This window comes from Coregonus clupeaformis, chromosome 11 (assembly GCF_020615455.1).
Source record: "Coregonus clupeaformis isolate EN_2021a chromosome 11, ASM2061545v1, whole genome shotgun sequence".
Classification (NCBI taxonomy): Eukaryota; Metazoa; Chordata; class Actinopteri; order Salmoniformes; family Salmonidae; genus Coregonus; species Coregonus clupeaformis.
In genome coordinates this window covers 3,973,676-4,045,764 of record NC_059202.1, presented here as the reverse complement: position 1 = coordinate 4,045,764, position 72,089 = coordinate 3,973,676, and the positions used below count along the sequence as shown (strand labels likewise).

The 72,089-nt window shown below is 43.4% G+C and overlaps 1 protein-coding gene across 1 annotated transcript; it reads left to right on the top strand.

Annotated features, from left to right (window-relative positions):
• Positions 1–21,476: 21,476 nt before the first annotated feature.
• Positions 21,477–52,537, top strand: LOC121577168 (zinc finger protein 536-like; the record flags this gene model as incomplete). Its single annotated transcript, XM_041890941.2, has 3 exons — positions 21,477–23,118; positions 28,883–30,112; positions 52,040–52,537. Coding segments are annotated over 3 exons (3,147 nt in total), but the record flags the coding sequence as incomplete, so codon positions are not given.
• Positions 52,538–72,089: the final 19,552 nt, after the last annotated feature.

The following is a 72,089-nucleotide window of genomic DNA, read 5'->3' as shown; positions in this document are numbered from 1 at the left end:
GTAGTACATGTAGTAATGTAATGCAGCAGGAGGGTACATGTAGTAATGTTTGCTACAATAAAGGCTAATTCTCTGAGCCCAGATGTTCCCTGAGCACAAGCAGCACAACACAAGAGATCCTACTGGGTTGATGAACTCAATCAGTGAAATGATGAAAAGATGATTTGGTCCCTGTAATTACAGTATGTAAACTACTTAGCCAGGATTGCAAAGGAAGTCATTTTTCTAATTAAGACTGCTACCCATTGTCTAATGGTTGATGTTTTTTTTCTAGGAAAGAGAGAGCAAGAGAGAGAGAGCGAGACGGAGAGAGAGACCTTATGAGTCGTTATGATGGGTCTGTGTGCTCTACTGTTTGGAAAGAAAGAGCATCATCGAACAAACAGAGCAAGATGGCAGCCAAATGAAAGTTCTATTGAATTATCAGCACAGTTAATGTGCCTCGGATTAGCTTCTTTGTTTGTCAGTTTTCTGTCGATGCCATAGCCTTAATGAGATAAGTGGCATTACCGTACGCCTGCTGTGATTTTGTGAAGACTCTGTTAATTACTTTTGTTCTAGTGCTTCTGAGTGCTGCTGCGTAAACTGGAAATTAAGAGTTTCATTCCAAAATGCTATATATCCATTTTCAGAAATGTTGGTAAATTAGCTTTTATTGTTTAGAGAAATTATTAAAGAGATTGGTGTGGTTTTTCACTATCTAATCATGGCATGGGGTTCAATGACAGACGTGTATTTGTTTAAAATATATCACTTGATGGTTTCATTTCAGAAAGACAAATAATCATGTTTTTTTGGCAAAATGCTATATATCCGCCTCACTCTCAGAGAAATACACTACATGATCAAAAGTATGTGGACACCTGCTCATCGAACATCTCATTCTAAAATCATGGAGTCCCCCCATTTGCGGCTATAACAGCCTCCACTCTTCTGGGAAGGCTTTCCACTTAATGTTGGAACATTGCTGCGGGGACTTGCTTCCATTCAGCGACAAGAGCATTAGTGAGGTCGGGCACTGATTTTGGGCGATCGGCCTGGCTCACAGTCGCCGTTCAAATAAAATAAAATAAAATCAACATTTATTTGTCACCTACAAGTGTTTAGCAGATGTTATAGCGGGTGTAGCGAAATGCTTGTGCTTCTAGCTCCGACAGTGCAGTAATATCTAACAAGTAATATCTAACAATTTCACAACATATAGCCAATACACACAAAACTAGTAAGGAATGGGATTTAAGAATATATACATATATGGACAAGCAATGACAGAGTGGCATGGACTAAGATACAGTAGAATATTATAGAATAGAATGCAGTATATATATATATATACAATGGGGAGAACAAGTATTTGATACACTGTCGATTTTGCAGGTTTTCCTACTTACAAAGCATGTAGAGGTCTGTAATTTTTATCATAGGTACACTTCAACTGTGAGAAACGGAATCTAAAACAAAAATCCAGAAAATCACATTGTATGATTTTTAAGTAATTAATTTGCATTTTATTGCATGACATAAGTATTTGATACATCAGCAAAGCAGAACTTAATATTTGGTACAGAAACCTTTGTTTGCAATTACAGAGATCATACGTTTCCTGTAGGTCTTGACCAGGTTTGCACACACTGCAGCAGGGATTTTGGCCCACTCCTCCATACAGACCTTCTCCAGATCCTTCAGGTTTCAGGGCTGTCGCTGGGCAATACAGAATTTCAGCTCCCTCCAAAGATTTTCTATTGGGTTCAGGTCTGGAGACTGGCTAGGCCACTCCAGGACCTTGAGATGCTTCTTACGGAGCCACTCCTTAGTTGCCCTGGCTGGTGTTTCGGGTCGTTGTCATGCTGGAAGACCCAGCCACGACCCATCTTCAATGCTCTTACTGAGGGAAGGAGGTTGTTGGCCAAGATCTCGCGATACATGGCCCCATCCATCCTCCCCTCAATACGGTGCAGTTGTCCTGTCCCCTTTGCAGAAAAGCATCCCCAAAGAATGATGTTTCCACCTCCATGCTTCACGGTTGGGATGGTGTTCTTGGGATTGTACTCATCCTTTTTCTTCCTCCAAACACGGCGAGTGGAGTTTAGACCAAAAAGCTCTATTTTTGTCTCATCAGACCACATGACCTTCTCCCATTCCTCCTCTTGATCATCCAGATGGTCATTGGCAAACTTCAGACGGGCCTGGACATGCGTTGGCTTGAGCAGGGGGACCTTGCGTGCGCTGCAGGATTTTAATCCATGACCGCGTAGTGTGTTATTAATGGTTTTCTTTGAGACTGTGGTCCCAGCTCTCTTCAGGTCATTGACCAGGTCCTGCCGTGTAGTTCTGGGCTGATCCCTCACCTTCCTCATGATCATTGATGCCCCACGAGGTGAGATCTTGCATGGAGCCCCAGACCGAGGGTGATTGACCGTCATCTTGAACTTCTTCCATTTTCTAATAATTGCGCCAACAGTTGTTGCCTTCTCACCAAGCTGCTTGCCTATTGTCCTGTATCCCATCCCAGCCTTGTGCAGGTCTACAATTTTATCCCTGATGTCCTTACACAGCTCTCTGGTCTTGGCCATTGTGGAGAGGTTGGAGTCTGTTTGATTGAGTGTGTGGACAGGTGTCTTTTATACAGGTAACGAGTTCAAACTGGTGCATTTAATACAGGTAATGAGTGGAGAACAGGAGGGCTTCTTAAAGAAAAACTAACAGGTCTGTGAGAGCCGGAATTCTTACTGGTTGGTAGGTGATCAAATACTTATGTCATGCAATAAAATGCAAATTAATTACTTAAAAATCATACAATGTGATTTTCTGGATTTTTGTTTTAGATTCCGTCTCTCACAGTTGAAGTGTACCTATGATAAACATTACAGACCTCTACATGCTTTGTAAGTAGGAAAACCTGCAAAATCGGCAGTGTATCAAATACTTGTTCTCCCCACTGTATATATATGAGATGAGTAGTGCAAGATATGTAAACATTATTAAAGTGACAAGTGTTCCATTTCTTAAAGTGGCCAGTGATTTCAATAGGCAGCAGCAGCCTCTAATGTGCTAGTGATGGCTATTTAACAGTCTGATGGCCTTGAGATAGAAGCTGTTTTTCATTCTCTCGGTCCCAGCTTTGATGCACCTATACTGACCTCGCCTTCTGGATGATAGCGGGGTGAACAGGCAGTGGCTTGGGTGGTTGATGTCCTTGATGATCTTTTTGGCCTTCCTGTGACATCGGGTGCTGTATGTGTCTTGGAGGGCGGGTAGTTTGCCCCCGGTAATGCATTCGGCAGACCGCACCACCCACTGGAGAGCCCTGCGGTTGTGGGCGGTGCAGTTGCCGTACCAGGCGGTGATACAGCCCGACAGGATGCTCTCAATTGTGCATCTGTAAAAGTTTGTGAGGGTTTTAGGTGCTAAGCCGAATTTCTTCAGCCTCCAAACTTTACAGTTGGCACTATGCATTCGGGCAGGTAGCGTTCTCCTGGCATCCGCCAAACCCAGATTCGTTGGTCGTACTGCCAGATGGTGAAGCATGATTCATCACTCCAGAGAACGCATTTCCACTGCTCCAGAGTCCAATGGCAGCGAGCTTTACACTACTCCAGTTGATGTTTGGCATTGCGCATGGTGATCTTAGGCTTGTGTGCAGCTGCTCGGCCATGGAAACCCATTTCATGAAGCTCCCTATGAAAAGTTATTGTGCTGATGTTGCTTCCAGAGGCAGTTTGGAACTCGGTAGTGAGTGTTGCAACCGAGGTCAGACGGTTTTTACATGCTCTGCGCTTCAGCACTCGGTGGTCCCATTCTGTGAGCTTGTGTGGACTACCACTTCGCGGCTGAGCCATTGTTGCTCCTAGACGTTTCCACTTCACAATAACAGCACTTACAGTTGACCGGGGCACCTCTAGCAGGGCAGACATTTTACGAACTGACTTGTTGGAAAGGTGGCATCCCATTCTACTGCCAATTTTTGGCTATGGAGATTGCATGGCTGTGTGCTCGATTTTATACACCTGTCAGCAACAGGTGTGGCTGAAATAGCCGAATCCATTTATTTGAAGGGGTGTCCACATACCTTTATATATTTATAGTAAGTAGTACTGCTAGGTTTTACACAGTCAAATGTAACAAATAACTAAATGTTTTATAAATAACTGTGCAAATGATACATTTGTGACATCAATATTTAGAAAACGTTTAAAAAAAAAATATTCAATACAGTAATATGAGATCTGGATGTAAAACATTTACATTTGACATTTTAGTCATTTAGAAGATGCTCTTATCCAGAGCGACTTACAGTAAGTGCATTCGTCTTAAGATAGGTAGGTGAGACAACCACATATCACAGTCACATATACAGGATAAGAACATTCCATTCCAGCGAAACAATGGATATATAGCGTTTAGCAAAAAAACATTTTTCATACACATCTAAAATCTATTTATAAAAAATCGGAGAACAGTTATATTTTACACACAAATGAAGGTACACATAAGCAATCATTTCTGATGAAAACGCTCAAATGTGAAAGATTGGTGGATATAGTATTTTGGAAATAAACTCTTCAAATATAAATGTCCTTCGTGTGGTCTTATGTTGCTCTGTAGTATGTATCACAACATATGACAAATCAGTGCCAAGTAAGACATATTCAGAAAGTTTAAAGCAAAACATCAGGTACACTGACTCTGGGCCGTGCACAGATCTTTCAGGGAGTAGGTGCTCAAAATGAAAAAAGGGCACCCACTGGCATGTTGGTGAACATGAAGGATTTGGCCGTGTTCTGGAGTGAAGCTGTTCTGAGCTGTGTTAGAGATTGTTGGAGAGGGCTGTTTCACTGCAGAATCTAACCATCTGAAGAGGATTACTCCATGCAGATACACACTGATCCACTGCTCAGGTGAAAGACATCCCCTCCCTGTCTCACTGTTAACACTTCCCATGATATAAGCCAGAGGTTTGTTTTTGTCCAGAATGGTCTGTGCAAACAAGGGCAACTGTTTACACATTAGTGATTTAATATCACTGTGTGTTTGTCACTGTGTGTGTGTGGGTGTGTTTCCTGATGGTGCTGTTTACACATGCCTTATGTGTGCACACACTGAGTAAAAGCCATGTTAAACAGGCCTTTGTGAACGTATTGTATGTGTGTACCTCAAATAACACAGTGTGAAGACAGATCATCATGATCCTTGTCTCACTGTCTTACATTGTTGTGAATGAAGGCATTTGCCTCTGTCTCCTTTGTTTGACATATCGTTTACTAGAATAGGCTATCTCATTTGGATATTTCCCAACAGAGTAGTAAAGATACTGCATGCACAACAAACGCATATGAGTCTTCTGTATTACTCACGAGACTACTCATGCTCCTTCTGTGCACAGTAGTGGTGCAGTAATGAATGGGGCTGGTTAGGCCATTCTGTCTCAGTTAGGGTTTTTTGGGGCCTACAGTGAAGCTCCTATCGGGTTTCATTAATCCCCCTGTCAGAAGAGCTGTGAGTATCTTACATTTTACATTTTAGTCATTTAGCAGACGCTCTTATCCAGAGCGACTTACAGTTAGTGCATACATTATTCTTTTTTTTCATACTGGCCCCCCGTGGGAATCGAACCCACAACCCTGGCGTTGCAAACGCCATGCTCTACCAACTGAGCTACATCCCTGCCGGCCATTCCCTCCCCTACCCTGGGCCAATTGTGCGCCGCCCCATGGGTCTCCCGGTCGCGTCCGGCTACGACAGAGCCTGGATTTGAACCAGGATCTCTAGTGGCACAGCCTTAGACCACTGCGCCACTCGGGCATCTTCTGTCTAGGGTTGGCCATGGTGGTCAACTGCGTTATCAGTAGGCCTATCCTCTGCTTTAGTAAAGGGACTTTATCAACAGTTTGACAATCCACAGGCTGGGTGGGGTGGATATGCACTATGGATAAGCAGGGTGCCTATATGTACTTAGATTTTTCAAATGTCGATTTTTATACATGAGCAAATTCTTTTACAATGAGTAATTGAATTGAGTCCTTTATATCGCCATATAAGTTTTAAAACAGACATTTCTATGAAAAGTTTGACAACATGTCTTCTTTCATGATCATGATGACACAAGGCTAAGCCAAAGATTCTGGGTTATTCAGTCCAAGTGGGCCAACTACTGTAACTGCTGTTTATGTTCCTCTTCGTTCATGTAAAAACAGTGTAGGTCACAACATTACTGTGGTACTATGTTGTTATTGGACTTGGCTTTGGTTGCTGTTTATTGTTTATTGAAAGCAATTGCAGGCTCAGCAAACATGTAGTATTTTTTTCCCACAGTTGCACAGCTGAAAAGGTGCAACATTGCATCATAAACCATACCCCTACTTGAAATTAGAACATGTTAGAATCAGAATCTTGATTACAATTGGTTTTATATCTGTCCAATGTCTGTTGAATATCTGTCCAATACTCTAGAACTGTTCAATGGTCTATATTAGCAGTTAGTCAATGAGCATACCCAACAAGGAATATTCAAAATGCATAGCATTAGCATGTATACTGAACAAAAATACAAACGCAACATGCAACAATTTAAAAGATTTGACTGAGTTACAGTTCATATAAGGAAATCAGTCAATTGAAATAAAATCATTAGGCCCTAATCTATGGACTCCACATGATTGGGAATACAGATATGCATCTGTTGGTTACAGATACCATCAAAAAAAAGGTAGGGGCGTGGATCAGAAAACCAGTCAGTATCTGGTATGACCACCATTTGCCTCATGCAGCGCGACACATCTCCTTCGCATAGAGTTGATCAGGCTGTTGATTGTGGGCTGTGGAATATTGTCCCACTCCTTTTCAATGGCTCTGCGAAATTGCTGGATATTGGCGGGAATTGGAACACAATGTCGTATACGTCAATCCAGAGCATCCCAAACGTGCTCAATGGGTGACATGTCTGTTGAGTATGCAGGCCATGGAAGAACTGGGACATTTTCAGCTTCCAGGAATTGTGTACAGACATGGGGCCGTGCATTATCATGCTGAAACATGAGGTGATGGCAGCGGATGAATGGCACGACAATGGGCCTCAGGATCTCGTCACGATATCTCTGTGCATTCATATTGCCATCAATAAAATGCAATTGTGTTTGTTGTCCGTAGCTTATGCCTGCCCATACAATAACCCCACTGCCACCATGGGGCATTCTGTTCACAATATTGACATTAGCAAACCGCTAGCCCACACGACGCCATACACTTGATCTTTGGTTGTGAGGCCGGTTGGACGTACTGTCAAATTCTCGAAAACGACGTTGGAGGCGTTTTATGGTTGAGAGATTAACATTTAATTATCTAGCATCAGCTCTGGTGGACATTCCTGCAGTCAGCATGCCAATTGTACGCAACCTCAAAACTTGAGATATCTGTGGCATTGTATTGTGTGACAAAACTGCACATTTTAGAGTGGCCTTTAATTGCCCACAGCACAAGGTGTACCTGTGTAATGATCATGCTGATTAATCAGCTTTTTAATATGCCACACCTGTCAGGTGGATGGATTATCTTGGCAAAGGAGAAATGCTCACTAACAGGGAGGTAAACAAATTTGTGCACAACATTTGAGAGAAATATGCTTTTTGTGCGTATGGAACATTTCTGGGATCTTATATTTCAGCTCATGAAACATGGGACCAACACTTCACATGTTGCATTTATATTTTTGTTCAGTGTATATGCACAGCCACATCTGTGGACCACAATCACGTCACACAATACTTAATACCAATCACCCTCTCTCTCAATCTCCCCCTGAAAGAGTGTAATTTACTCTGACTGATAGCACCCGACAGGTCTGCCTATTCACGTCCCCAGCAACCCTGTCTCCCTCCACCACCACCGTATCCAGCCTGTCATATTAACTAGTACCTGATCATGGTTCTAAGCCTTGTGATTACACACCTAGATGATCAGAACAGAGCTTCTTCAAACATGAGGTGGATGTCTTTTGATGTTTTTCTCACACCTGTCAAATGTGCTTAGCTTCAGGAGGATTAGGTTGTATTTTAGGGCCTGTATCTAGGATCAGGTCCCCCCTGTCCATATAAAATTATTCATTATTATCTAAAAGGCTAAACTGATCCTATTCTTTGTATTGTAGATTCCTGAAATATAGATTAGAAATGGGAACAGAGTACTGTTTGGACTTTAGCTAGTAGGCTAGCTCTTTATCTGTGTGTTACAATGTAATGTACATCAGGGGTAGGCAACTAGATTCAGCTGCAGGCCAAATTAAGGTTGGAGCGGATGGTCAGGTGGCCAGAACATGATTATAATAATTTGTACGAAAAAATGTATGCACTCACTAACTGTAAGTCGCTCTGGATAAGAACGTCTGCTAAATGACTAAAATGTAAATGTACACTGAAAATTGACCACAACTAAGCCCAATAAGAGATTATATTTAAAAATAACAATAATTTCATACCTTGATTACATTGATCACATATGTCTATTTTTTTATTCGAAAGAATGCTTGTGAACAGATTTACATTTTAATGTAGGTATTTTTTGAATTCCGGGTGATTTGCACATCCTGCAAATCACCAGCAGAGGGCGACCATTTTGGATCCATTTTCCCATTCACTCTTATGGTAATGCTTACAAATTGGATCATAACTCTAAAAGTAGCAGAGATCCCACTCTGGAACTTTGATATGCCCATAGAGTATATTATGTTCAACAATATATTGAAAAATTAGCCAAATCAAAAATGTTGATATTTTAAAATAATATTACTCATATTACAGAGCAAGCAGTAAAGCTTCATATGACACCGATGTTTTCTTTATAGCACCTAAATATAAAACACTATTGAGTCTTAAAGGAGGCCTGGGTAAGGCCACAATGTCACATGCCAACTTTGATTAATTATTTCTCAATTATGCTTTTAGATACAAATGGCAAATATACTGTATGTCAACAATCCTTACGCCAAAGGACTATTCTATGTATCACATTTCGTGAAAATCCACAAAATCATGGAAGGGAGTTCCATGCACTCATGGCTCTGTATAATATTGTACGTTTCCTTGAATTTGTAAAATGTAGGGCGGCGGTTAATTAGAATATTTTGAGGTGGTTTGCTCACAGTTGATCTAATCTGTTGTGTTATGCCATTACATCTTATACATGACTATGGGCAAGACTCCTGTATGGCCTTGTGTCAATTGAGAACAGTTGACTAAATCAGTAGTTCTAAATTCTCTGTTTATGGACCCCCAGCTGTTCAGACCTAGCATACCTGATTCAACTTGTCAATTAACACAATAATAACACCTAAGGAATTTTAACAGTATAATATGGCTTACCAGAATAAAAAACCCTGGATGGTTCTTTAAAAGGATCTGAAAATAACCTTTGAGATTGATAAAAGGTTCTTTCGATAACCATTCTCCATAAAGGTTCTACAAAGAACCAATAAAGGCTTCTATATAGCCCCCAAAAGGGTTGTAACCTTTTTTTAATGGTTCTTTATAGAACCTAAGAAAAGGGTTCTTCATAGCACCAGACAGGTTCCATTTAGAACCTTTTGAACATGGTGATGTTAAAATGTATGCACTCCGGATAAGAGCATCTGCTAAATGACTAAAATGTAAAATGTTTAAAAAAGCTTTATATATATATATATATATATATATATATATATATATATATATATATATATATATATATATATATATATTAAACAATATAAAACATACACATACAAACAACAGCATACAAACACAAACATCAACGACATCACCCTGCCCAGCCCCAGACCCACCTCCTCACATCCCCATCTCCAGCGCCCGCATCACTCTCCGCCACATGGTCTCAAACTGCACCATTTTGTTTCTCTCCGTCGCCCACACACTTTCAACCTTTAGATAATAAAGCATTTTACCTTTCCATTGTGTTTAACGATGGAGGATTGGTTGATTTCCAGTTTTTAAGTATACTTTTCTTCATGATGATTGACGTGAAAAGTATCGTCCAACCCATCGGGTATCTCACTGCACCCTCATATGCCATGTCTTGAAATATGCAGACAGGCAGATTAAAAGTACATTTACATTGTAATACTTCTGACAGCCAACTTTCTAACTCCGCCCATAACTTTTAGACTTTATTGCATTCCCAGAAGGCATGGATTATTGAGTAATTGTTAGTTTTACACTTAAGACATGACTCTGCCGTTGTGCTGTACAATTTGTGAATTTTGTCTCTTGTATAATACATTTTATACATTATATTTATAGTGGATTATCCGTACATTTTCGTTAACTGTAATTTCGTTAGTTATGTTCCAACATTCCCTCCATCTTGTGCCAATATCAGTTAATTTGAAGTATTTTTTCCCCTAAGAGATTGTCAGCTGTATAGGCTCTCTGCAAGGTGTTGTATATTTTACCTATCATATGAATATCCTTTTCTGACTCAATTAGGATTCCCTCAAGATTTCTCTGATGTCGAAAAGATTTCAAATCGAAATTTCGTGATATGCAACTTTTAAGATGCATGTATTTGAAAATATCTACATTGGTCAGTCCAATATTACATTTGAATTCTGTCATGGAAATACATGTATTTCCTATTACCAAGTCATTTACGGTTTCTATGCCTTTAGTTTTCCATGTGGACCAATTTATCTGTGAATTCTGAAAGCTACCCAAGGATTGTTCCATAGGGTTGTGTGTTTATGGAGTGATATTGGTTCTTCCATATTGTTATAGTGTTCTTAACTATTAAGTTGTTAATGTTCTTAGCTTTACCCTTTGAAAATAGACACGTGAAAAGATTCTGGGCATGAGCATGCGCATCTTCAATATGTACCCATTGTTCCTCTTTAGTACATTTAACTATACAGTGCATTTGGAAAGTATTCAGACCCCTTGACTTCTTCCACATTTTGTTATGTTACAGCCTTATTCTAAAATTTATTAAATAGTTTTTCCCCCCCATCAATCTACACACAATACTACATAATGACAAAGCAAAAACAGGTTTTAGAAAATTTTACACATTTATTACAAATAGATAAACTGAAATATCACATTTACATAAGTATTCAGACCCTTTACTCATGACTTTGTTGAAGCACCTTTGGCATCAATTACAGCCTTGAGTCTTCTTGGGTATGACGCTACAAGGTTGGCACACCTCTGGCTGGGCCACTCAAGGACATTCAGAGACTTGTCCCGAAGCCACTCATGCGTTGTCTTGTCTGTGTGCTTAGGGTCGTTGTCCTTTTGGAAGGTGAGATGGCGCCGACAGACATGGCAGCTCAGCTTCTAGTTCCTAAGCAATTTTGCAGTATTTTGTTTTTTTGTGTGTTATTTCTTACATTATTAGCCCAGAACGTTTTTTGTGTTATTACATACAGCCCAAAATAACTTTTGGATATCAGAGCGACGGTAACTCACCAGCATTACGACCAGGAATACGACTTTCACGAATTGGATCCTTTTTTCGTACCCCCCAAGGCAATTGAACTTATCCCAGAGGCTGCTCCAAAACGCTGCCGGTGGAGAAGAGGTTTTCGGAGTGGACTTCTAGTCCGACTCAGGAGGCGTGCACACCATCCACCGCTTCCGAGTATATTACTCGCTAATGTTCTGTCTCTGGACAATAAAGTAGACGAGCTCAGGGCGAGGATCTCCTTCCAGAGAGACATCAGGAACTGTAACATACTCTGTTTCACGGAATCATGGCTCTCTCGGGATATACTGTCCCCATCCATACAGCCAGCTGGGTTCTCAGTTCATCGTGCAGACAGGAATAAAGAACTCTCCAGGAAGAAGAAAGGAGGTGGTGTATGTTTCATGATTAACTACTCATGGCGTGATTGTGATAACATACAGAAACTCAAGTCCTTTTGTTCACCCGACCTAGAATACCTCACAATCAAATGCTGACCATATTACCTCCCAAGAGAATTCTCTTCGGTTATAGTCACAGCCGTATATATTCCCCCTCAAGCCGATACCACGACGGCCTTCAAGGAACTACGCTGGACTTTATGCAAACTGGAAACCACATATCCTGAGGCCGCATTTATTGAAGCTGGGGATTTTAACAAAGCAAATTTGAGGAAAACACTACCGAAGTTCTATCAACACATTGACTGTAGTACTCGCTTAGGAAAAACACCAGACCACTGCTACTCGCCTTTTCGAAATGCCTACAAGGCCCTCCCCTAAACTCCCTTCGGTAAATCAGATCACGACTCCATTTTGCTCCTCCCTTCCTATAGGCAGAAACATAAACAGAAAGTACCCGTGCTAAGGTCTATTCAATGCTGGTCTGACCAAACAGAATCCATGGTTCAAGATTGTTTTGATCACGCGGACTGGGATATGTTCCGGGTAGCCTCTGAGAATAACATCGACGTATACACGGGCACGGTGACTGAGTTCATCAGGAAGTGTATAGGGGATGTTGTCCCCACAGTGACCATTAAAACCTACCCAACCAGAAACCGTGGATAGATGGCAGCATTCGCACAAAACTGAAAGTGCGAACCACCGCATTTAACCACGGCAAGGTGACTGGGAATATGGTTGAATACAAACAGTGTAGTTATTCCCTCCGTAAGGCAATCAAACAGGCAAAACGTCAGCACAGACACAAAGAGGAGTCGCAATTCAACGGCTCAGACACGAGACGTATGTGGAAGGGTCTACAGACAATTGCGGATTACAAAGGGAAAACCAGCCACGTTGTGGACATGACGTCTTGCTCCCGGACAAGCTAAACACCTTCTTCGCCCGCTTTGAGGATAACACAGTGCCACCGACGCGGCTCACTCCCAAGGATTGTCGGCTCTCGTTCTCCGTGGCCGACGTGAGTAAGACATTTAAGCGTGTTAACCCTCGCAAGGCTCCCGGCCCAGACGGCATCCCTAGCCACGTCCTCAGAGCATGCACAGACCAGCTGGCTGGAGTGTCTGCTGTCCCCACTTGCTTCAAGATGTCCACCATCACACTGCACACTGCCCTATCCCATCTGGACAAGAGGAATACCTACGTCAGAATGCTGTTCATTGACTATAACTCAGCCTTCAACACCATAGTAACCCTCCAAGCTCATCATTAAGCTCGGGGCCCTAGGTCTGAACCCCGCCCTGTGCAATTGGGTCCTGGACTTCCTGACGGGCCGACCCCAGGTGGTGAAGGTAGGAAACAACACCTCCACTTCGCTGATACTCAAAACAGGGGCCCCACAAGGGTGTGTGGTCAGCCCCCTCCTGTACTCCCTGTTCACCCATGACTGCACGGCCACGTACGCCTCCAACTCAATCATCAAGTTTGCAGACGACACAACAGTAGTAGGCCTGATTACCAACAATGACGAGACAGCCTACAGGGAGGAGGTGAGGGCCCTTGCGGAGTGGTGCCAGGAAAATAACCTCTTCCTCAACGTCAACAAAACGAAGGATTTGATCGTGGACTTCAGGAAACAGCAGAGGGAGCACGCCCCTATCCACATCGACGGGACTGCAGTTTCAATTTCCTCGGCATACACATCACTGACAATTTGAAATGTTCCACCCACACAGACAGTGTTGTGAAGAAGGCGTAACAGCACCTCTTCAACCTCAGGAGGCTGAGGAAATTCGGCCCCTCACAAACTTTTACAGATCCACAATTGAGAGCATCCTGTCGGGCTGTATCACTGCCTGGTATGGCAACTGCACCACCCGCAACCGCAGGGCTCTCCAGAGGGACGTGCGTTCTGCCCAACGCATCACCGGGGGCACACTGCCTGCCCTCCAAGACACCTACAGCACCCGATGTCACAGGAAGGCCAAAAAGATCATCAAGGACATCAACCACCCGAGCCACGGCCTGTTCACCCCACTATAATCCAGAAGGCGAGGTCAGTACAGGTGCATCAAAGGGACTGAAAAACAGCTTCTATCTCAAGGCCATCAGAGTGTTAAGCTGGGATCCTGTATAGCACTTTGTGACATCTGCTGATGTAAAAAGGGCTTAATAAATACATTTGATTGATTGATTTATTGTTATATAGCCATCACTAGCCGGCTACCACCTGGTTACTCAAGCTTGCTCTTTAGAGGCTGCTGCCCTATGTACATAGACATGGAATCACTGGCCACTTTAATAATGGAACACTAGTTACTTTAATAATGTTTACATACTGCTTTACTCATCTCATATGTATATACTGTATTCTATTATACTGTATTTTAGTCAATGCCACTCCGACATTGCTCGTCCTAATATTTATATATTTCTTAATTCCATTATTTTACTTTTAGATTTGTGTATTGTTGTGAATTGTTAGATACTACTGCACTGTTGGAGCTAGGAACACAAGCATTTCACTACACCCGCAATAACGTCTGCTAAATATGTGTATGTGACCAATAACATTTGATTTGATTTGAAACCTTCGCCTCAGTCTGAGGTCCTGAGCACTCTGGAGCAGGTTTTCATCAAGGATCTCTCTGTACTTTGCTCCATTCATCTTTCCCTCGATCCTGACTAGTCTCCCAGTCCCTGCCGCTGAAAAACATCCCCACAGTTTGATGCTGCCACCACCATGCTTCACCGTAGGGATGGTGCCAGATTTCCTCCAGATGTGACGCTTGGAATTTAGACCTAAGAGTTCAATCTTGGTTTCATCAGACCAAATAATCTTGTTTCTCATGGACTGAGAGTCTTTAGGTGCCTTTTGGCAAACTCCAAGCGGGCTATCATGTGCCTTTTACTGAGGAGTGGCTTCCGTCTGGTCACTCTACCATAAAGGCCTGATTGGTGGAGTGCTGCAGAGATGGTGGTCCTTCTGGAAGGTTCTCCCATCTCCACAGAGGAACTCTAGAGCTCTGTCAGAGTGACCATCGGGTTCTTGGTCACCTCCCTGACCAAGGCCCTTCTCCCCTGATTGCTCAGATTGGCCAGGCGGCCAGCTCTAGGAAGAGTCTTGGTGGTTCCAAACTTCTTCAATTTAAGAATGATGGAGGCCACTGTGTTCTTGGGGACCTTCAATGCTGCAGACATTTTTTGGTACCCTACTCCAGATCTGTGCCTCGACACAATCCTGTCTCTGAGCTCTACGGACAATTCCGCTTGGTTTTTGCTCTGACATGCACTGTCAACTGTGGGACCTTATATAGACAGGTGTGTGCCTTTCCAAATCATGTCCAATCAAATGAATTTACCCACAGGTGGACTCCAATCAAGTTGTAGAAACATCTCAAGGATGATCAATGGAAACAGGATGCACCTGAGCTCAATTTCGAGTCTCATAGCAAAGGGTCTGAATACCTATGTAAATAACGTATTTCTGTTTTTTATTTCTAAAAACCTGTTTTCGCTTTGTCATTATTGTCACTCGTGCTGTAGGTGGGTGTAGTGGTGGAATCAAACGCAGAACACCGAAGGATAGTCCAAACAACTTAGTAAATCTCCAAACAGGAAAAATGACAACACTTGCCCGAAGGCAAAAATACGCACAAAGGCGAATAAGCAAAAAGCGCACTAACAGGTGCGTAACGCTCCAACGCAGTGGAGGAAAGCTCAACCGAGCGAAAGGGCGAAAATAAGCCCAACACACGACAGACCAAAATCAATAACACACAACACTAGACAAACACAACGAGAAACTTATAGGACACTAATTACGCTAAACGAGAACAGGTGTGACAACAACCAGACAAAAGCAAACGAACATGAAACATACAACGGTGGCAGCTAGTATTCCGGAGACAACGAACGCCGAAGCCTGCCCGAACAAGGGAGAGAGGCAGCCTCGGCCGAAACCGTGACAGTACCCCCCTTGACGCGCGGCTCCAGACGTGCGCCGACTCCGGCCTCGGGACGACCCGGAGGACGCGGAGCAGGGTGCGTCGGGTGCCCACGATGGAATTCCGTCCAGGAGAGACGGGTCCAAAATGTCTCTCCTCGGCACCCAGCACCGCTCCTCCGGACCGTACCCCTCCCACTCCACTAGATACTGGAGACCCCACATCCGACGTCTCGAATCCAAGATGAACCTCACGGAGTACGCCGGTGCCCCCTCGATGTCCAATGGGGGCGGAGGAGTCTCCCTGATCTCACTTTCTTGGAGTGGGCCAGCTACCACCGGCCTGAGAAGGGACACATGGAACGAGGGGTTAATACTTTTATATTCAACAGGTAGTTGTAATTTATAACACACCTCGTTCAACCTTCCCAGGACTTTAAATGGCCCTACAAACCGCCGACCCAGTTTCCGACAGGGCAGGCGGAGGGGCAGGTTTCTGGTAGAGAGCCAGACTCGATCACCAGGTGCGTACACCGGTCCCTCACTGCGGTGGAGATCGGCGCTCGCCTTATGACGTCGGAGGGCCCGCTGCAGGTGGACGTGTGCAGCGTTCCATGTCTCCTCCGAGCGCCGCGCCCACTCATCCACCGCAGGAGCCTCGATCTGGCTCTGCTGCCAAGGTGCCAGAACCGGCTGGTACCCTAACACACATTGGAAAGGGGTTAGGTTAGTGGAGGAATGGCGTAGGGGAATTCTGGGCCATTTCGGCCCAGGGGAACGCACCTTGCCCACTCCTCCGGCCGGTCCTGGCAGTATGTTCTAAGAAACCTACCCACATCCTGGTTCACACGTTCCACCTGCCCATTACTCTCCGGGTGGTAACCCGAGGTGAGGCTCACCGAGACCCCCAACCGCTCCATAAAAGCTCTCCAGACTCTGGAGGTAAATTGGGGACCTCGATCAGACACAATATCCTCGGGTACCCCGTAGTGCCGGAACACATGGGTGAATAGGGCTCGGCAGTTTGCAGGGCGGTGGGAAGGCCTGGCATGGGGAGCAAACGACAGGCCTTAGAAAACCGGTCCACAACGACCAGTATAGTGGTATTCCCCTGTGAAGGAGGAAGGTCAGTAAGGAAATCCACCGAGAGGTGGGACCATGGTCGTTGTGGAACGGGCAGGGGTAGTAACTTACCCCTAGGCAGATGTCTAGGCGCCTTACACTGGGCGCACACCGAGCAGGAGGAAACATAAACCCTCACATCCCTTGCCAACGTGGGCCACCAGTACTTGGCACTAAGACAGTGCACTGTCCGGCCGATACCCGGGTGTCCAGAGGAGGGTGACGTGTGAGCCCAATAGATCAATCGATCCCGAACCTCGAGCGGAACATACTTCCGACCCTCCGGGCATTGTGGTGGACTAGGGTCGGTGCGTAACGCCCGCTCGAGCTCAGCATCGACCTCCCACACTACCGGTGCCACCAGACACGACTCCGGCAGTATGGGAGTGGGCTCCACGGACCTCTCCTCCGTGTCATACCGCCGAGACAGCGCATCTGCCTTACCGTTCTGTGACCCAGGGATGTACGTGATCTTAAATGTAAACCGGGTCAAGAACATATTCCATCTAGCCTGCCGAGGGTTTAGCCTCCTCGCTGCCCGGATGTACTCCAGGTTACGGTGGTCCGTCAAAATGAGGAAAGGGTGTTGAGCCCCCTCAAGCCTGTGCCTCCACACCTTTAGGGCCTGTACCACGGCTAACAGCTCCCTGTCCCCTACGTCATAGTTTCGCTCCGCCGGACTGAGCTTCTTGGAATAGAAGGCACAGGGGCGGAGTTTAGGTGGCGCGCCTGACCGTTGTGAAAGCACGGCTCCAATACCGGCCTCAGACGCGTCCACCTCTACCTGAAATGGTAAAGAGGGATCCGGATGCGCCAGCACTGGAGCCGAGGTAAACAGGTCCTTCAGCCTCCCAAATGCCCTGTCCGCCTCGGCAGACCACTGCAGACGCACCGGGCCCCCTTCAAGAGAGACGTGATGGGAGCTGCCACCTGTCCAAAACCCCCGGATAAACCTCCGGTAGTAATTCGCAAACCCCAAAACTGCTGCACCTCCTTCACAGTGGTTGGTGTTTGCCAATTACGCACGGCTGACACCCGGTCTACCTCCATCTTCACCCCTGACGCAGACAACTGATACCCCAAAAAAGGAGACCGACTCCTGGAAAAACAGACACTTCTCTGCCTTAACATACAGGTCGTGCTCCACCAGCCTCCGCAACACTCTGCGCACCAGGGCCACATGCTCGACACGGGTAGGCGAGTACACGAGAATGTCATCTATGTACACCACGACCCCCTGCCCCTGCATGTCCCTGAAGATCTCATCCAAGAATGATTGGAAAACTGACGGAGCGTTCATCAACCCGTATGGCATGACAAGATACTCGTAATGGCCCGAGGTGGTACTAAAGGCTGTCTTCCATTCATCGCCCTCCCTGATGCGTACCAAGTTGTACGCGCTCCTGAGATCTAATTTAGTGAAGAAACGCGCCCCATGCAAGGACTCAGTCATGGTCGCAATCAGCGGGAGTGGATAACTGTACTTCATCGTGATCTGATTGAGACCACGGTAATCGATGCACGGGCGTAAACCACCATCCTTCTTCTTCACAAAAAAGAAACTTGAGGACGCAGGGGGAAGTGGAAGGCCGTATGTATCCTTGTCTCAGAGATTCGTCTATGTAAGTCTCCATAGCTTTCTTCTCCTCCTGAGACAGAGGATACACATGGCTCCGTGGGAGCGCAGCTCCTGCCTGGAGGTCTATCGCACAATCTCCCTGCCTATGGGGCGGCAACTGCGTCGCCCTCGACTTACTAAACGCAATAGCCAAATCCCCATACTCAGGGGGAACGTGCAATCGCGGGCACCTGGTTTGGACTCTCCACTGAGGTAGCCCCTACGGAAACGCCTAAACATCTACCCACACACTGGGCAGACCACTCCATCAGAGCCCTCTCCTGCCACGAAATAGATGGGTTATGGGTACTCAACCAGGGCATGCCCAGCACCACCGGATACGCAGGAGAGTCAATCAGAAATAGCTGAATCATCTCCTGATGACCCCCTGCGCACACATCCTAAGTGGCGCAGTGACCTCCCTGATCAAGCCCGCACCCAACGGACGGCTATCTAGGGCATGAACGGGGAAAGGGACATCAACAGGAAGAAGGGGAATCCCTAAAGCTAAACAAAACTTCTTATCAATAAAATTCCCAGCCGCGCCTGAATCTACCAGCGCCTTATGCTGGGAATGAGGTGCTACCTGTGGAAAACTCACAGGCATACAGAAATGTGAAACAGAGAGCTCTGGGTGAGTGGGGCGCCTACTCACCTGGAAGGAATCCCCAGTGCGGGACCTGTCGTCCTCTCCCCTAGGAGGCCATCCCCAGCACCTAGCCGCGGTGTGTCCTCCCCGACCACAGTTGGTGCAGGGGATGGACCCCCTAGTAAGCCGACCCCTCCTCTCTCTAGCGCCAGCGCCCCCGAGCTCCATGGGACACGGCTCGGAGGCGCTGGAGGGTGAAATGGACGGACCCCCCTCGGGACGTCCGCGGGTAGCTAGTAGGTTATCCAGCCTGATGGACATGTCGACCAACTGGTCGAACGAGAGGCTGGTGTCCCCACAAGCCAGCTCCCGACGGACGTCCTGCATCTGCCGCTAGAGTACGGAATTCGAGGGCGAACTCTTGGGCACTCCTCCTCCCCTGCCGGAGGAAGACCAGACGCTCCCCCGCCGCTTTCCCCTCGGGGGATGGTCAAACACCGCCCTGAAGCGGCGGGAGAACTTCGTCGTACGTGATGGTGTCCGCGTCGATCCTCCTCCACTCCGCGTTGGCCCATTCCAATGCCTTCCCGGAAAGGCAGGAGATCAGGGCGGACACGCTCTCATGTCCCGAGGGCGCCGGGTGCACGGTGGCCAGGTACAGCTCCACCTGGAGAAGGAATCCCTGACACCCGGCCGCGGTTCCATCGTAGGCCCTCGGGAGCGAGAGTCGGACTCCTCGGGGTTCCGGGTGCGGGAATGGGCGGACTGGCCGATGGTGCTGGCAGGGAGGGTGGCGGTGAGGCGTTCCCCCAGCCTCGGATGGTGGTGATCACCTCCTGCAGTGCGGTCCCCATCTGCAAGATCTGGTCCCGTTGTTCCCGGACCTGGTCCTCCAGCGTCGTCTGGGCTGCTGCGGCTCCTGCTGATTCCATTATTGGTGTGTTATTCTGTCACGCGTGCTGTAGGTGGGTGTAGTGGTGGAATCAAACGCAGAACACCGAAGGATAGTCCAAACAACTTAGTAAATCTCCAAACAGGAAAAATGACAACACTTGCCCGAAGGCAAAAATACGCACAAAGGCGAATAAGCAAAAAGCGCACTAACAGGTGCGTAACGCTCCAACGCAGTGGAGGAAAGCTCAACCGAGCGAAAGGGCGAAAATAAGCCCAACACACGACAGACCAAAATCAATAACACACAACACTAGACAAACACAACGAGAAACTTATAGGACACTAATTACGCTAAACGAGAACAGGTGTGACAACAACCAGACAAAAGCAAACGAACATGAAACATACAACGGTGGCAGCTAGTATTCCGGAGACAACGAACGCCGAAGCCTGCCCGAACAAGGGAGAGAGGCAGCCTCGGCCGAAACCGTGACAATTATAGGGTATTGTGTGTAGATTGCTGAGCATAATTTTTTATTTAATCCATTTTAGAATAAAGTTGTAACATAACAAAATGTGGAAAAAGTCAAGGGGTCTAAATACTTTCCGAAGGCACTGTACATACTTAATTTGTCAGATATGTTTAAAGGCCCGATGCTGCCATTTTTGTATCAATATCAAAACATTTCTTGGTAATAATTAAATACCTTACTGTAATAGTTTTCCCAAAAACAAAAATGGCTTTTTAGCAAAAAACTATTTTTCAAGCAATAATTTTTCTAGGACTGTCTGGGAGTGGTCTGAGTGGGGAGGGGAAAACTGAAAACTAGCTGTTATTGGCAGAGAGGTTTTGACCTCTCTTTGTTATTGGTCTGTTATCCAATTTACCGACTGGTGATGTCACCAGGCAAGCCAAAACTCCCGCCCATGCAAACCTGCTGATTACAAGGTCCTGTGTAGATTGTATTTTCAACCAGCAACTATGAGCAAATAACACTGATCAACTTTTTCACACCTTTACAGTGTTAGTTTCATCAGCTGTTTTTAGAATATAAACAAAACACAGAAAAAAAATGAATTTTGACTGCACTGGGCCTTTAACTAGAACATTTCCACCAAATCATCACTAGAATATTTCATATTTTTACACTTTGAGTTTTCAGTAAATGTTGTATGTAATATTAGGGCTCTATTGCACTTATTCATGTTCATGTGCTTGCCTTATGTGTCTTTTTTCTATCCTTTTCTCTTTTTAGGTGGAAGTCTCTATTATGTGCCTAGGTGTGTCCAACTCCCCTCTCTGAGGAAAAGGTATCAAAGGTCGCTATAGCATCAACCACAAGCAGAAGCTTCTGAAGGACTCTGGGACATCCAATCCCTGACCGCCATACTGTAACAGTCCACAGATCCCTGAGAAGATAAAGACGCCACGCCATTGGACGAGGACAGTCACACTGAAGGAGCCAGATGGCACTGCTAGCCAATCAGTTGATGGATTCAGCCAGGGTTGTGAGTGGTATCAATGGGAGGGTGGACCACCTCCCTCAGTTCCTGAGGGTACAGAACCAGGGTCACATGACCCAGGTCAACGGCACCCAGGAAGACACAAGCAAGAACAGGAAGTACCCGTGCCAACTGTGTGGCAAGCGCTTCCGCTTCAACAGCATCCTGTCGCTGCACATGCGCACGCACACGGGCGAGAAGCCCTTTAAGTGCCCTTACTGTGACCATCGGGCAGCACAGAAGGGCAACCTCAAGATCCACCTGCGCACTCACAAGCAGGGCAACCTTGGGAAAGGCCGTGGCCGGATCAGAGAGGAGAACAGGCTGCTCCACGAGCTGGAAGAGAGGGCCATCCTGAGGGACAGGCACATCAGGGGTGGTCTTGGTGGTCTGCCCCAGCCACCTCCACCCCACATCCCCCAACCCCAGCAGCCCCAGCCTGCCTCTACCACCACACAGCTCCCCTTGACCTTCACAGGTCCTGGCCCTGTGGAGACCCTATCACTGCCATCCACCTCCCCCAAGATGACCACCACTGGTCAGGAGGATCACACCCAGGCCCAGCCTTCCGCAGGCTTCCGCTGCTCCTTCTGCAAGGGCAAGTTCAGGAAGCAGCAGGAGCTAGAGCGCCACATCCGGATCCTCCACAAGCCCTACAAGTGCACTCTGTGTGAGTTCGCCACCTCCCATGAGGAGGAGCTCATCAGCCATGTGGAGACGGCCCACATTGCCTCAGAGTCGGCCCAGACTCAGAGGCCCGCTGTGGGTAGCGGTCGGGGCGTGAAGCACCCTGGTGGGGAGTTCCCCTGCGAGGTATGCGGTCAGACCTTCAGTCAGGCCTGGTTCCTCAAGGGACACATGCGTAAGCACAAGGACTCGTTCGAACACTGCTGCCAGATCTGCAGCCGGCGCTTCAAAGAACCCTGGTTTCTCAAGAACCACATGAAGGTCCACCTCAACAAGCTGGCTGCTAAGGCCAAGCAGCTCCCTGCTGACCCGGGGGTATCTGTCAGCATGACCAGCGTAGCCCAGGATGCCCACTACATCCACCTCTACTCCCAGTACATCTCAAGCCTCCACAGCAGGTTCCTCTCCGCCGACAGAGTGGGCCAGTCGGAGTTCCAGCAGATCCTCGCCACAACTGGCATTGGGATGAAGGTGAAAGAGATGCTGGGCAGGATGCTGGCACCAGGACATGATTCAATGACAGAGGGGGAGAATAATCGCTCTTTGTTGGGATTGAATAATCTGGTGCCTCCTCTGAGCGCCAGCAGCATGGAGTATCAACTACAGGCTTCTGCCAATGAGAGAGACAACCTCAACAGCTACCCAGGCTGGCAGGGCATGGCACCAGGACTGGCTGTAGATAAGGTAGACCTATACACAGCTAAAGAACAGCACAGGGCCTACCTGGCTGAGCGGAGGGTGTCATTAGATGAGCGACGAGCGTCTGTGAGCGACCCAGAGACACAGGCTATTAGTAGGCCTAGTAGCCCAGGACTGAGCCATGTCTTGGAGGAGAGCCTCATAGGACCATGCCTCTCTCAGACTGGCAGTACCCAGGATGACAGCATCCTACCCTCCTCCCCAGTCTCAGGTACATAACCGTCTTACCTTACTCAGTGGTTGCAGATTGTTTAAGACATTGTTGTTTCTGGTTTTCTCAAATATTTGTTATAGGTCTATCTATTTATTCTATATTCTATGGTCAATATTTTACAGTAATTGATGTATCCTCAGATCCAGCGTCAAGGTCAAATAGATGACCAGCATATGATGACTTCAATGGGCACATTTATATAGAGAGGATGTTTGAGAACTTCCATAAATCGGCCATATGTTCCAAATGTATACCATTTGCTATCCCTCCCATCATGCATAGAATAGAATGGAACACAACTGCACTGTTCCATCAGGAGATAAAACTAGGCCTTTGGCTAAACTTCACTAATGTACTCAGGTGGACTTGCCTTGAAGCACAGGGTCAGTACAGCAGCATATCCATACAAAAAATATAATCAGTAATAACAAGGCCTTTCTTTTCTTATTAACTTTAATGTTGTCATGTTGAAAGCTAGAGATAATTAGCCTCTACTATTTTATATCAGTCCCATCCCGACCCCTTGCCTTGCCTACGGGGCACAATATGTTAATGCCTGCCATCTGGTGTTTTTAATGATTTGATATATACCACCTGGTGATTTTGATGATTTGATATACCACCTGGTATTTTTATTGATAGTCTTCTGTTCCACCTGGTGATTTTGATGATTTGACTCCCTGGGTGCATGCTTTTCTTGTCATGGCATCCTGTTAACACATTGTCTGGATTCTAGCTGCCGATCTAGTGTTTTCAGAGAAAAATATAAGCTTGCTCATTTCCTTCTTAGCTTAGAATTCTGGATCTTTTACAGACCTGGGTTCAAATACTATTTGAAATTCTTTCAAATACTTTAGCTGTTCTCGATTGAGCTCGCATGTTGCAATGGAACCAATAGAAAAGTCCCCAAAGTGCAAACTCCCACCAGGCACAGGAGCACTCTAGGTAGACTAAAGCAAACACTAAAAGTATTGGAAAGATTTCAAATAGTCTTTGAACCCAGGTTTGATCTTCTAGCAGGGTTGGTGAGAGTCAGTGTCTCTGACACGGTTTTGGGGGATTTGATCCACTGTTTCCCCAAATGAAGGCCGTGAAACAGAGATAAATGGATCAGGTCTAATCTTGTTAAATGTTTTGTTGACATATTGTCTACTTATACTTGTATGTACATGTAAATACCAGCATTTTAAGGGTAATCCGGCCACAGCCCTTTACAAAACAGCTACAATCTTTGGTATTTTCAGCTTTTCCTGCTTCCCCAGTCCCCAGCCCATATCCCCAGCCACTACTACAGGCCTATGTTTGTAAAAGCTAGCCGGGAATGAATCGGATGAAGTCTGGGCTGCCATGTTCGGTATCAGAGTGTAATTTGAGTCGATATTAAGAATGGAAACTAATTCATTTTAAAGGTCAGGCGTCAGTGCTTCTTTAAATGATGGATCCCGGCTCGCCCCTCCTCATCTTGTTCCCCTAGTTCCTGTGTAATGGAGGACTCACTCAGGGGCTTAAGGACTGCATTGTTTTGCTCTGACAATATATCCCAGAGACCTCTGCAGCTGCTCCCCGTGCTCACAATGACAGACTAATTAACACAATCACACACTGCTGGCCCCGGCTCAACACGCAGGTCTGCTGCGGGACAGATAGGTAAATCCTACACATATGGAGAACATACAGGCACTAAGTGCAAGTCTTGATGAGGGGCTTTAGGAATGGGATAAGTTTGCTGCGCCTGCTAACTGATCGAGTGTGTCTCGATGGGCTGGAGTATTACAGTGGCTGGAGGAGTTCTAATTCAGGAGATGTTGAGGAATTATCATTGTTGCCAGATGTTTCAGCTTGAAACACATTGATTAGGCCTGAATAAGTGGCCGTTTTATTCCTATCCAAACGGCTGTAGTCATGAAGTTATACTGATGTTTCCAATATGGATAGCGAATACAGTTGTCAGAGTTAGCGAATGCTCTGCTAGATACAGGACATGCAGATAAAGTTGTCCAAATACAGTAGTGATACAAGTGTCAACATGTTAGATTATGGTCTGTTTACTCATATGGATACTAGCTAGTGTTGAGAATGGTGCTCTTAAAATCTAATCAAGACAGATGAAAAAAATGTAATTCTAATCTTAGAATAATGACTTGTTTTAAAAATATAAACTAATGGGAGTGCCTTAGAGGCATCCGGATTTGAATTGGGAACATAAACATGCCTGAAATCCTCTGACAGTCATTCATTAGTCCTATTCAAACTCTTAACCCCAAGGTCAATGAGCAGACACCATGTAATGATGTCGTCCTCACTTAGTCTTTGTTCCCTTCCCCAGCCTTCACGCTACTTTTACTGTATAGATGTTAACACGTTACGAGTGGTTACAGAGAGACAAGGAAGGATCATGTTTAGGGGGATAGAAATCAGTGTAACTGTATTTAATCGTTCTAACTTCTAGCTCCATCTGATGATGCTTAAAGGCTAATAGTTCAGCAAAAGCACGTGTTTATAAAACATCTACATTTGTAATTTCGCTGAACAATCCCTTTAAATTTGTACCATAGCTGGGGTTTTTAAAATGCACAAACTGGGCCTACATAAGTAGATTTGAACGCTGCTGATTTCTGATTTGTAAACCGGATTACCTTTTGGCTTGACTGCCCATTCTCACTTCTGTCCCTTAATCCTCTTTTTAATTATTATTGCAGATAAGAGGTATGAGGCTCAAATGAAGCTCAAAATGCTTGTTTTCCTAGCCGTTGATAAAAAGATTTACCGTGGGAGTTGTGAACACCTGCCTTGAAATATTGTTCCACGTCTCCTGAATGCCATTTGGCTTAATTGACTTGGAAACGTCCCAAATGCGACATTGACGATGTGGTCTAATTAATATTAATAATATATGCTATTATAAACATCAAAGAACATCTGGTGCACTTATTTTCTCCCCAGCAGTCTTGTGTGTCTCTTCCTCTCAGACGGTTTCATCTTAAAGCAAACCACCTAGGTTTATTCATTTAGGGGCTTTAGTTTATACTGCATGCATACTTTTATAATATAACATATATATAATGCGTGTGTGTGTGCACGCTCATGTGTGCTTTTGTGCATGTGTGTCTGTATACATGGGTGGTGAATACATTGAATAAAGAGTGCAATTTCCATATGAAATGAATCACTTTCCCCACCAGCTGCATGCTTTGCCACAGCACGTTATTTGAGTTCTTATTTTGCATCTCTAATCACAGGCTGGATAACTTATATGCACCACTTCATTGTATGATTCTCTGTGTAAGGTGAGAGAGGCAGGGCCCTGTAATGATACAGTAATTGGAGTTTGGTTGATCAATCGAAGCGCTAAAATTACTCTCACACATAATGTGGGCCTCAGCAGTGTAAGTAAATATAAAACTGATTAAGTTAGCATGAACCACGCAATTACAAAGATGGCACCCGTCCAAGGACAAGAGAAAAGGGTGTTGAGTCTTTGTTTGGTTTTGCTGCTCTGGGGGGTATTAGCGAGCAAATGTGTTTATGAAAGAGACAGTGGCCAAAGATGAGGTCACATATGTCTGTTTTCTGCATTTTAGGCCTGCCGGTAATTTCATGGTAATGTCATTTTTAGATTTGTATCCGCAACAAGCCAGTTTGGTGGAAATACACTACTGGTGGGAAACTGCGCATATTTTCTTTATGCAGATTTTTAAATATTTGCATGAAAATCTGTCGCCAATTGGATAGAAACCTAGCTAGTGTGTCTATCTGTCTGAAAGACTGCTGTTAAGCTGTAGGAGTTTTTTTTTTTGTTACTGGACCCACTGGGCAAAAACTGGTTGAATCAACGTTGTTTCCACTTTATTTCAACCAAAATATTCAATGTGAGGACATTGTATCAACGTGGAAAACTGATTGGATTTGCTAAAAGTAATCAACGTAAGGGAATTTTTTTACCTAAATCCAATAACATGGTGAAATTTTTTGTTATTCACATTAGTTGACAACTCAATCTAATGTAAATCAAAACTAGACGTTGACCTGACGTCTGTGCCCAGTGGGGAGACAATGGGTGTGGTGTTTCTGATGAGGCTCCTTCCCGCTCACTGTCCTGTCTGAACACACACACACACACACACTGTGTGTAGTTGACTGTGTGTAGTTCAAGGTCATTTATATGACTAGCAGTGCTTTCTAACTCATTATTAGTGTGGTGCTTTATGATCTGCTCCATTCAATTAATTTATATTCCTCTCTCCTCTAGGTATATTATGTTGTTAAAAATTCTAATGTTTAAAGAAAGGCACTTTAAAAATAAAAGAATTCATCATTAAATGACGGATGGCGTTGGTATTAAAGTTGGAGACAGCATAACAAACAACTCTAGATCATTAGAGATTGACCTCAGGGAGAATTACCTCAGGTTCAGGTCTGATCTGGAGTTGTTATAAAATGTATAGTTCAGCCGAGGGGAAGGAATCACTGTTGTAAGTCAGATATTAGTCTGTTAAAGAAGAACAATAAGGCATCAATATGCATAGAATTAAATTAACGGCGCTGGGCTTTATCTCACCATCCCAGACGCCACATCCCTAAAAGACACAGCATAATGTATGACCTGACCTTCAAATGCCAGGAGAGTGTTGGACAATAAACTGCCAATATTTGTGGCTTAATGGCGGCGGATGACTTTTACAGTAATTGGAATGGCACCGAAACAGCTGGGCTGCTTAAAGACAGTGGAAGGCAAGGGGTGTGTCTCAAATGGCACACTATGCTCTATATACAGCACTACTTTTGACCAGAGCCCTGGCCAAAAGTAGTGCACTATATAGGGGATATGGTGCCATTTGGGACACAACCAAGGATCTCTCAGACAAGCACTAACTCAAATATGTGGCAGTTTATGTAACCCTATAGGCAAGGCTGTTATTACACAGCTCAACCTAACATGACACCTGGAGGGATGTGTTCATGTATACAGTGTCCATATTAGGACAGGTACACATCCAACTCCAAATGACTTTAACACAAGCTTCATGGACATGTACTTTGTACAATATGGTCATCGTACAGGTGAGAAGTCAATCCAAGTTGCTTACCAAGTTTATGGGGATAAGCCAATAATATCATTTTCCTCACTGCAAAAATCGGCAGTTTGATTCATGAACTCAACCAAACAAAGTTTACAGAAATAAACAAAAATGAACTCAACTGAAATTCTCTCATTGCAGAGAAATAATGTTATTTTTGACTTGGAAACCCAGTTAGTTGCTTTCGATAGAATGGGGCCCTCTGTCTGCAACACGTGCGCCTCTTTCTTCTCATTTAGAAGATAGCTACTACAGTATGTCATTAGAAATAATCTTATTTGCTGCTAACATCTTTGAGTGTATTCATTGCGTACGGTGCTCTGCTCTCCATACTGTGCGATGATGTATTGCTTGGGCTGAAAGCTGATTACAAGCCTGATTTACTGCAGAGCACGACTTAAATCATTCAACTCAGCATTGTGTGGCGCTGCACACATTATTTATGTTTAGAAATGGCGGCCATATTTACACACACATTTCCCAAGTTCACAGAGGTGATCCAATCGCTCAGGTTCTTTAGGTTGGTTCTCAGTATGCCAATGATTTAGTCGTACAAGTCAGACAATTGTCTCTGAAATATAGCACATACTTACAACTATCCAGAGAAACATGAATGTGAAAGACTGGTAATCGAGACTGTCTGATTCAGGCTGTGCTACTGTTCTGTCTTGTGGCTCTAACAGGTGAGAAGAAGCCCTACAGTTGTCCTCCCAGTGACTACATCAGCACAAAGTCAGCCTCTCTCAGTTACCGTCTGGAGGGCTACCCCCTCCACACCCAGTGGAACCACGACACCAGGGACAACATAGACCCCTCGTCCCCACAGCCCCCCAGCCCCAAGGACCGGAGCACTACTTCTGGCCTCTACAGTGGGCTGGAGGGCCCTGATGAGAACAGAAGAAACCCAGCAACTCTGCACATGGACAGGCTAGCACCCAACCTGCCTAACCCTTCCAACCTGCACCAGGCCTATGGAGGACCTCCAGCTATGGAGGACAACAGTGTGAACCCACAGGGTCTTCATCAATCCATACAGACCTTCATCAACGGCCTGACGTCCAGTGTGCTGAGAGGGGACAGAAAGAGAAGGGCAGGGGGAGGTAGGGTCAGCACTCAGGGGGGAGGACAGGGGAGCTCTGAGGGGGAGGACCATGTTGGAGTCAGGGGGAGTGACCGGGGCAGTGAGGTGGAGGCAGGTACTGGTGGCTCTGCAGTCACCCCCAGGACCAGGAAGTCCCAGTATGAGCCTCTGGATCTGTCTCTCAGGCCAGATTGGGTGCTGTCGCCTCAAGCTGGCTCAGCCCACATGGACAGATCTCAAGGGGGATTGACTGGGTTATTCCAACAGCACAGCAGTGTGTGTAATGGCTCCCTCTCCTCCAATAGCAACAGGCTGCAGGCACCCACTGGGCAACACACGGCTGAACTGTCTGAGATTGGATCTAGCACTGGTGACCTGGAGATGCCCACAGAACAGGAGGACCAACACAACTATGACTCCTCAGCTCACAATGGAGATTGTGCACTCGAGAGCTATGTGTTTTACAAAGATGAGGAAGAAGAGGAATTCAACAAGCGGAGGATAATGAAGAGTAGCCACAGCGAAGCAGGGCTTAGTGAGAAAATGACAGAGATGATGGTTGGTAGTCTCCAGGGGCCCAGTGAGGCCCCTCAGTGTCCCCAGAAGAAGCAGGGCCAGTGGGGCAGGTCGGTCATCCAGCCTCTCCTCTCTCCTCTGGAGCTGCTGAAGCCAGTGCCGACTCCTCACCACCACCACCACCACCACCACCTCCATAGGAACCTCCTCTCAGTCCTCCGGTCCTCCAGTGGCCAGAACCACATGCTCCTCAATGGCCATGCAGCCAGCTTGAATGGTGGAGGTGGAGGGCCCATTGAGAGAGCAGAGACTTCAGGTGAGTTCCTCTCTCTCTACCCCATGAACGATGTCATCTGTACCTCTGTCTCCAAATCTTACTCTTTCCCTGTAGTGCCTTCATATTACATGAGCGTTCAATGCCATCTAGTGGTCAAGTAGTGATCCTGCCTCCTTATAACGTCATATGCCTTTCCTACACTATCCAATATGTTTGGATCTTTAGTACACTCTTTCATTTGGTAGATAGGCTTACCTCAGCAGACAATGTGTCAGAGAAAACGGTTGCACTGTAGTTAGTTTGAACACTTTTGATTGTGATTCTCAGAAGAACTAAAACAAGGGTATTGGAGTCACAGGTGTGTGGCACTGATTACATCCCCACTTAGAGGAAGATACAATTTCACCGTCTGATCAGTAACAAATCACCCAGGCAATGGGACCCATTTGATGGAGTGGCTTAAATCTTGTGTGATACGCCTGCAGAGAGCAAGATTTAATCACCTGGCTCTCTAGAGAGGTCTTTCAGACAGCTGGGATCCTTTGATATTATATGCATGTTTATGAGTGCAACTCGAAACTCCTTCATCCTGATCCATCTGATGCAGAAACACAATATGAAACACAATATGCTCTTATGAAAGACATTAAAGTGCCTGTCAACTCTGTTTGGGCACAACATCTGTTCTGTTCTTGTGTGACTTACTACTTTCAAAAGTGTACGGTATCCCAGCTAACAATTCTAGGGAGAGAGAACGTTTTTGTAATGTTACTCTAATGTTTGCGTTTCCAGTATTCTGTTAGTTAGGGGAACATTCTATCTATGTTAGCATGTTTTGGCGTTAGAGTTAGGAGAACATTCCCTTAATGTCAAACAGAACATACCCAGATTGTGGTTACCATGTTCTCAGAATATACAATACTAATGTTCTAGATACGTTTCATGGGACGTTGCAAGAACATTAATGTGTCCAGTTTTCTGTGGGTTAGGATAATATTCCATCACCGTCCCACCAAACATACACAGAACATGGTTGCCATGTTCTCAGAACACAAGATATTAATGTTCTAGACACGTTTCATGGGAACGTTGCAAGAACATTTATGTGTATCAGTTGTCGTGAAGTCGCCTGATGAAACCAAAGAAACGTTATCCCCACCAAAAAAATGGTTTCATTACACATCATGGTTTGTTACTGTTGCCGAGCCAATCAAGACCCTGATTGGTGAACCACTGATCCATTCGTAGCACTTTGTCTGTTTCAAGGTTAGGGATACTCACACATACAGTGCTTTTAACATACAGTGTTTTCAACTTACATATTTGACACACTTTGACATACATGATTGCATTGTGCATGTTCATTTATATAGTAATTATTATTCAACAGTCTTCACCTGGGATTAAAACTTACAACCTCTTGGTTCACGGTATGCCGATCTTCCTGCTACGCCACCATGTCCGTGTCATATATTGGTTCATCTGACTATTCTCATCATTTATTTGATTTACTTATTTCAGCAATTTAAGGGCTTTCCGTATAGTTGTCTAATGTTGGTGGGGCATGTTAACCTGTTTTAATGATACTCCTGAATCACTATGATCAATACAAGTTTTAACAGAGCTGAGATTTACTTCAATGTGCATTCATCCTATTGCTTACAGCCTTACACCTATCAAGTTGTTTCAGATCTACACAAGTGCCTAGGGAGGAGGGGGTAGGGTTTCTTCTGGACAGGACAGGGCCCAATAAGCACATGTCCTAGAGATATCCCGTATTGGGACAGTGGTTAGGGCATTTGTCATTGGTGCTGGTGGCCTGTGTTCGAGACTCGCAATGGGATTCAGGCTACTCTCATATTCTTAGCAAAATATGTTGATGTCATTATTTGGCAACAGTTACAACACACCTCTCTGATCTAAATTAGTTTATCATTGAAATATGGGAATCTGTAGGATTTCCCCTTTAACACGAATTATGACCACATTTCTACAACCTCATTCATTATCAGTATTTATTCATTCTATATAGCTGAGCATCTCAAAGAGAACTCTATGGTCTTTTTAAAAAGCTATACCACATATACAATGTAGAACAAATGTGACAGGAGCTAGGTTTCCATCTAATTGGCAACAGATTTTCATATGAATATTCTAAAAATCTGCATAAAACAATATGCGCATTTTCCTACCAGAGATGTGTTTCCATCAAAATGACTTATTGTTGGATAACTGGCTGTGCGTGATGACGCAGTGCACATAAAAATAACGTTTGCTGTTAAATTGCAATGTACCGAATAAAAAATACAAGTTAAATGGGTTTCCATTGCATGTTCAACTCTATTTGATTTTGTCACAAAAACTGTTGCATTATATAGCAAATGTGCCCACTCTGGTCTTGGCACATGAGCTCTAACCAACAGCTCGCAGATACAGTGCAGTTAGGCTACCTACATTATGAGATTATTATGGATATTATTATTATTATTAAATTATTTGTATTTGTCAAACGGCAGCCAAGCATCGATCATCATGTCACCAGAATAAGATCCTCGATATTTATTGGTAAGGAGCATCGTAGTGGGAGGACCACACAACATATCATCGTGTGACACCAAGTTTACTTTCGATATGATGGTTATTATATCAATATTTGCGCATAAAGGCATTTCCACCGCCATTTCTCGCACAATTAATTATACCGACACAAAAAGATCCCACCATGTCGAAACTGCGGTCAACCTATCCTGCAAACGAAAATCCTCGCTCAAGCCATCCGCGCTGTAGAATTGAATGCGTCCATACCCGGCACGTTATGGTATCACGCGGAATATGTTTGACAGGGAGAGATGTATGGAGCTAGATACCTGCCAAAAGATTGAATGTACATATCCTTAGGATCGTAAGAAAAGTAATGCGTGAAACATGAAATGTAAAGGTGAAATTTCATCTGTGAACATACAAACACCATGCTACGATTACGGACTAACATTTTAGGGTTAAACAAATCTTATGTTGCAATTCTGAAGTACAATAATACCTTTCAGAGTTTTGGCAGTTTAAAAAAAGGTACACCAAACGGCCTGTGAGGAGTGCTACGCAAACAAGCATAACACAGTATAAAAAAAATGGAAGTCAGGGAAACTGGAAAGAGGTATCCTGCACGTTTTCAAGTTAAAAGTCTCCATTCTCTATTACTCCTCAGTTGAGTTTACGTCACATTTAGGTAGCTAATGTAATGGATTTGTATGCCAGCGCAGGTCTAGATAGCACTAGCTGTATTATGCCTACAACAGTGAAGTTTCAGTCCGCTAGGTGTATCTCTACAGCATGGGCACATCTCTGGGTGACATGGACATCCCCATGCATGCACCTTATCAAAATATGACTAATTCAATATTGCACCATCCTATTCTCTGGGCTCTGTCTGCAGTCATAATCAGTGGTATCTACCAGGAATAATGAAACATAGAATAATAACAGATGTTTGGTGAATCTATGAAATGTATGACCACTGGAGTCTTTGCCAACATATTTTATTATTTTTTTAGCAAATATTTTGATGTATGTTTAATCACTCGAAATCTTGCCAAAGCATTCAGTTGAAGTCTGAAGTTTACATACACCTTAGCCAAATACATTTAAACTCAGTTTTTCACAATTCCTGAAATGTAATCCTAGTAAAAATTCTCTATCTTAGGTCAGTTAGGATCACCACTTTATTTTAGGAATGTGAAATGTCAGAATAATAGTAGAGAGAATGATTTATTCCAGCTTTTATTTCATTCATCACATTCCCTGTGGGTCAGAAGTTTACATACACTCAATTCATATTTGGTAGCATTTCCTTTAAATTGTTTAACTTAGGTAAAACGTTTCGGGTAGCCTTCCACAAGCTTCCCACAATAAGTTGGGTGAATTTTGGCCCATTCCTCCTGACAGAGCTGGTGTAACTGAGTCAGGTTTGTAGGCCTCCTTGCTCGTACACACTTTTTCAGTTCTGCCCACAAATGTTCTATAGGATTGAGGTCAGGGCTTTGTGATGGCCACTCCAATACCTTGACTTTGTTGTCCTTAAGCCATAGTTTCCACTAATTTGGAAGTATGCTTGGGGTAATTGTCCATTTGGAAGACCCATTTGCGACCAAGCTTTAACTTCCTGACTGATGTCTTGAGATGTTGCTTCAATATATCCACATAATTTTCCTTCCTCATGATGCCATCTATTTTGTGAAGTGCACCAGTCCCTCCTGCAGCAAAGCACCCCCACAGCATGATGCTGCCATCCCCGTGCTTCACGGTTGGGATGGTGATCTTCGGCTTGCAACAACCCCCTTTTTCCTCCAAACATAACAATGGTCATTATGGCCAAACAGTTCTATTTTTGTTTCATCAGACCAGAGGACATTTCTCCAAAAAGTACGATCTTTGTCCCCATGTGCAGTTGCAAACCGTAGTTGATTTGCACTTTCGCACCAAAGTATGTTCATCTCTAGGAGACAGAACCCTTCCTGAGCGGTATAATGGCTGTGTGGTCCCATGGTGTTTATACTTGCGTACTATTGTTTGTACAGATGAACGTGGTACCTTCAGGCGTTTGGAAATTGCTCCCAAGGATGAACCAGACTTGTGGAGGTCTACAATTTTATTTCTGAGGTCTTGGCTGATTTATTTTGATTTACCCATGATGTCAAGCAAAGAGGCACTGCGTTTGAAGGTAGGCCTTGAAATACATCCATAGGTACACCACCAATTGACTCAAATGATGTCAATTAGCCTATCAGAAGCTTCTAATGCCATGACATCATTTTCTGGAATTTTCCAAGCTGTTTAAAGGCACAGTCAACTTAGTGTATGTAAACTTCTGACCCACTGGAATTGTGATACAGTGAATTATAAGTGAAATAATCTGTCTGTAAACAATTGTTGGAAAAATGACTTGTGTCATGCACAAAGTAGATGTCCTAACCGACTTGCCAAAACTATAGTTTGTTAATAAGAAATTGGTGGAGTGGTTGAAAAACGAGTTTTAATGACTCCAACCTAAGTGTATGTAAACTTCCGATTTCAACTGTATTCTGTAGGAGGGGTTAATATGAATTTAAAATAATTATACATGATTTATATGAATCGGGTCATGAACATATGGACTTCGAAATGAACAAGAGAGAGGTTAAATGTAGGTCTGGCATAAGCTTATTCCCACACTTTACAATAACTCTGTTGCAGTGGTCTTAGATAGTCTCCGTATAGGCTATTCCCTCCATCGCGACACTGCCGCCCAGTTGAAGAGCTTGTGATCTTCATGCAGCACCACAGCACCATGCGCCTTTGGAAAAGCACCCCTCAGCCTCAGAAGATGCCCTTCTGGAGGCATGCAGCCATAGAGTCATTTTGCCTACAGTACTAGCCAAATAAAGTACAAAACATGCATGATGCGTGCAACTCGTCATTCCAACATATTTAAGCATTTAATTCATCCTTCATTCAGTTCAGTCAGTCAGTATGTCATCCATTCAGTTATTTGTCTGAGTTGCAATAGGAACTAAATCAAAGAGAATAGAACAGTCTTATCCATTTTTTTATTGAAATCCATGTGTGTATTTAAAATTATCTAAAGTTTCCAAAGTTCTTTAGACTATCACTTTATTAATTCAATGTTTAATTTAGGCCTATCCAAAAAAAATAGGCCTTCAATTTGTAGACATTGCAATTCAGGCTATCATTTTGGGTACTGGTGTCTAGCAGAATTATTTTAGAACTCTATTTGTGTTTTATATTTGTTTTTATTCCTTAGCTCACAGGCCTCTAAATATAGCCTCTAAATATTTTTGGTACAAAATAGTTGAAGAAGCATGTGCAGTGGCTGATAGGGAAAACAGATCTGTCAATGAATAGGCTATAGATAGCCTTGACCATTTGGGACCCCTTGGCTATTTTGCTCAGGACAGGTTATAGCCAAGACTTAATCAATATTTAGTTTTGTCACATTTATTGATATGGATATACAGCGCCTTGCAAAAGTATTCATCCCCCTTGGCGTTTTTCCTATTTTGTTGCGTTACAACCTGTAATTTGAATGGATTTTTATTTGGATTCCATGTAATGGACATACACAAAATAGTCAAAATTGGTGAAGTGAAATGAAAACAATAACTTGTTAAAAAATAAATTACGGAAAGGTGCATATGTATTCACCCCCTTTGCTATGAAGCCCCTAAATAAGATCTGGTGCAACCAATTACCTTCAGAAGTCACATAATTAATAATGTTCACCTGTGTGCAATCTAAGTGTCACATGATCTGTCACATGATCTCAGTATATATACACCTGTTCTGAAAGGCCCCAGAGTCTGCAACACCATTAAGCAAAGGGAACCACCAAGCAAGCGGCACCATGAAGACGAAGGAGCTCTCCAAACAGGTCAGGGACAAAGTTGTGGAGAAGTACAGATCAGGGTTGGGTTTATAAAAAAATATCAGAAACTTTGAACATCCCACGGAGCACCATTAAATCCATTATTAAAAAATTGAAAGAATATGGCACCACAACAAACCTGCCAAGAGAGGGCCGCCCACCAAAACTCACGGACCAGGCAAGGAGGGCATTAATCAGAGAGGCAACAAAGAGATCAAAGATAACCCTGAAGGAGCTGCAAAGCTCCACAGCAGAGATTGGAGTATCTGTCCATAGGACCACATTAAGCCGTACACTCCACAGAGCTGGGCTTTATGGAAGAGTGGCCAGAAAAAAGCCATTGCTTAAAGAAATAAATAAGTAAACACACTTGGTGTTTGCCAAAAGCCATGTGGGAGACTCCCCAAACATATGGAAGAAGGTACACTGGTCAGATGAGACTAAAATTGAGCTTTTTGGCCATCAAGGAAAACGCTATGTCTGACGCAAACCCAACACCTCTCATCACCCTGAGAACACCATCCCCACAGTGAAGCATCATCGGCAGGGACTGGGAAACTGGTCAGAATTGAAGGAATGATGGATGGCGCTAAATACAGGGAAATTCTTGAGGAAAACCTGTATCAGTCTTCCAGAGATTTGAGACTGGGACGTAGGTTCACCTTCCAGCAGGACAATGACCCTAAGCATACTGCTACAGCAACACTTGTGGTTTAAGGGGAAACACTTAAATGTCTTGGAATGGCCTAGTCAAATCCCAGACCTCAATCCAATTGAGAATCTGTGGTATGATTTAAAGATTGCTGTACACCAGCGGAACCCATCCAACTTGAAGGAGCTGGAGCAGTTTTGCCTTGAAGAATGGGCAAAAATCCCAGTGGCTAGATGTGCCAAGCTTATAGAGACATACCCCAAGAGACTTGCAGCTGTAATTGCTGCAAAAGATGGCTCTACAAAGTATTGACTTTGGGGGGTTGAATAGTTATGCACGCTCAAGTTTTCTTGTTTGATTCACAATAACAAATATTTTGCATCTTCAAAGTGGTAGGCATGTTGTGTAAATCAAATGATACAAACCCCCAAAAAATCCATTTTAATTCCAGGTTGTAAGGCAACAAAATAGGAAAAATGCCAAGGGGGGTGAATACTTTCGCAAGCCACTGTAGCCTCTGCATGATGGGGTTGTGCAACGCAAACTGCTATAACAAGCCTACATACAGAGTGGAATTCACTAATACAACAGTCAAAATGCGTAATATAAGGCCTACAGTCCGTGCTCCCAAGTACTGGAAAAAGTGTGATTCATTAGGTGACATGATCACCACAGTAGCACCACGTGGCTATAAAAAATACATTATGCAATTATATGGCTATTAAATAACACACAACAGCATTGCATATTTAGATAGTGGAATAGGCCTAAATCATATTTACTTTCTATTTTGCAGCTCAAGCGGTTATTCTAGACAAGGCTCTTCTGTGTCTTTATAATTCTCACACAAGTCATTTGCTGAAGGCCCAAGCCTATACTACACCATCTACTAGTATAATGTCGTTATTGAATGCAGTTCTAAAACAAGCTCTTGACTTTTATTTTGGAAATTAAACCGGAAGCTGCAAAGCAACTCTAACGTCTGGGCTAGAGTTGCTTGATTGACTAGCTAACTTCGACTAGCTACAGTGGGGAGAACAAGTATTTGATACACTGCCGATTTTGCAGGTTTTCCTACTTACAAAGCATGTAGTGGTCTGTAATTTTTATCATAGGTACACTTCAACTGTGAGAGACGAAATCTAAAACAAAAATCCAGAAAATCTCATTGTATGATTTTTAAGTAATTAATTTGCATTTTATTGCATGACATAAGTATTTGATCACCTACCAACCAGTAAGCATTCCGGCTCTCACAGACCTGTTAGTTTTTCTTTAAGAAGCCCTCCTGTTCTCCACTCATTACCTGTATTAACTGCACCTGTTTGAACTTGTTACCTGTATAAAAGACACCTGTCAACACAATCAATCAAACAGACTCCAACCTCTCCACAATGGCCAAGACCAGAGAGCTGTGTAAGGACATCAGGGATAAAATTGTAGACCTGCACAAGGCTGGGATGGGCTACAGGACAATAGGCAAGCAGCTTGGTGAGAAGGCAACAACTGTTGGCGCAATTATTAGAAAATTGAAGAAGTTCAAGATGACGGTCAATCACCCTTGGTCTGGGGCTCCATGCAAGATCTCACCTCGTGGGGCATCAATGATCATGAGGAAGGTGAGGGATCAGCCCAGAACTACATGGCAGGACCTGGTCAATGACCTGAAGAGAGCTGGGACCACAGTCTCAAAGAAAACCATTAGTAACACACTACGCCGTCACGGATTAAAATCCTGCAGCGCACACAAGGTCCCCCTGCTCAAGCCAGCGCATGTCCAGGCCCGTCTGAAGTTTGCCAATGACCATCTGGATGATCCAGAGGAGGAATGGGAGAAGGTCATGTGGTCTGATGAGACAAAAATAGAGCTTTTTGGTCTAAACTCCACTTGCCAAGTTTGGAGGAAGAAGAAGGATGAGTACAACCCCAAGAACACCATCCCAACCGTGAAGCATGGAGGTGGAAACATCATTCTTTGGGGATGCTTTTCTGCAAAGGGGACAGGACGACTGCACCGTATTGAGGGGAGGATGGATGGGGCCATGTATCGCGAGATCTTGGTCAACAACCTCCTTCCCTCAGTAAGAGCATTGAAGATGGGTCGTGGCTGGGTCTTCCAGCATGACAACGACCCGAAACACACAGCCAGGGCAACTAAGGAGTGGCTCCGTAAGAAGCATCTCAAGGTCCTGGAGTGGCCTAGCCAGTCTCCAGACTTGAACCCAATAGAAAATCTTTGGAGGGAGCTGAAAGTCTGTATTGCCCAGCGACAGCCCCGAAACCTGAAAGATCTGGAGAAGGTCTGTATGGAGGAGTGGGCCAAAATCCCTGCTGCAGTGTGTGCAAACCTGGTCAAGACCTACAGGAAACGTATGATCTCTGTAATTGCAAACAAAGGTTTCTGTACCAAATATTAAGTTCTGCTTTTCTGATGTATCAAATACTTATGTCATGCAATAAAATGCAAATGAATTACTTAAAAATCATACAATGTGATATTCAGGATTTTTGTTTTAGATTCCGTCTCTCACAGTTGAAGTGTACCTATGATAAAAAAATACAGACCTCTACATGCTTTATAAGTAGGAAAACCTGCATAATCGGCAGTGTATCAAATACTTGTTCTCCCCACTGTATATATTGTTGTTGATTTTTTATTTTTGTTGTTTATTTATTTTTATATGTGTTTTTTTGTAATTATTATTATTATTATTATTATTATTATTATTATTAACTAGACACCCTTTACCTTGATTACAGCTTTGCACACTCTTGGCATTCTCTCAACCAGCTTCATGAGGTAGTCACCTGGAATGCATTTCAATTAACAGGTGTGACTTCTTAAAAGTTAATTGGTGGAATTTCTTTCCTTCTTAATGTGTTTGAGCCAATCAGTTGTGTTGTGACAAGGTAGGGGGGTATACAGAAGATAGCGCTATTTAGTAACAGACCAAGTACATATTATGGCAAGAATAGCTCAAATAAGCAAAGAGAAACGACAGTCCATCATTACTTTAAGACATGAAGGTCAGTCAATACGGAACATTTCAAGAACTTTGAACGTTTATTCAAGTGCAGTCACAAAAACCATCAAGCGCTATGATGAAACTGGCTCTCATGAGGACCACCACAGGCATGGAAGACCCAGAGTTACCTCTGCTGCAGAGGATAAGTTCATTAGAGTTACCAGCCTCATAAATTCCAGCCCAAATAAATGCTTCACAGAGTTCAAGTCACAGACACATCTCAACATCAAGTGTTCAGAGGGGACTGTGTGAATCAGGCCTTCATGGTTGGATTGCTGCAAAGAAACCACTACTAAAGGACACCAATAAGAAGAAGAGACCTGCTTGGGCCAAGAAACACGACAATTGACATTAGACCGGTGGAAATTTGTCCATTGGTTTGGAGTCCAAATTGGAGATGTTTTGTTCCAGCAGCCGTGTCTTTGTGAGACGCGGTGTGGGTGAACGCATGTGTATTTTCCACTGTAAAGCATGGAGGAGGAGGTGTTATGGTGTAGGGGTGCTTTGCTGGTGACACTGTCTGTGATTTATTTAGAATTCAAGGCACACTTAACCAGCATGGCTACCACAGCATTCTGCAGCGATACGCCATCCCATCTGGTTTGGGCTTAGTGGGACTATCATTTGTTTTTCAACAGGACAATGATCCAACACACCTCCAGGCTGTGTAAGGGCTATTTTACCAAGAAGGAGAGTGATGGAGTGCTGCATCAGATGACCTGGCCTCCACAATCCCCCGACCTCAACCCAATTGAGATGGTTTGGGATGAGTCGGACGGCAGAGTGAAGGAAAAGCAGCCAACAAGTGCTAAGCCTATGTGGAAACTCCTTCAAGACTGTCGGAAAATAATTCCAGGTGAAGCTGGTTGAGAGAATACCAAGAGTGTGCAAAGCTGTCATCAAGGCAAAGGGTGGCTATTTGAATACACCTGAATCTAAGACCATCACTGCCATTGGAAGGAAGGATGTTTCTTGGTCCTTGACAGTTCTTTGCTCACAATGCTGATGTGGCTGGATTATTCTTTGTATTGCTAAATTCATTTGAAAAAACGGATTGATGGACCTTAATGATAGGTTGACATCCTGGGGTGCCCTGCCCTGAAAATGAAATACAGAAATATCAAATTTACATAAGTATTTACACACCCCTGAGTAAATACTGTGACTCTTTCTGGGTAAGTCTCTAAGAGCTTTGCACACCTGGATTGTACAACATTTGCCCATTATTATTTTTACAATTCTTCAAGCTCTGTCAAGTTGGTTGTTGATCATTGCTAGACAGCCATTTTCAAGTCTTGCCATAGATTTTCAAACCGACTTACAGTTTTTTTCAATTGCTAACAAGCATCGCTCAATACTGAAGCCACTTTTTCAAAACTCTTTACACAGTCTGCATTACCAACATGCATCTTGGCCTAACAGTTACTCTCACCTCCAAAACTCACTCAAACCACCAAAACACTTCATTCATGTCTCAAAATAAGCTTGTTTGACCATAACACTGGCAACAATTCTCACTCAGAAAGCATACATTGTCACTCATAACACACTGACCTAAAAAACACTAACAACAGGGAGCCTTACATGAATGATTAACTTTCCTCTTTGAAGTTTGAAGGATTTTTCACATAAATCAGTATTTCATTATAGAATAAGAATAACACCTTTTCACTTTATTGACTGTACTAAAGTATATGTAACAAGAATTATTCAGAAATGCAACAATTTGCTTCAATAGCCTTTATTTTTTCTATATCTTTGCATATAATAATTTACTTGTGAAATATAAAAAGTTGAAACAAAAAACAAAATCCTGAAATTCCAGGGCTGCAATAATAATTACAAAAAAAACATCAACACCATGTATAGTATAATCACTCATACTGTAGAGTACTGTGACGGTTCTAGTTCTCCCTCTCTCCTGCATTTGGCCACTAGTTCTCATCAACATCACATCTTATTTCTTCTCTGGCGATGCATCTTGGAAAGTATCTTATGGAATGTCTAATCCAACCCTGGCAGTCTTCAGGAGAAGTGTCTCCACACCCCGCATTCATGGCATCCAGTAAGGACATCTGGTCATGTGGATGGTGGTCATAAACCTTCCACCTCCATGCAGAGAAAAACTCCTCTATGGGGTTTAGGAAGGGGGGAGTATGGAGGCAGGAATAGTACTGACATCCTGGGATGTGCAGCAAACCTGTGACTGCAGCAGAGTGATGGAACGCCACATTATCCTACACAACAACGAAGGTAGGGGAGTTTCTTGCCCCTCTCTCCTCCGCCGGCACAAGTCGATTATGCAGGTCATCCAGAAAAGAAATGAGCCTCTCTGTATTGTAGGGGCCAATGAGTGGTTTGTGTAACAGCAAACCATCATTGGACAGTGCTGCACACATTGTGATGTTAGCTCCTCTCTGGCCTGGGACATCCACGGTTGCTCTCTGTCCAATCACATTTCTTCCCCTGCGGCGTGTTTTTGAAAGCTTCATCCACAAAGATGAATGTATGTGCAGTTTGCCAGGCTTCCATCTCTATTACACTCTAAAAGACAGTAAATCCACAGTTTTATAGTACTTTACATTATGCATAGCTGTGTATGTACCCTGTTTGGTTATTGAACAGACATCTTACCTGGACATATTGATACCGGAGTTCTTTCACACGTTCACGGGTAAAGTGTATAACTGCTTCATCCTTATTTTAAGTTTCTCTAGGACTCTGGCAATTGTCGTTGTGCTGACCGTATTCACATTCCCAAAAGTGATATTGTCTGCCAGCACTCTGTCCCGAATTTCCTGCAGTTTTATTGCATTGTTGCCAATTACCATGTCAACAATGGCAATTTCCTGCGCATCTGATAATATTCTGGCTCTCCCTCCTGTGGGAGGCAACCTTTGGATACTACTGAAAAACACAAAACAATCAATATATTTCAAAATGTCAGTACATGTAAAAATGTGAACATACTGTATTGTACTGTAATATGTAGTTCAATTATCATTGAAGGATGCACATCTCATCTGTTGTTTTGCCAGATAAACATTTTTGCTAAAATTATTATTATATTATTGATCGATTGACTATGACTTTTCAAATCACCCAGTAGTGCTATCTGCAGAGTTAGCTCCAGGTAAATGTTGCACTTCTTCAACCATTCCTGGACCTGTGACCAAAAACAAGCTACATATGGACAGTACCAGAACAAATGATCTAATGAATCTGCAGAGCTGGGATGGTTGTATCTCCCATATATACAGTGCCTTCGGAAAGTATTCAGACCCTTTGACTTTTTCCACATTTTGATACGTTACAGCCTTATTCTAAAATGGATATCTTTTTTAAACTCAGCAATCTACACACAATACCCTATAATGACAAAGCGAAAACAGGTTTTTTGAAATTTATGCAAATGTTTTAAAAATAAAAAACAGAAATACCTTATTTACATAAGTATTCAGACCCTTTGCTATGAGACTCGAAATTGAGCTCAGGTACATCCTGTTTCCATTGATCATCATTGAGATGTTTCTACAACTTGATTGGAGTCCACCTGTGGTAAATTCAATTGATTGGACATGATTTGGAAAGACACACCCCTGCCTATATAAGGTCCCATAGTTGACAGTGCATGTCAGAGCAAAAACCAAGCCATGAGGTCGAAGGAATTGTCCGTAGAGCTCCGGGACAGGATTGTGTCGAGGCACAGATCTGGGGAAGGGTACCAAAACATTTCTACAGCATTGAAGGTCCTCAAGAACACAGTGGCCTCCATCATTCTTAAATGGAAGACGTTTGGAACCACCAAGACTCTTCCTAGAGCTGGCCGCCTGGCCAAACTGAGCAATCGGGGGAGAAGGGCCTTGGTCAGGGAGGTGACCAAGAACCCGATGGTCACTCTGACAGAGCTCTAGAGTTCCTCTGTGGAGATGGGAGAACCTTTCAGAAGGACAACCATCTCTGCAGCACTCCACCAATCAGGCCTTTATGGTAGAGTGGCCAGACAGAAGCCACTCCTCAGTAAAAGGCACATGACAGCCCGCTTGGAGTTTGCTAAAAGGCACCTAAAGACTCTCAGACCATGAGAAACACGATTCTCTGGTCTGATGAAACCAAGATTGAACTCTTTGGCCTGAATGCCAAGCATCACGTCTGGAGGAAACCTGGCATCCTTCCCTACGGTGAAGCATGGTGGTGGCAGCATCATGCTGTGGGGATGTTTTTCAACGGCAGGGACTGGGAGACTAGTCAGGATTGAGGCAAAGATGAACGGAGCAAAGTACAGAGAGATCCTTGATGAAAACCTGCTCCAGAGCGCTGAGGACCTCAGACTGGGGCGAAGGTTCAGCTTCCAACAGCACACAACCCTAAGCACACAGCCAAGAAAATGCAGGAGTGGTTTCGGGACAAGTCTCTGAATGTCCTTGAGTGGCCCAGCCAGAGCCTGGACTTGAACCCGATCGAACATCTCTGGAGAGACCTGAAAATAGCTTTGCAGCAACGCTTCCCCATCCAACCTGACAGAGCTTGAGAGGATCTGCAGAGAAGAATGGGAGAAACTCTGAGGCTGTAATCGCTGCCAAAGGTGCTTCAACAAAGTACTGAGTAAAGGGTCTGAATACTTATGTAAATGTGATATTTTAGATTTTTATTTTTAATACATTTGCCAACATTTCTAAAAACCTGTTTTTGCTTTGTCGTTATGGGGAATTGTGTGTAGATTGATGGGGGGAGGTGTGGGGTAAATAACTTAATCCATTTTTGAATAAGGCTGTAACGTAACAAAATGTGGAAAAAGTGAAGGGGTCTGAATGCTTTCCGAATGCACTGTATAACATTCTATTGCAATAATTTTTATATATTTTGAATCCGGCTTTGTTTTATGTATCAGTTCATAAACCATGTGCCATGGAATCGGTACATCGAAAATCTCTTCCCAACTATTTTGCAATTTATATGGCACAGTTGTCAATTTTTTGGTCCTTAAATGAAACTGGTATACTTTTTTATTTATCATTTTCTTTAACCAATTTTGTGGTAATGCTGCAATTAGTTGATTGTAATTTTGGGTTGAGCAGACATTTCCATATGTTTTTGTTAGCTGCATGTGTGACATAACTCCACCAGTCCTATTTATGATATAATTTACCAAGATTATACCTTTTTTAAACATTCTTTAGAAATGTTTTGATATTTTTAAATCAATTAGTATATTTGAGTTTAACCACAATATTTGTTGTATTATTTGTTCTGTCTTTTCTGTTGGATTAAACTGAAATTACAACCAACTTTCTATGGCTTGTTTTAAAAATAGCGATATTTTGGAGATTATTTAATTTTCAAATAACCAAAAGTGAGAGGTTGTAATCTGAATAAAGGGAAAAAGGCCATTCTTGAACATGTGGTGAGACATTCTTACTAATCTGCTAGAGAACCAGTTCGGATAACTTTTGTATGACTGAAGTCTTTAGTGAGAGGTCCAACGCTTTAATATTTAATCATTTCTGCCCTCCGAATTCATATTCATTATATAAACAGGCTTGTTTAAGTTTGTCTGGCTTGCTGTTCCAAATCAAATGGAATATCTTTTGCTCATTTATTTTTAAAAACAGGTCGCTAGGTGTTGGCAAGACCATAAGCAAATAGGTAAACTGGGATATGACTGAAGAGTTAATCAGGGTGATTTTTCCACAAATAGATAGGTATTTTCATTTCCATGGTAGCAAAATCGTATCTATTTTTGCTAACTTTCTAGAAAAATGTATTGTAGTGGCCTCCTGAGTGGCGCAGCAGTCTAAAGCACTGCATTGCAGTGTTGCGGCGTCACTACAGCCTGGGGTTCGATCCCAGGCTGTGTCATTATCGGCCGTGACTGGGAGTCCCATAGGGCGGCGCACAATTGGCCCAGCGTCGTCCGGGTTAGGGGAGGGTAGCGACTCCTTGTGGCAGGCCGGGCGCCTGCAGGCTGACTTCGGTCGTCAGTTGAATGACACATTGGTGCGAGCAGGTGTTACGAAGCGTGGTTTGGCGGGTCATGTTTCAGAGGACGCATGACTCGACCTTCGCCTCTCCTGAGCCCATTGGGGAGTTGCAGCGATGAGACGAGATCATAATCACGAGAAAGGGGGTAAAAATTACAACAATAAAAAAATATATATATTATAGTGAGATCATTTATTTCTTTCGGGATATGTATACCGAGTATGTCCACATCACCGTCGGACCATCTTATTGGTAAACTACATGGTAATGTAAATTTTTTATTTTTTAGTGATCCAAAACGTAATACATTTATCATAATTTGGTTGTAATCCAGGGAGGTTAGATAAAGTATCTAGATCCTATATGAGGCTGTGGAGGGCTCCAAATTGTTGATTTAAAACATTTACATTTTAGTCATTTAGCAGATGCTCTTATCCAGAGCGACTTACAGGAGCAATTAGGGTTAAGTGCCTTGCTCAAGGGCACATCAACAGATTTTTCACCTAGTCGGCTCGGGGATTAGAACCAGCGACCTTTCGGTTACTGGCACAATGCTCTTAACCACTAAGCTACCTGCCGCCTAGAGAAGAAAGCATGAATCATCAGTGTACAATGACACCTTTGTTTTTAAGCCCTTGATTTCTAACCCCTTGATCTGATTTTAATAGCTAACATTTCGATGGCCATAATAAATAGATATGCCGATAGTGGACAACCTTGGTTTACTCCTCTTGACAGTTTAAAACTTTCTGAGAAGTAGCCAATATTTACTATTTTACACCTAGGGTTACTATCCATAACTTTAATCAATTTTATAAGAGATTATCCAAAATTGAAATATTCCAGGCATTTATATATACATTCCAGTCATACTTTATTGAAATGATTTCAAAAACAGCTTTTCTATCGCTGGATTCAAACATACAACCTTTGGCACCAGTGCTCACTGTTGCCCCTAGTGGCCGGTTTCCACATGATCTCCTGACATCGTCAGACATGAATGGACATCGAATACTGACTTGTATCACGGGTGACCTGGCTGCTCTAACTACAAAAAACAAGCAGGTGGCCAGTCAGACATTGTTCTCATCACACCAACTGCTTCTGCCTGCCCTGTTTGCAATATTAGTACCTGCCTCCTATCCCTATGTCCCCGTACTGTACGTCAAGGTCTAGTCACTCTGTGACATATTGCAGGGCACCGTGGACATGGAGTGATTTGCGATGTGTGTGCGATGACAGTTCAGGTCGGACACAGTGTGCCAACAGTGGTAATTGGCCAGATGGTGACCTCTGGATGAATCTGTCTGCATCCTCATTAGTTTCTTATAGAGTCCTCCCTCATGGTTTATGTCCTGTCACTGCATCGCCAAACTATGGCCACTAGATGGCGATATAATCCACTTATTTTGCAGTTACATCAGCGCATATTGCTGTGGTTACATGTTTACTTTGCTCAAGGCATCATGCCATGTTAGGAAATATTTACACATTAGTTCACTGTCCATTGCTATTTAATGTGTCAGTAGATAATGCAGTATATAAGGAATGTTTTTGACAAAGGAGTTTCATCCTATATGAGAGAATAGTAACTCTAGCCTACCACCTCCTCCACATATGGGAGACATCAGATTGGGCCTCCCAACACATGAGGCCTGGTGAATATGAGTAGATTGATTCAGAGCGGATTATCTAAGACTGAAAGAAAGAAAAGACCTGATTTGAAAGAGTCATTATCTCATTGTCTGCCGGGTGTAAACCCTCTACTGAAAGGATGACAGAGAGCGACAGAGAAAGACAGAGTGAGAAGGAGAGAGAGAGGGAGCATAGATGGAGATAGATGGAGAGACAGAGAGGTGAAAGAAGAAGGCTAGTGTGGCTGTCTGTGAGCAGATGTCGTTTGAGGGCAGAGAGAGGGCAGGCAGAGCAGGCTGCCTTTGTGACTGGGTCTCCCCATAGAGATAGTGAAGGGTGGAGTGCTGGGAATGATGTGCAGTCATCACTCACTGTCTGTGTGCCATCAGAGCTCAGCACTGTGTCATCCGTCACCATTCAGCTCCTCTGGCCCCCACAGCCCCGCCACTGTCATCATGGTCATTATCTCTGCCTGCAACACACACACACACACACACACACACACACACACACACACACACACACACACACACTTTTCTCCCTCCCATTCTCCCATCCTTTATTGTTTCCTGGTAAATGTGTGTGTGATCTGGTCTGGTCTCAGGCTGGTGTTTAGCCTATGAATGGATGATCATGTGCTGGGGAGATGGATGGCTCTGGCCTCAGTCCTGTCTCCTCTAATTGTAAAATATTAGTTACATTAGACTGTGGCCTGTGATTAATGGAACTTATTTGGAGGTTGCCCTGTCCTGGACCTCCCCTCTCCTCCAGTGGGAGGGAGATACCAGGAAGAAAGAATGTACGAGACAGGAAGAGGAGAGAGAAAGAGGGGAGAGATAGGGCAAGCACTATACGTGTACAGATAAGACTTGCTTTATATTATCTTATTTGCTGATGTTGCTTAATGTGGAACATAAAAAAAATGCTTGCATTTTGTAATGGTTTTAAGAAAAAAGTACATTTAGTAGTAATTTGATTTCCTTAAACTATTTATTACATCCCTGAACTGCTAAGTCAGTCTTGCCAAGTCAGGGTTTAAATGTTTTTGTTTTCTTCTTCCAATACAATGGTAAAGCTTTTATATGGGTAAAGTAATGGACAGTGGGGAAAAAAAGTATTTAGTCAGCCACCAATTGTGCAAGTTCTCCCACTTAAAAAGATGAGAGAGGCCTGTAATTTTCATCATAGGTACACGTCAACTATGACAGACAAATTGAGAAAAAAAATCCAGAAAATCCCATTGTAGGATTTTTAATGAATTTATTTGCAAATGATGGTGGAAAATAAGTATTTGGTCACCTACAAACAAGCAAGATTTCTGGCTCTCACAGACCTGTAACTTCTTCTTTAAGAGGCTCCTCTGTCCTCCACTCGTTACCTGTATTAATGGCACCTGTTTGAACTTGTTATCAGTATAAAAGACACCTGTCCACAACCTCAAGCAGTCACACTCCAAACTCCACAATGGCCAAGACCAAAGAGCTGTCAAAGGACACCAAAAACAAAATTGTAGACCTGCACCAGGCTGGGAAGACTGAATCTGCAATAGGTAAGCAGCTTGGTTTGAAGAAATCAACTGTGGGAGCAATTATTAGGAAATGGAAGACATACAAGACCACTGATAATCTCCCTCGATCTGGGGCTCCACGCAAGATCTCACCCCGTGGGGTCAAAATGATCACAAGAACGGTGAGCAAAAATCCCAGAACCACACGGGGGGACCTAGTGAATGACCTGCAGAGAGCTGGGACCAAAGTAACAAAGCCTACCATCAGTAACACACTACGCCACCAGGGACTCAAATCCTGCAGTGCCAGACGTGTCCCCCTGCTTAAGCCAGTACATGTCCAGGCCCGTCTGAAGTGCATTAGGATGATCCAGAAGAGGATTGGGAGAATGTCATATGGTCAGATGAAACCAAAATATAACTTTTTGGTAAAAACTCAACTCGTCATGTTTGGAGGACAAAGAATGCTGAGTTGCATCCAAAGAACACCATACCTACTGTGAAGCATGGGGTTGGAAACATCATGCTTTGGGGCTGTTTTTCTGCAAAGGGACCAGGACGACTGATCCGTGTAAAGGAAAGAATGAATGGGGCCATGTATCGTGAGATTTTGAGTGAAACCCTCCTTCCATCAGCAAGGGCATTGAAGATGAAACGTGGCTGGGTCTTTCAGCATGACAATGATCCCAAACACACCGCCCGGGCAACGAAGGAGTGGCTTCGTAAGAAGCATTTCAAGGTCCTGGAGTGGCTTAGCCAGTCTCCAGATCTCAACCCCATAGAAAATCTTTGGAGGGAGTTGAAAGTCTGTGTTGCCCAGCGACAGCCCCAAAACATCACTGCTCTAGAGGAGATCTGCATGGAGGAATGGGCCAAAATACCAGCAACAGTGTGTGAAAACCTTATGAAGACTTACAGAAAACGTTTGACCTGTGTCATTGCCAACAAAGGGTATATAACAAAGTATTGAGAAACTTTTGTTATTGACCAAATACTTATTTTCCACCATCATATGCCAATAAATTCATAAAAAATCCTACAATGTGATTTTCTGGAATTTTTTTCTAATTTTGTCTGTCATAGTTGACGTGTACCTATGATGAAAATCACAGGCCTCTCTCATCTTTTTAAGTGGGAGAACTTGCACAATTGGTGGCTGACTAAATACTTTTTTTTCCCCACTGTATATCTTAGCTCCCAGTGTCAATTAGACAGGTCAGTGATATTCAGACAGACAGGTCAGTGATATTCAGTCAGGCAGGTCAGTGATATTCAGACAGACAGGTCAGTGATATTCAGACAGACAGGTCAGTGATATTCAGACAGACAGGTCAGTGATATTTAGTCAGGCAGGTCAGTGGTATTCAGAGAGACAGGTCAGTGATATTCAGGCAGGCAGGTCAGTGATATTCAGACAGACAGGTCAGTGATATTCAGACAGACAGGTCAGTGATATTCAGACAGACAGGTCAGTGATATTCAGACAGACAGGTCAGTGATATTTAGTCAGGCAGGTCAGTGGTATTCAGAGAGACAGGTCAGTGATATTCAGGCAGGCAGGTCAGTGATATTCAGACAGACAGGTCAGTGATATTCAGACAGACAGGTCAATGATATTCAGACAGACAGGTCAGTGATATTTAGTCAGGCAGGTCAGTGATATTCAGACAGACAGTTCAGTGATATTCAGATGGACATGTCAGTGATATTCAGACAGACAGGTCAGTGATATTCAGAGGGCATTCAGATGTGTCACTCAGTCTCATTTCCTGTACTGCTGACTAAACGTGTCCTTTATGACCAGCAGGTTATTATACACCAACAGATGGAGCATTACCTTTTATTGCCCAACACCTTCTGTGGGCTTTTTACATTTTTCCCCAAAATGACTTTTTATGTAGATGTGAAAGAGAGCGTTCAGTTTCATAGCCTACAGGAGACGGGGGAGGAGGAAGAGAGAGGTTAAAAGGTTGTGGCAGCGTGTGTTTTGGGAAGTGATGTCATAGAGTTATTAGAAGGAAAGGAAGCATGTAGTGGTGAAGTAACAGTGCCTGAAATAGACATTGTGTTGGTGTAAAAGTAAAAACAGAGTATAATCCAGCAGAAATGTGTCAGATGAGATTCAATGCTTTGGTCTTGAAATTGGTGTAAAGTGCTTGTTTAAATAAGAAAGTACTGGAAGCAAGTAATAGAGGACATTGGTGTGTTATGGTCATTTGTCTCTAGACACATGACTATCTGAGAGAGAGAGGAGAGACAGACAGGAAGCTTTAGCAGGCCTTAGTGAAGCCAGCTGCAGACATCTGTCATTCCTCAGCCCAAATTGATCACCTTGTTGTTGCAGGAAATGCAAATGTGTAGTGTTTAAAGAGGTAGAGGTTTAAAAAGGCTTCTAAAGTTATTTCCACTTAAGAATTTCAGACTTGATTTCCCCTAACTAAAAATGTATCAAACCCTACACAAATGTCCATTAATTATAATCCACACAATATTTAGCATTTCCTGTTGCTGCAGGATTCTTTTCCTGCTGTGAGAAACTGGTAAAATTAAGAAACTACACCTGTAGCATGTAGTACTAGTCAGAGGTTGAATTACTGTATATGTGAAACACATGGGGATGGAGTTCCACTGCCGGTGTTATTATGATTTAGTCTACAATATTTTATGATTACCTGTAAAGAGTTGGCAGAAGTAAACACAATGAATGAGGTTAATTTGTCTAAAGCAATGCTTTCCTCTCTGCCAGGTGGGAAGCCTTTCCAGTGCAGGTACTGCCCCTACAGCGCTACCCAGAAGGGTAACCTGAAAACCCATGTCCTGTGTGTCCACCGCAGGCCCTTCGACAGCAGCCTGTACCCAGACAGACGCCTCCGACGGACCCATACCAACGCCCCTGTGACCCCCCGGGAAGGCTCCGTTGGTTCCTCCTACCTGCCCCAAAGCTTCATGGGCTTGGGAGACGCCCCTAGGCCTACACCCACTGTAAGAGATATTACCATGACATCACTGTGTGGGACTTGACATTGTTATTGAAACCGCATTAAAACATTTAGAAATCACTGATAAGTCGTTTAGTTTCACATGTGGAGGATGACAGACGGAGGATAGGGTTATGTTGTTGGAGATGGAGTTGGAAGAGATGAAGAACAAAAAAAAACTTGATGTACATTCCGGTGTGGACTTGGAAATATATTTATCTGTAAGAAACAAACTGCCTATAATAAAGTGTTTTGTGGTATGTGTAGCACAGAGAGATTGAGTACTTTTTACTTCATTTATACTCAATGTCATAACTTCCCCCAAGCTAAGCTCTTTCATGCAGTATAAATGTCTGTGTTTTTGTTAATATCTCATGATATGAGTTCTTCAGAACAGTTATCAGTCAGAATCCTATACCAGATGTTCAGGGTGTAATCATGGCAGATGTAATGGAGTAGAATGCTTCCATTTGTTCTCTATTCCACTCAGGGGGAAAGCCTCTCACACATATCATTATCTCCCATTAACTCCAATGCTTCATGCCTTCTTCTGTGGAACAATGCAACAATGCTCAATTAAGGGGAACCAAGGAAATGGAAAACTGCGTAGATTCATTGATGTCATGAATGCACTGAAATGCATTACAAATCAAAGATGATAACCATCCATAGGTGTATAGAGTATACAAAACATTAAGAACACCTGCTCGTTCCATGCCAGACTGCTGACCAGGTGAATCCAGGTGAAAGCTATATGATCCCTTATTGATGTCACTTGTTAAATCCACTTCAGTCAGTGTAGATGAAGGGGAGCAGACATGTTACAGAATGATTTTTAAGCCTAGAGACAATTGAGATCAGCAAAGACAAAACACACACACAGTAGTGGCTATCTACGGTAATGTTAGTATGATTCAGGCAGGTGGCAGCTCCACCGGTGTGCCAACATTCCGACTGTAGAACAAGAGCTCACCTTGGGCAGCTGTGTGTCTGCAGCTGGCCCGCAGTAACCACAGCGATGTGTTTGATTGACAGGTGGCCTGACAACTCCATTCAGCCAGCCACCTGTTAGTTGTCAATCAGGGCGGCCATCCCGGGGCTATTGACGGAGCTGTCAGCCTGGGTGAGACATGTCTATCGAAGTTCTCCTCTCCCGCTCTCCCTCACTGCCTGGGCAGCCTACGCTCTCCCCCTCCCTCACATTCACTTATTTCTTTCTTTTCCTTCCATTTCCCTTCTGAGACATGGGGGCAGCTTAATCCCCACAATTCCTTGGGTTTCGTCTGTCTGGGAAACGATCTGTGCTGGTATTGGAGGAGATCCCAACCACAGGGTTGGCCATCGCTGCATATGATAAGTATGACTTATTGCATATGATAAGTCCCTGTGAGGTTTGCTTGTGTACAGTATGAAGAAATTATTTGCGTCTATGTATTTAATGTTTGTGCTGTATGTTGTCATTGGTGATGCCTTGAATTCCCTCAAATCCGCTCCTCCTTCTCTTGTCCTGAATCTCCTCTCCTCCCTCCCTCTGCTCACTCATCCCTCCATCCCTGTAGCTGACAGGTGACAAGGCCCAGATGACTGGGTAATCAGAGACCTGTCATATATGTCAATACCTTACCCAGGCCATGTCAAACCTGGCCATGCTGTACCCTATTCTATCCTACCTGCCTGGGTGGGGGTGATGTGTGACAGAGGACACAGAGTTTAGAGGGACTATTAAAACCTGTCTTTGAACAAACTCTGTGAACAAACTTACATACACACACACACCTGACTCAGTATGCATCCCCCCAAACCTTGTCATGTGAAACTCTTAATTACGCACAATTTCCCTTAAAGCGTAACCCATTAATTAAAGCCCCAAGTTTTTTAATTACTCCTAATCGTGATTCATGTTTCAGTTGTCATCTTGCACCAAAGCCACTGTCATACTGAGAAGGGTTCACTACTCCGTTCTACAGAAGCAGAGGAGACAACGGACATTTTGTTTACAAACTGTATGTATGATGCTTACCTTGTCAATACATTTTCATTTGCATAACATCCAGAAATAGCCTTGTCTCCATCAGAGCCTGCAGGAAATGTCATGTCTTACTCCCAAACAATGAACCTTTGACTACATCTGATGGGGAACATAGTCACAACATGTTCAGCACTGATGTGCACACATCACAAGTAAAGATGTGAAGGAACCTTTAGTACATCCAAAGTTTGCCAAGTTAAAGTTGATGCAACTTAATTGGATACCGCTCTCATAACTGTGTTTTTAAGTCTAATACAACTTACAGTAATGTAAACCTACTCATTCCACCTTTCATTCACTTACTGTAGTATTCAGATTCTGAACATCTCTTTACAAATTAGCCTCCACAGAACTTCACTAAGGTTAAAGTTGAAGTTTGATATAAAATATGGGTTAGAGCTTGCATAATTGTGTTTTCAAGTGTAATACACTCAACCTTTCATTCACATTATGATCTCTTTCCAGTTGGCCACCACATACAGGATTGTAACTCTTAGTTCTAAGAGACAGGTCATGTTGAGCTAATCAGCCTGTAGAAAGTAAAGGAAACAGTGTGACAGGAGAGGTAATGAGAACTAATGGAACACTAATCACAGGTTGCATCCCAAATGGAATCCTATCCATAATTAGTGCACTACTTTTGACCAGAGCCCTATGGGAATAGGGAATAGGGTGCCATTTGGAACGCAGATACTGTGTTTCTCACACTGTACACCGCCCATGAAAAATTAATGCTAATTAGCTTGCACAGTTGTGAAAACACTATTTAAGACTGTTGGCATCATAGTGCCCCCATGACAGTTTACTACCCCAGATGTCGCAAGTCTTGGATTGAATTCCAAATAATTGTAGATAAAAAAACACACCCTCATTGTACTTGCAGTGACATCTGCTGAATACCGAAATAGTTGGCAGGTAAAGTAGTGTGTGATGAAACCATGCCCACTGTAGAGTATGCTCACATTCTCCATGTCAGATCTCAAGAGTAGGGACATCTTGTAGAGGTAAACACGGTTTATATATGAGAACAATTCAGGGACATAATGGTTCGCCATATGAACATGACTCTCCATCTTTTACACGTTTGACTGAATGACATGCAGGCCAGGCGGGGCGGGGGGCTGAGTGCAGAATGCTTTTGACATACCACATGATTGACAAGACAGTGTGAGACTTAAAGTACAGAATCCAGTCAAGGCCTGTCAGTCACAAACGAGACACGCTCCCTCCCACATAACTGAGACATGCGAGTTTAGTCACAGTTGCAAAGAAACAAATGCCCGTTAACTGCAACTAGGCACACATTTTGGCCCCACATGTCCCGAGGCTGGGATTGAGTGCTTGCCAAAGAACATAAGCTCAAGATATAAAAATAAAACAAATTACAAATAAAACATGAGGATTATGCCAGTGTGAGGCTGGGTATTTCTCTGTGTTTACGTTCCTCTCCTGTTACAGTAGCTGCAGGCGTGCAGTCTGGAGCCCCGGAGTCCTGCACCTGTGCTCTACACATCCAGGGGAATTTAGAGACAGGCTGGAGAGAGGGAAGAGAGGGGATGGAGGTAGGAGAGAGAGAGAGAGAGAGAGAGAGGGCCCTGAGAAACTTTGCTTGCTTGGATTCCAAAACCCATGTACATAATGGGGAGATTAACCTAATCTGCATAAATAAATGCATGCATATAGTCATACACAGCGATGGCCAGTGGTATAGTGGAGGGTAAATGCACATAAATACTGTTTACGCAACTTTTTTATTTTGTGCAAGCGTTTACCCACCTTTTGCGGAAAATGCTTTGAAAGTATATGGCGATGACAATCATTGAATCGGTTAGGTTCAATTCGTACTTGGCGTATCAGTCAAATGCTCAGCCAATCGTGTCTGATTACCCCTGAAGTTAATTTGGGTTTGAAGCCTCCTCTCTGCTATTTGCAGATAAGACCTGTCTTGCGTTATAAATGTCTGCACCACTGCAAACTCCATTATAAGCACTTCAAGGGGATATGATACTGCTTCGAGTTATGACCTCTAATTGAAATCTATTTTACCAGACAATACACTGCTAACTGACAGTACAGATGCTAGGATATTCACCAGACATGTCTTACACTAGAAATGTGTTAAGGCTTGACCCACAAACCCTTTTATTGTGAATCTTTATATATTGAGGGACAGACGGGTGAGCATTTTTTGATGAAATCATGTCAGACCCAACCTTTAGAAGTGGAAAGGCTCCTCTAGCGGATGGTTTTGTAACTTCATTTGAAGAGACAGCCACGTCCTTGACAAATATACACCACGTGGTTGTTTGTGTGTCTCTTATTATTTTAAAACGTATGACACGATGTCCTAAGATGATCCTAAAAATGTCCTCGGGAACGTCCTCGGAACACACTGAGACCAAGACAAAAACCCTGACACAACGTCCTGACCACTTTAGATGATCGCTTCAGGACGTTCAGGGAACGTCCTAGGGACTCATTTTTGTTTGCATTGCTTCTGTGTGTCAGGCTAGGGTAGAGTGGGTGTGGACTGGTCAAGCCCTGTCTGGTTCTGAGGAATTGGTCTGTCTGTCCTCTCTCTCTCAACCTTTCTCTCTCTCTGCAATGGCAGCTTTGGGGGAGGGGCTGGTTATGTGGACTGAGGGAGGGGGTGGGTGATGAGCTGCTGCAATAATAAGCAGATTTTAATGATTTACTATAAATCAGCTGCAGTAGGCTCTGCTGGGGGAGGCTAAGGGGGATGATAGCTCCTGACTCACACACCTCGCAAATGCCTCACTGATGATGTGTGTGCTTCAGATCATCAATCACTGGGCTTAGTGTGCAAGTACGTCATACACACACACACACACACACACACACACACACACAAACAAACACATCTATGCAAGCATGCACGCACACACACACACACATGCATCCATGTATGCACGCACGCAAGTACGCACGCACACACACCATGCCACATGTTTCCTTTGCTGTAATGCCTCCTCTCTTGAGACAGGGGACAAATCAATCATGAGTACATAAGTTCAAGGGGGTAAAAGATTGTCTGGTCGGTTTTTCCCTATTCTATTGATCCCATTTTACTGGCATCATCACCAAGCTGTCTCAAAAACCCTGGGACAGGGATAGATTGGAAGTGGATGATTGAAAGATCAGAGGAGGGTGACATTCACCGTTATCTCCCCCCTCACGTGAATGAGATTGAAAGTGCCAAGAGTGTTGGGGTTTCATAAAGGATGTTCAAACGCTAACAAATCAGGTTGAATCTAACCTGGCACATGGATGTATTTCAGTCTCTGGCACTACAGAAATACACAGTCTTTGTTTTCCTGTCTCTCTGTATAGCTTCACTAGATGTCATATGTCTGACTCTGAAGGTGTTGGTGCCGTCTCTTGCGCCATGGGTTGATGGGAAAAACGTTAAAGTGAACCCTTCTCGACAGCCCACCCATAAGTGTTGAGGGAGACAGAGAGTGGTGACACAAAATGTTACTTTTTTTGCATTCAAGATGTGGATATTGTATGCTCTATTTCCTCAATCCATGTACTTATTGCTATCTTTCTCGTCTAGCTTTTGCACAAGAGAACGTGAAGGTATATTCCCTTATATAATAGATACTCTTTGAGAGTGAGAGAATGGAACTATTCAAACAAAGGACCAGAAAGAAAGAAAATGATCAGGGGTGAAAAGACAAACATGTTGAATACATTTTTTTGAGGGATGATCTTAACATTGTTATTGTTGCCTCCTAAAGATAATATAGTGCACTTTTGAGTAATGATGATTCAGACCAAAACAGATACACAGACCACTTAGTACTTCCTGTAATGAGTATGATTACTGTCTGTTTTGGATTATTAACATTGTACTTCTCCTTAGAGGTCAGGCTCATCATTAGTTAAACTCTAATGAAAATATAATTTAATGTATTTTTCTATCAGGTCATGGATATCATTCAATCTCAGATAAACAACTTTCATTACAGATTGATACGCCATTAATCTTGAGTACTTTTGATGTAATTAAAATGATAACATTTGATATTTAATATATCATAGCTCCCTTGTCTCTTCCGATGTCCTTGCGCTTATCTTTTTTAACTTTTGATCTGATTTATTCCTCGTCTATATATAAGTAAACTGTGTCTGCAAGAGGGTTTGTTCCTTTGACATTGCACCAACTCTAAATCATCTTTGCTTTCTCTATTGAGGTTTATAGAGGTCACTCCAACGTTTGCACCTATTATCTTCATCTCAATGGGACTTCCTGGTAAAAAGAAATGTTTACATAAAATAACCCATTAATCATAAAATAAATCCTCTATAAATAAATTCATTATTTGAAGCCAGGGGATGAAACGCTACATGAAGATAGATTTCAAAACATGCCCTCTGCTTTCGACTGATTTGATCATCATCATCATCATCATGAACCCCATTATCATGTCTCTGGTCTCATCCCATTATCATGTCTCTGGTCTCATCCCATTATCATGTCTCTGGTCTCATCCCATTATCATGTCTCTGGTCTCATCCCATTATCATGTCTCTGGTCTCATCCCATTATCATGGATCCTTGTAGTCTTTTTCATTCTGAAATATCTGCTTAATCACTGGCCAAGCATCACATAAAGCCCCGGTTCATACGTTATGTATTATTTATTGTGTTTTCATTGTTTCCTTGGAGTCCCTCAGCCCCAGTCTCACTCCTATAGGCTGGGTCAGTCTCAGGTCAGTTGTGGTGTAGATACTGTGGTTCAGCTAGAAAAGGCTGGGGGTGGGGTCTCTATGTGTGTGTTAATTAGATCACTCTGTTTTGCTGTAGTATATTTTAGTTTTAAAAAGGCTTCTAAAGTTTGTAATTTCCACTTACAAATGTCGCCTTGATTTGCCCTAACAAAAAATTGTTGGTGTATGTATGTGTGTCTGTGTGTATGTGTGTGTACATAACATTGTTATCTCTAGATGTGTGTCTCACTGCACAGATCAATCAATTGCTTTTCAATGATAATTCAATAGTGCATAATTTTTCACAACAAAAGGTCAATCTCTAAATGACATTGTGATGTGTAACACAGGCTGCTGAGGATATTGTGTACAGTACCTGGACACTCAGACATGCTTCAGCAGAGACACTGACTGTATTGTGCAGACACCATGCTGATGGATGGACGGAGCGGAAGCCTCTGGTTCACAGCCTCTGACATTATTGGGTCATTTCTATCTGAGGGAACGTGTTGTCCCGTCAAGGCCCTCTGACACTCCTATACTTTGACAAGCTGTAGCACCTCACTGATGACACAGTTCGTATTCTAAGGGCCTCGCCTCGCTAGGAGTGTATGTGTGTGACAGGAAAATGAGGTGCTTCCAGTTGTTAAACATCTGCAGACAGTGTAGGAGTGGAGGGAGTGAGGGGAGGGGGATAAGTTACATGTTTTCTTTAAACATTAGCAAAAGAAGTCATAACCTTGTGCAGATTACATCTTTGCATATCTATAAGAATTACTACTACACACTCTTAAAAATGTGCTATCTAGAACCTAAAAGGGTTCCTTGGCTGTCCCCATAGGAGAACCCTTTGAAGAACCCTTTTTTCTAAGAGTGTATGTTATATTGTTCAAGAGTTACAAGATCTCTCTCTGTCTCTGTATCTGCATGCCTATCTGTGCCTGTGTGTGCCTATCTGTGCCTGTGTGTGTGTGTGTGTGTTTGTGTGCGTGTGCATGCTTATGTGTATGGAGCATGTGTGCATGTGCATATGTGTGTCTGTATCTATGTATACAGTATGGTTTGTCCACTACGTCCCTGAGTGGTCGATCAGTTTCACGGCCCACCCCCCAACCCCGGAGACTGGAATACATCCCTAGTGAGAACAAACCTTTAATTGTTCGCCCTGTCTCCATGTAAGGAAAATTATGCGTTATATAGCATCATCACTCTCCCGTCAGTCCCCCGGATGACCCCTGGATCAAAGTTCCAGCTTAATGGGCCTATTGTTGTACCAAGTTTTAATCTCAAACCTTCAGCCTGAGTCCAAATGTGTTGTGCTGTTTTGAAAAATCACATGACAAGAGAGTTGGCAAGAGATCAAAAACCAGTTATGGGACTCAGGCTATCAGACAATCACTGTCAAACAGTATCTACTTTGTCTTGTGTCTAAAACATCACCCTCCAATAAGATCTTCGGTCTGGCAAAAGTAGTATCTGCTTTTGGGAATTTAGGGGAACAATCAGAAATATGGCGTCAAATCAGCCTCTAAAGTCCATTGTTCACGATATGGCACTGTCGAGCAAGATGAAACATCATTGAGAAAGCAAACAATGAGTCGAGAGCGCAGAGGATGGGTCCCGCAAGCAGAGGATGAGAGCCGCGAACGCACAGACCAGTCGAGAGCGGCAAAATTTGGTCAAGAGAGCAGAGGATGTGAGCGCTTGCAAGTGTGACTTTGGGCGAGCAGAACATCACTGCCACAGATCAAAAAATATATATTTTTGAAAGCATCAAATTGTCCACCAACAATAGTCACATGTCTTTGCCAAGTTTTCAGTCTCAGTTTCTCAAGTTGCTCTCTCTCAAGTCTTGGCACCTTTGGGTTTCAATTTCTATTTTTTCTCGATTGGATTTCAGGTTGGTGGGGGGTGGGGGGTGGGCTTAGAGGCGGGTGCGTGTCTAGAAATCTTACATTGGTCACTTACACTCAGTAGCGTGTATTCATGGATGCCAAGGGAAGCCAGGCTTCCCCAAAAAATGTACAAAAAAAATAATAAAAAATACATTAAATAATTTATCTTTCGTCTCTCTTTGTTTCATAATTTTCCTTCAATTCGCAAGAGGCTGAATGTATCTCACTGGAGAAAGCATCCGAGCAAGCGAAACAGCACCTCTCTGTCTCTGTAGGCCATCTATCTGATGCTGTCTGGTCCAAAAGAGTATGACATTGTTGCCGCCCGCAGCTTTGAATGTAAGGGAAGCCAGCGAGCGTTTGGCCTCCCTTGATAAAAAAAGTGTAAAATAATAGCCAATCAGCATTGAGCTAAACTGAGTGAGCTCAACTGCGAATGGTCCTGGAGCACCAAAAAAAAAGTGTCAAGGGAAGCCAGTTTGGATTTGACGTCATTCCTATCAAATCGCATCGAGAGCATACGTCATTGACGGAAACAATTTGAATTGTTGCATCTCGTTATGTTGTTGTCCTCCAGTGGCTAGCTAGCTAGCTAAAATTCGCCCATTCCTAAATTAGCCATGGATGGAGATAGGGATTTGGACTTCTGGTTTTACTTAATTCTCCGTACTGGCCAATGATTATAATGGCAATTCTGATCCAACAATTAATTCATACATTGTGCCCCTGGCCTGAGAAGATGGAAATTCAATATGTAGGCTAATGTTAACTAGCTAATGTTGCCCATGAAAGGAAGTTAGGTTAGTGAGCAAGCACTTTAGCCAGGTAGCCTAAGACAACAAAAAATTAAAGTGTGTACTGTATGACCGTTTCGTCAACATGAAAGAGAGGAGGATGGCATTGACGTTTCTCTACAAGTAGGTTGAGTCAACACGTTTTTTCTACTTGCACGAACGTGCACGTACACACACACACAGAAATCAGAAACATGGACAGTCACATCATATTTAGCTTACGTTGATTGGACTAAATCGTTTTTGGTATCTTTCAGTTGTCACTGTATTAGACTAAGCATAGGTGATTTGATGATGATTTGTGCTGGAATAGGGGAGGCAGCTCCTGTTTTCTTTGCGACTTGCGGTAACTCTGTGGTTCTAAATCAATAGTTGTTAAGTGGTCCAAAAAATGTTGGAAACATTAACTTGCTTGACCACGCTGTAGGTCATGTAACTGTTTGTTACATGCAATATGCTTTGTTGACTTCACCGAGGTTGTTCTCCGGTTTTGTGATGAAACAAAGTTGAATGGTTGAATGTATTCTGCCACTGTGTCTTCTTATTGTCTCGGCCTTTAGGCCTATATATCACGGTCACAAGGCATATGAACTAACAGGTTACAGAGCAAACAACACAATTATCACAACACATAGGTTGCAATATGGCTTTTTTTTCTGACTTCCCCAGTGATTTTACCCACGCAGTGCTACTGATAGGAGGTCTGAGGGGAGGAACCTTGGGTCCTCTCCTCCGATGTTTTTTTTAGAAAGGAGGCACGGAAATAAGGAAAGATAAAATGGCACAGAGCTGTTGCATGTTTGCCTCAAAATGGAATGGCAGACGTCACTATGAGGGACTGAGCAGAGGTGTACAATCCACGCCATTTGTCAGTATTGAGCCATAAGAAACTTAGAAACCTTCTTAGACCTTTAGTTAAGAAACACATACTGTAAATGATCATACAAGTATTTTTAAGGATGTTTAAGTAGTCATACATTACTTTTGGGAGTGCAGTGCCATACCTTTAGCTCCCTGGTGCAGCAGAGCTGACACGCTAAAGACGAATTTGCGGAAGATGTCTGTGGAGGGGGTCTTGACCACGCTCTAGCTGTTCTCCAGACAGCAGTAACTCTGGAACATGTCCCAGGCACTGTTGGTGGCTACGTCTCCTCCCTCAGAACCAGTGAAGATCTCCAGGTTCTTCCAGTGGGTCATCAGCATGACCCATAGAGAGGACAGAAAGATACAGCAGATGGAATTAGATTTAGTATGGAGTCAAAGGGCTGAATCCCAACATATAATCCTTGTAGCTTTTTATGCTTTACGCAAAAGTCTCAGGTGTGTCTAGGTGTTTAACAGTGTGTGTGTGTGGGAACTAACTGAGTCGATGACGAACAGTGTAGTCCATCCTTGCCTCGAAACACTGGTCTGGGGAGCACCAAATATCTGAGGAGACCAGAGCGAGAGAGGGATGTCACAAAACACTGCACTAAATTACACGCAAAAAAAGTGTGTGCAAACAAAACACAAACATACAGGGTGTATACAGACTCTGAGTAGACTCATATACACAAAACATATATCCTACACTACACACACATACACACACACACACACACACTTGCATATACATACCCATTAGTCACTCTCAACAAACATACACAGAGAGAGACACTAGGTGTGTGTTTACCGTGATCGGCATGTTGTTGTCATCAGGCATGGTGTTGGCACAGCGGCTGTTTGTTGAGATCACACTGGGACGCATCACTGTCACCAAATCAAATCAAATTGTATTTGCCACATGCGCTTACTTACAAGCCCTTAACCAACAGCGCAGTTTTAAGAAAAATAAGTGTTAAGTAAAAAATAAAAATAATTAAAGAGCAGCAGTAAAATTCCAATTTGTGTTTTGTTTGCACACACTTTTTTTGACATGCGTTTTCCTGGATTTTTTTGTTGTTATTCTGTCTCTCACTGTTCAAATAAACCTACCATTAAAATTATAAACTGATCATGTCTTTGTCAGTGGGCAAACGTACAAAATCAGCAGGGGATCAAATACTTTTTTCCTCACTGTACATAGATAATAAACAGAGTAGCAGCAGAGTAAAAGAGGGGGTGGGGGGACAATGCAAATAGTCCGGGTAGCCATGATTAGCTGTTCAGGAGTCTTATGGCTTGGGGGTAGAAGCTGTTAAGAAGCCTTTTGGACCTAGACTTGGCGCTCCGGTACCACCTGCCGTGCGGTAGCAGAGAGAACAGTCCATGACTAGGGTGGCTGGAGTATTTGACCATTTTTAGGGCCTTCCTGCCTGGATGGCAGGAAGCTTGGCCCCAGTGATGTAGTGGGCCGTATGCACCACCCTCTGTAGTTCCTTGCGGTCGGAGGCCGAGCAGTTGCCATACCAGGCAGTGATGCAACCAGTCAGGATGCTCTCGATGGTGCAGCTGTAGAACTTTTAGAGGATCTGAGGACCCATGCCAAATCTTTTCAGTCTCTTGAGGGGGAATAGGCTTTGTCGTGCCCTCTTCACGACTGTCTTTGTGTGTTTGGACCATGATAGTTTGTTGGTGATGTGGACACCAAGGAACTTGAAGCTATCAACCTGTTCCACTACAGCCCCATCGATGAGAATGGGGGCGTGCTCAGTCCTCTTTTTTGTTCTGTAGTCCACAATAATCTCCTTTGTCTTGATCACGTTGAGGGAGAGGTTGTTATCCTGGCACCACACGGCCAGGTCGCTGACCTCCTCCCTAAAGGCTGTCTCATCGTTCTCGGTGATCAGGCCTACCACTGTTGTGTCGTCGGCAAACTTAATGATGGTGTTGGAGTCGTGCCTGGCCATGCAGTCATGGGTGAACAGGAAGTACGGTAGGGGACTGAGCACGCACCCCTGAGGGGCCCCCATGTTGAGGATCAGCGTGGCAGATGTGTTGTTACCTACCCTTACCACCTGGGGGCGGCCCATCAGGAAGTCCAGGATCCAGTTGCAGAGGGAGTTGTTTAGTCCCAGGGTCCTTAGCTTAGTGATGAGCTTTGAGGGCACTATGGTGTTGAACGCTCAGCTGTAGTCAATGAATAGCATTCTCGCGTAGGTGTTCCTCTTGTCCAGGTGGGAAAGGGCAGTCTGGAGTGCAATAGAGATTGCATCATCTGTGGATCTGTTGGGGTGGTATGCAAATTGAAGTGGGTCTAGGGTTTCTGGGATAATGGTGTTGATGTGAGCCATGATCAGCCTTTCAAATCACTTCCTGGCTACAGCCGTGAGTGCTACGGGTCGGTAGTCATTTAGGCAGGTTATCTTAGTGTTCTTGGGCACAGGGACTATGGTGGTCTGCTTGAAACATGTTGGCATTACAGACTCAGTCCGGGACATGTTGAAAATGTCAGTGAAGACAATTGCATGCTGGCCCTGCGGCCTTGTGAATGTTGACCTGTTTAAAAGTCTTACTCACATCGGCTACAGCTTATCATGAGATACTCTACCTCAGGCGAGCAAAACCTCGAGACTTCCTTAGTATTAGATTTCGTGCACCAGCTGTTGTTTACAAATATACACAGACTACCACCCCTTGTCTTAGCGGAGTCAGCCGTTCTATCCTGCCGATATAGCGTATATCTGCCAGCCGTATGTTATCCATGTCGTCGTTCAGCCACGACTCTGTGAAACATAACATATTACAGTTTTGAATGTCCCGTTGGTAGGATATCCGTGATCATAGGTTGTCTATTTTGTTTTGAAATGATTGTACGTTGGCTAATAGGACTGATGGTAGAGGTAGAGTACTCGCTCGCCGTCAAATCCTTACAAGGCACCCCGACCTACATCCACAATATCTCAGTCTCTTTCTCATGCGAATGACGGGGATTTGGGCCTGGTCGGGTGTCTGTAGAAAATTGTTTGCGTCCGACTCGTTGAAGAAAAAAAAAACGTTGTCCAATACGAGGTGAGTAATCACTGTCCTGATATCCAGAAGCTCTTTTTGGTCATAAGAGACGGTGGCAGAAACATTATGTACAGAATAAATTACAAATAACGCTAAAAAACACACATAATGCACAATTGGTTAGGGGGCCGTAAAACGGCAGCCATCTCCTCCGGCGCCATTATCCCACTGGTCCGGTAACTACGCCAACACAACAGGTTCATAGACATTGGAGTTTGATACCCCTGGTCAGCCGGTGATTGTCAAGCAAATAACTGTCGGTCTCACGGTAACTGACCGTTAATTAACATAAACACATTTAGCATCTCCTGGCTTCCACACATAGCCTACAAGCCAAGTCTAATAAATCCATGTAATATAGCCTACACCTTCACAATAAATCCAAATACATGGTCCCGTGTAGCTCAGTTGGTAGAGCATGGCGCTTGCAACGCCAGTGTTGTGCGTTCGATTCCCACGGGGGGCCAGTATGAAAATGTATGCACTCACTAACTGTAAGTCGCTCTGGATAAGAGCGTCTGCTAAATGACTAAAATGTAAATGTAATTATTTATTTTAGACAGGTCTAAAGAAGCATGATATGAAGAAAATGTAGTATATTTCAGAAGAAGAGAATAGCATACTCTGAGTTGTCCTTATGTCAGGTCCTGATGTGGCTATGCCAAATGGCTGTGGGCTACACTAGTTCATTTAGTAGACAATATTTGCTTATAATTCTGTGGCATTATTTTATAGTATGAAGAATACAATTGAACAAATCTGAATAAAATAAATATTTTCTCCAAACGATTTGAGGGAGTGCGCACATGCAGCTATTCTGTGTTGAGCGGTTAACAAAGAAATAGGTACTCCTATATGCTTAATTTAGAGTTATTAATGTAATTTCAGTTGTTCTACAAACGTTGGGCTATATGTTTTGATTTTTAATACATTGTAAGGCTGCATGATGAGACTCTAATGATGATCTGAAAACAGTCGCTTGAAAGGCATGAGCTCTGCTTTGTTTTTTTTGCGCAGGCTGTACACACTCCAAAAGTCTCTCATTCACAATTTGACAAGCACTTGATAATGCCTCGAATTTCACGGCGGCATCCCCTTTGTGGCCGTAATGCACCCTAAAAAAATCCATGCCTTTTGCGGCCTGGAGTGCTGCGTTGTGCCCTTCTCCCTGAGTGTGATGCGTAATCCGAAGCGCCTCTCACTCACATGGCTCTCCGTCACGTGATCGGGTCTTTCTCACAGGCTACAAGTGAAGACAGACACATCCGGGACGCAACTGCGCGCTTCCTTATCCAATTCCGAGATGCATATTGAAGATATTGGATGAACTGTCCACATTTACTTTTCGTCAGCCAACAAGATGAGTAGGCCTAACGAACAGCAAAAGCACTAGCCTATGTCAATCTACTATCCCCCACAGTACAAAAGTCGACCTATTCTATTCTAAAAATGTATATTCCAAACATAGTCTGGGACAGTATCACTTCTAGGCAAATCCCCGCCTTATCTTAGATCATTGGTCACCATAGCAATGCCCACCCGTAGTATGCGTTCCAGCAGGTATATCTCACTGGTCATCCCCAAAGCCAACACCTCCTTTGGCCGCCATTCCTTCCAGTTCTCTGCTGCAAATGACTGGAACGAACTGCAAAAATCTCTGAAGCTGGAGACACTTATCTCCCTCACTAACTTTAAGCATCAGTTGTCAGAGCAGCTTACCGATCACTGCACCTGTACACAGCCCATCTGTAATTAGCCCACCCAACTACCTCATCCCCATATTGTTATTTATTTTGCTCATTTGCACCCCAGTATCTCTATTTGCACATCATCTTCTGCACATCTATCACTCCAGTGTTAATACTAAATTGTAATTATTTTGCACTATGGCCTATTTATTGCCTTACCTCCATAACTTACTACATTTGCACACACTGTATATAGATTTTCTATTGTGTTATTGACTATACGTTTTGTTTATTCCATATGTAACTCTGTGTTGTTGTTGTTTTTATCGCACTGCTTTGCTTTATCTTGGCCAGGTCGCAGTTGTAAATGAGAACTTGTTCTCAACTGGCTTACCTGGTTAAATTAAGGTTAAATAAATAAACAGTTGTGGGATGCGATAGATCCCAAATTAATACAACCATTAGCATCAAAAAATATGTTTTATGCAATGTGGCTGACGCAACAGATCAGAACGTTTAGCTTAAAATGTTGATAAACTATTGAGATATTTCTTCACATTATAAGCGGCACAGCAATGTGCACATGGTAGTAGGCTATAAGCGCAAATGTTTCATTAGCGGAAAACACCATTATCAAGTGACTGCAAATGCAATTATGCATGTAATGCTTTTATTATAAAGGTTTATTTTTATGGTGAAAACTATCTTCCCCAAACTTAAAACTCACTCGCTGCTTACAGTGCCTTGCAAAAGTATTCATCCCCCGGTTGAGCAACATTTAGTTATATTCCGCGACAACTCTTCAGTAAACTAGCATCGCGAGCATGGTCGCGAGGCTAATGTTAGCAGGCTAGCTAGCTAGCTAACGTTACCACAGCCAGATGTATTAGCACAGAAAATGGCTAGCTAACAGTTATTAGCTAGCTAACGCTCAAGCTAATGTTAGCTAGCTACCTAATTATGATAGGACAACCTATTTAACCTGAATTACCATCAAATTCATAATTTGTAACATTTGTTACTTACCGTTTTCACGGTTTTCAGGCAGCCAAAAACCCCTTAGTCTGTCGAAATAACGTTAGCCGTTTTCCACTCGTCAGTCACACTAGAACTAGAATACTTGCAAGTATTCTGGTGGACTTCACACGCTGGTGGCCGGAGAATTAACCCACTGGCTGGGTCAGATAGCCATAGCCCAACCTTAATAACCCAGCACCAACAACCCAACATTGCTGTATTTACAGAAAACAACCCAACTATTGACCCAATGCCTGCAACCCAGCAATTGGGTTATCCAAACAACCCAACATTTTTTAGAGTGTAACTTACATCTCAAAGCCATGCATGCAAGAAGCCTTGACCTGTCTGGTGCACACATATTTCTCTGTCCTCAGTTTGATTGAAGGCCTGAATCTGAGAATAATACATGCATTTACTTACTTAATCAGTCTTGAAGGCCATACACTCATTTATCACTCAAAAAAAGTGTTATGAGTGAGTGCACCACAAACATATTTCCAGGGTGTTGATGCATCCTCCTCCCAATACAGCCTCTTCCAACACCACAGCTAGAGGACGGGTATCCATCTGCAAAAGTGAAGTTTTGCTTTGATGTCAAATCAACTCATACTGTTGCTAGCTAGCTAGCTAGCTACCTTAGTTGTTGTGCTAGCTAACATGCTACTGAACCATGACACTAGCATATTGACATGCATATTGGTATTAAAAGACAGCAACATATTCACCTAAAAACATGAGTGTTTAGGAAAATCATTAGTTGGCTAGCTACCTACAGTGGGGAAAAAAAGTATTTAGTCAGCCACCAATTGTGCAAGTTCTCCCACTTAAAAAGATGAGAGAGGCCTGTAATTTTCATCATAGGTACACGTCAACTATGACAGACAAAATGAGGAAAAAAAAATCCAGAAAATCACATTGTAGGATTTTTTATGAATTTATTTGCAAATTATGGTGGAAAATAAGTATTTGGTCAATAACAAAAGTTTCTCAATACTTTGTTATATACCCTTTGTTGGCAATGACACAGGTCAAACGTTTTCTGTAAGTCTTCACAAGGTTTTCACACACTGTTGCTGGTATTTTGGCCCATTCCTCCATGCAGATCTCCTCTAGAGCAGTGATGTTTTGGGGCTGTCGCTGGGCAACATGGACTTTCAACTCCCTCCAAAGATTTTCTATGGGGTTGAGATCTGGAGACTGGCTAGGCCACTCCAGGACCTTGAAATGCTTCTTACGAAGCCACTCCTTCGTTGCCCGGGCGGTGTGTTTGGGATCATTGTCATGCTGAAAGACCCAGCCACGTTTCATCTTCAATGCCCTTGCTGATGGAAGGAGGTTTTCACTCAAAATCTCACGATACATGGCCCCATTCATTCTTTCCTTTACACGGATCAGTCGTCCTGGTCCCTTTGCAGAAAAACAGCCCCAAAGCATGATGTTTCCACCCCCATGCTTCACAGTAGGTATGGTGTTCTTTGGATGCAACTCAGCATTCTTTGTCCTCCAAACACGACGAGTTGTGTTTTTACCAAAAAGTTCTATTTTGGTTTCATCTGACCATATGACATTCTCCCAAATGCACTCTAGCAAACTTCAGACGGGCCTGGACATGTACTGGCTTAAGCAGGGGGACACGTCTGGCACTGCAGGATTTGAGTCCCTGGTGGCGTAGTGTGTTACTGATGGTAGGCTTTGTTACTATGGTCCCAGCTCTCTGCAGGTCATTCACTAGGTCCCCCCGTGTGGTTCTGGGATTTTTGCTCACCGTTCTTGTGATCATTTTGACCCCACGGGGTGAGATCTTGCGTGGAGCCCCAGATCGAGGGAGATTATCAGTGGTCTTGTATGTCTTCCATTTCCTAATAATTGCTCCCACAGTTGATTTCTTCAAACCAAGCTGCTTACCTATTGCAGATTCAGTCTTCCCAGCCTGGTGCAGGTCTACAATTTTGTTTCTGGTGTCCTTTGACAGCTCTTTGGTCTTGGCCATAGTGGAGTTTGGAGTGTGACTGTTTGAGGTTGTGGACAGGTGTCTTTTATACTGATAACAAGTTCAAACAGGTGCCATTAATACAGGTATTGAGTGGAGGACAGAGGAGCCTCTTAAAGAAGAAGTTACAGGTATGTGAGAGCCAGAAATCTTGCTTGTTTGTAGCTGACCAAATACTTATTTTCCACCATAATTTGCAAATAAATTCATAAAAAATCCTACAATGTGATTTTCTGGAGAAAAAAAATCTCAATTTGTCTGTCATAGTAGACGTGTACCTATGATGAAAATTACAGGCCTCTCTCATCTTTTTAAGTGGGAGAACTTGCACAATTGGTGGCTGACTAAATACTTTTTTACCCCACTGTATCACTTGAATTGTGCTAAAATATGATAGCTAACGTTAGCTTGCTAAGCGCTAGCCAGTCAGTCAGTGACACTGACAAATTGAAACTGGTATCAAAACTGGTATCATTTAGCTAATAAAATGTACAAGTTTATTAGGAAGTTAGACACTCAACAGACACATTTGGTAGGTACTGTAGCTAGCAAGATAGCTTGGTTTCCATTTTCCAACAGATGTTTCTAATCCCCTTGATTGGTCATCAATGGTTACTGGTCTTGGAACTCATGTGTTCACCAGAAACGGCTTCTGGTAAACTGTTTGCCACTAGTAGCAATAAATATTATTGTTGCTAAAGGTTTGCCGCAGATTCACCACTAGTGGCAAACGTTTGCAAACTTCTGGCAACATTTTGTGGCACACTATTTAGTTTCCAGCAAATTTGCCACAAATTTGCGGGAAGTTTGCAGCAACAAATTCATTTTAAAAGGGTTAGCCATAATAATTATGACTTTGTGGCTGTGTTTTCACCTATAATAAAATGATAGTAAAAGATTGCAGTTGCGAGAGCAAGATATTTTTATGTGAGAGGTGTGTGGGGATGCAATGTATTTGTGAGAGTGCAGTAACTTCTGAGTCTTAACATTCAGTAAGTATCTCTGCAAAACAAAACAAAAATCTCTGCTCTCAAATAAATATTTTGAGTGCAGCAATTATGTTCTGCTCGCTCAAAGTCACACTTGCCATTCAAATTTAATTTGCGCGCCCCCGCTGCCTGTGCTCTTGTGGGACCCATCCTTTGCTCCCTCGACCACATTCTGTTCTCTCAAGTGGTCTGTGCGTTTGCTGCACTCATCCTCTGGTGGCGGGACCCATCCTCTGCGCTCTTGACACAGTGTTTGCTTGCTCAATTATGTTTCATCATGCTCGACAGCGCCATCTTGCGCAATGGTCTTTAGAGGCTGATTTGACGGCATACAGAAATACTTCAACTATCAGAGCATTATGGGTACTGTAGTACATCATGCTACAACTGCATTAGCATGTTCTCCACATTCCTCTCAGCCTCTTCTGTTCTTTCCCTCAGTGCACCAGTGTAGGAAATAGTAATCTCAGAGTGAGTGACAACTGACTGAATTACCCTTCACCACCCAAGAGTGTGCAGATTTGGGTCAGTAACCATTAACATGCACATCCAGGGAGCTGTGGAATAGGGGTTGGAGAAAGGGTGTAGTGGTGCCCTGTTAGTGTTGCTGCTGATTGGGTAGGCGCTATGGCATAGAGACATAAACCTACATAACTCTACATACAGTACAGAACAGTAGGCATCTAGCACACCATATTGTAGGCTATAGGGATGATCTTATCAAATTAAATCGAATCTAATTTGAGTCA